At 39.5% G+C, this 72089-nt stretch overlaps 3 protein-coding genes across 6 annotated transcripts; 1 reads left to right on the top strand and 2 right to left on the bottom strand.

Annotated features, from left to right (window-relative positions):
* Positions 1-26547: 26547 nt before the first annotated feature.
* On the top strand, positions 26548-43862 carry LOC122014543 (importin-11-like). Of its 4 annotated transcripts, none has more exons than XM_042570790.1 (24): positions 26548-26904; positions 26991-27100; positions 28853-28925; positions 29080-29141; positions 30638-30779; positions 32713-32931; positions 33005-33071; positions 33964-34369; positions 34872-35019; positions 35111-35271; positions 35781-35880; positions 37071-37145; positions 37306-37440; positions 38598-38690; positions 39311-39493; positions 39603-39707; positions 40267-40425; positions 40982-41026; positions 41113-41322; positions 42746-42852; positions 42930-42992; positions 43066-43150; positions 43272-43488; positions 43589-43862. In XM_042570790.1, the coding sequence occupies exons 1-23, from the start codon at positions 26764-26766 to the stop codon at positions 43431-43433; spliced, it is 3051 nt and encodes a 1016-aa protein (XP_042426724.1). In that variant the 5' UTR covers positions 26548-26763; the 3' UTR covers positions 43434-43488; positions 43589-43862. The 4 variants fall into 4 exon arrangements, with proteins under 4 accessions (XP_042426724.1, XP_042426722.1, XP_042426723.1 ...); XM_042570788.1 differs by having other exon boundaries at positions 43575-43862; XM_042570789.1 differs by having other exon boundaries at positions 43562-43862.
* Positions 43863-49667: 5805 nt separating this feature from the next.
* On the bottom strand, positions 49668-52155 carry LOC122017419 (mitochondrial succinate-fumarate transporter 1-like). The gene is made up of 2 exons (XM_042575034.1): positions 51682-52155; positions 49668-50417 (listed from the first exon to the last, which is right to left on the bottom strand). Exons 1-2 carry the CDS (start codon positions 52108-52110, stop codon positions 49881-49883), a joined length of 966 nt encoding a protein of 321 aa, XP_042430968.1. The 5' UTR covers positions 52111-52155; the 3' UTR covers positions 49668-49880.
* Positions 52156-53586: 1431 nt separating this feature from the next.
* On the bottom strand, positions 53587-55504 carry LOC122016468 (probable protein phosphatase 2C 32). Its single transcript, XM_042573765.1, has 4 exons — positions 54961-55504; positions 54339-54686; positions 54070-54249; positions 53587-53983 (listed from the first exon to the last, which is right to left on the bottom strand). The coding sequence occupies exons 1-4, from the start codon at positions 55441-55443 to the stop codon at positions 53816-53818; spliced, it is 1179 nt and encodes a 392-aa protein (XP_042429699.1). The 5' UTR covers positions 55444-55504; the 3' UTR covers positions 53587-53815.
* Positions 55505-72089: the final 16585 nt, after the last annotated feature.

Below are 72089 nucleotides of genomic sequence, written 5' to 3'. Positions count from 1 at the left end.
GGACAGAGTTGTGCGTAGAAGTTCAATCAGGGTGCGACCTATTTAGAGAAGTACCATAGGTTGGCTGCCCAATTTATTTAGGTTCTCCATTTGTTGAAGGGTGAAATGACCCATGGGAGAGAGATGGAGGATTTCTTACGCTTGCTTGCCATTGTCATTGGGAAGATCGACCATCGCCTCCCCGACGCATGTTGTTGTGGTTGCTGCCGATTGAGAGATTGACCATCGACGGAGTGTAGGTGAGTGTGTTAGCTAGAGCCCTAGAGCCAATCATTTGATGATTGTATTTTTAGACTTGTTGTATCATATTCTATATAAATAAAGGCATTTGGTTTTTGGTTATTATACTTACTTGTATTGGTGCCAAATAAACTAAGTATAATAATGTCCTTGAGTAAAAGGTTCTTACCTATATCAATCGATTGGTTAAATCGATAGTGAGATGATATAGGGAATACTACTCTTAATCATTCCTAGTCGAGTATTAACATTCAGGGCCAATGTTAATGCAATAAGACTATCATGTAGATCAACTCGATGACTTGATCTCACAAGTCATGGATATAGAGATATCAAGTTGGCACATGGGTATGCATTGGAGAATGTATACTGAATGACCCGCCATGAGAAAGTATCATGGATCGTTATATGAGTGTCATATAATTTCTCATGTGGCTATTAGTATGACTACTAATCCTTGGACCTGAAGTCACCATAGATCCCTACATAAGGAGTTATGTACTTTGGTTTCGTCAAACGTTACCCGTAACTGGGTGAACTATAAAGGCGATTACTGGGTATGTAACGAATTATGCAGAGGGATGTGAGTGATGTAGATGAGATCTATCCCTCCTATATGACGGGAGCGACATCGATATTCTTGATAGAGTGAGATCACGAAGTGCATGACCATGCCCAAATGAGTCAATATTGTTGATACAGTCTGACCTGGATGTTGTTTTGATGTTGACACTGATTTAAGTTTCAATCAGATATTGAATTAACTCAGACAAATCAGGGTTGACTTGGTTGACCTGATTAATCTGATTGGGAAAAGTCCGAGCAAGGAGCTTGGCACGGGAGAAGTCCTGGTGAGTGAAGCCAGGCAATTGGAGAAGTCCTGGTGAGTGAAGCCAGGCAATTGGAGAAGTCCTGGTGAGTGAAGCCAGGCAATTGGAAAGTCCTGGTGAGTGAAGCCAGGCAATTGGAAAGTCCTGGTGAGTGAAACCAGGCAATTGGAAAGTCCTGGTGAGTGAAACCAGGCAATTGGAAAGTCCTGGTGAGTGAAGCCAGGCAATTGGAAAATCCTGGTGATCGGACATCTGGTATTGGGAAGTCCAAGTATGGAAACTTGGCATGTATAGTCGGAGAAGAGCTCGGTAGCTCGGTAGCTCGGTCTCTGGACTATCAGGATTAAGGGTAGCAAGCTTGGAAGCTTGCCTCTTAAATCACAGCCTTGGATCGGTCTGATGACCGATCCAGTGGCACAAGTGGCACGGGTGATCGGTCGGCAGACCGATCCAGTGACACTAAGTGTGCCCTGATCGGTCTACGGACCGATCAGTAAACACCCAGTAGCATACTGTGTTGTTACTGATCGGTCCGCCGACCGATCAGTGAGAACTCAGTAGCATACTGCGAATACTCAGTATGCTACTGTATCGATACTGACCGGTCTCGGGACCGGTCAGATTGATGCCTGATCGGTCCGGAGACCGATCAGGCTTGTGCGCGCGACCGATCAGGTTAGTTCCTGATCGGTCCGCAGACCGATCAGTAACGATCGAAAAAGAGATTTGAACGTATGGATCGGTCTGCAGACCGATCCATACTATAGTCTGTTTTGCATGCACTTTCTCTGATTCTTTCTGATTCAAAGTTGCTTTTGCCTAAATATTTCTAACCATCTGCTGCAAGATTTTGAGGTGCAGGTTACTGGTAATTTGCAATTGGTTGATTTCAAATTGAGCTTCATTAGTAGAGGATACCAGAGAGACTTTTGCTATGTTCCACTGTAAACCTGTTAAAGCAGCAAAGTCGTGGCTGCGATCTGGCGGTGATCTGGCATCGATCAGCTCAACTCATGGTGATTGGGTGGAGCTCAGAGACACCAGTGAAGACCAGAATTCCATTGGTGTGAGCTCAGATGATCAGATGAGAAAGAAGCGTGATTGGCGATGCTATGGCTGGATGCAGAGATTTGCTGCAGTTTGGCAGGGATCCGTTGCGGGCGAAAGGCAGAGATGGCAGAGACATAAAAGGCTGGTTGAAGAGAGGGTTAAGAAGAAGTTCTTGGGGAAGAAAAAAAAAAACACTCTCTGTCGATCAGTGCAAAAGCTTTGACGCTCGGGGCTGTCTCGACTTGCTCTCTGTTTCACTGACCTTCGCGTGACTGTAAGCTTAATTTTCATTCTCCTAAGTCACCAAGCTCAGTAAGTCTTGTGCTATATTCTACATACCTGTTGAGATTTTGTTGAGAGGTCACTCCACCGAGAAGGAGAAAGTTCATAGCCGGGTGTTCACCGGGGTTGATCTACCGAAGATCGGCTTGTCCACCTTACGGACACCGAGGAGTAGGGGCAAGTTATCCCCGAACCTCGTAAACACTTGAGTCACTGTGGTTTGCTTTGTTTCTTCTCTTATTCTTATTCTGTTCTTAACTTGTTTTCCGCTGCGCTAACCACTCGTGTGAGTTTTATCTTTAAGTTTTAGCTTTTGAAGAGGCTATTCACCCCCCTCTAGCCATCCAAGATCCTAACAAGTGGTATCAGAGCTTGGAGCTCTTCATCCGGCTTAACAACCTAAGAGCAAAGAGATGGCCATGAGGGAAGGTTTTAGCACAAATCGACCACCTTACTTTGAAGGGGCAGATTTCCAGTACTGGAAGGGACGCATGGAGTATTACCTAAAGACGGACATTGCCATGTGGTTCTCAGTCAAGGAAGGCTACACACCACCAAGAGATGAGGAAGGTAAGGAGCTCGAATCGTCAAGGTGGTCTACCGAACAACTCCGCAAAGCACAAGCCGATGCCAAGGCCATGGTCACCTTGCAATGTGGAATCGCCAAGGACCAACTAGTCAAGGTAGGTCCTTTTACTAGTGCAAGAGATCTATGGAACAAGCTCATTGAGCTTCAAGAAGGAACTCGGGACTCTCGAATTGCCAAGAGAGACTTGTTCCTCAACCAACTCCAGAACCTCACCATGAAGGAAAATGAGAATGTAAGTGAACTTCATGGTAGGTTTAAAGAGATCATGAACGGTCTCCATTCCATAGATGAACATGTAGAAAACCGCGATCTTGTAAGGTATGCACTTAAAGCTTTTCCTAGGAATGCCTTGTGGTCATCTATGGTAGATGCCTACAAGGTATCCAAGGATCTTTCAATTGTCAAGTTAGATGAATTTTTCTGTGAAATGGAATTACATGAACTTGCTAACAAAGGCCAAAAGGAGAAAGGTATTGCTCTTGTTGCAGGAGAAAGGAGCAAGGATGGGAGAAGGAAGAAGGAAAAGAAGAAAGAAAAGGAGATCTCCTCATCCACCTCTTCCTCCGAGTCCGATGACGAAGGCGAATCATCGTCATCAAGCGAAATGGCGAATTTCGTGAGGAGGATCATGAGAAGAAGCCGAAGATACAAAGGTAAACCTAATGATCCGAACATTGATAAATCTAACGTTACGTGCTATGAATGTAGTAAGAAAGGGCACTACCGAAGTGAGTGTCCTAAGCTCAAGAAGGAAGAACGAGCCAAGAAGAAGGAAGAACGAGCCAAGAAGAAAGAAGAAAGAAGCAAAAAGAAGAAGGCCCTTAAGGCCACTTGGGATGAGTCATCTTCAAGCTCATCCGAGGAAGAAGAGAAGAAGGAGAAGAGCACTCGCCATTTAGCACTCATGGCAAGGGAGGACTCCGGAAGCGATGGCAACTCAAGTGATGCTTCAAACGCGGCCTCATCATCCTCGGATGATGAAGAGGTAACCTCTTCTCATGTAGAAAAATGTTATAAGACTATTACTCATTTATCTACATTGCTTAAAAAGTCGAAAACAGAAAATAAATTGTTAAAAGAAGAAGTAGAAATGCTAAAGGCTCTTAGGGAAGATGAGGTTGATGACCTCCATCTAGAGCTTCTTGAAGATGAGAACAAGGCTTTGAAGAGTGAGGTTGAGAAGCTCAAGAAAATGCTTGAGAAATTCTCAACTAGCTCTAAGACATTAGACATGATCTTAAATGCCCAAAGGGCAGTCTACAACAAAGCCGGGATAGGTTATCAACCCAAAGAATCGAGTTTTATCTCATTAGTGTCTAGGACCCAATACCATAGATCAAATGATTCTAGGGTTCATGGAACTAGGAAGGGTATGACCAAAGCATGGGTTCCTAGGTCACTTCTTGTAGATGCATTAGGTCCCAAGATTTGGGTACCTAAAACATCTATCTTTCGTATCTTGTAGGCATTGATCGAGGGGGAGCACCTATCAACTTGGTTTGTTGATAGTGGATGCTCCAAGCACATGACCGGGGACAAATCTCTATTTGCTTCTCTTCAAAACAAAAGTAGAGGTAATGTGTCCTTTGGTAACAATGGTAGTCTTAAGGTAATAGGAGTTGGAGACATTCATATATCCGAATGTCTTCATATCAAGAATGTCCTTCTAGTCAAGGGATGACTTTTAATCTCCTAAGTGTCGGTCAATTGTGTGATACGGGTTACACAATTGAATTTCATTCAAGTCAATGTTTGGTTAAAAACATTGACACACTTGACACAGTACTAGTAGGCACAAGGGTAGACAATATTTATCAAGTATCATTTAAAAGTGCTACTAATGCTTTGATTAAGTGTTTCATGTCAAAAGAAGAAGAGTCTTGGCTATGGCATAGAAGGTTGGCACATGTAAACATGAAGAACATCCGGAAGCTAGCAAACAAAGGATTAGTGCGAGGCTTACCAAGCATCAAATATCAAAAGAACAAACTATGTGATGCATGTCAAAAGGGTAAGCAAACAAAAGCGGTTCATAAAGGTAAAAGCATTGTAAGTACTTCTACTCCGTTAGACTTATTGCACATGGACCTATTTGATTGCAGTAGTGTAATATCTTTGAATGGAAGTAGATATTGTCTTGTGATTATTGATGATTTCACTAGATATACTTGGACCTTCTTTTTGAAACATAAGGACCAAACCATAGATATTTTCATTTCTTTTTGTAGAAGAACGGAAAATGAAAAATCAACCACAATTAAAACCATTAGGAGTGATCATGGTGGTGAATTCCAAAACCATAGGTTTTTAGAGTTTTGTCAAGAGAAGGGTTATAGACATGAGTTCTCTACTCCGAGGACCCCACAGCAAAATGGGGTTGTGGAGAGAAAGAACCGAGTCTTGCAGCATGCTCAATGAGTACTCTTTGCCGAGCTACTTATGGGCCGAAGCTGTGAGTACAGCTTGCTATGTGCAAAATCGAGTCCTAATACACAGATTTTTAGGGAAGACCCCTCATGAACTTTGGTTTGGGAAACCACCTACAATTAAACATCTTAGGGTGTTTGGTTGTAAGGTGTTTATCTTAAACACAAAGGATCATCTTGGGAAGTTCACGGCTAAGGCTGATGAAGGGATACTGGTCGGGTATTCACTCATCAGCAAAGCCTATCGAGTCTACAATAGTAGGACTAAATTGATTGAAGAGTCCTCTGATGTAGCTTTTGAAGAAATCCCTAATTTAAATGATCAATCAAGGGATGTAGAACAAATTCAATTCGAACTTAGAAGGCTAAGTTTGAATGACCAAAACATCGAAAGAGTCGAAATTGACTCTGATAATGATGAGCAAGGACAACAAAGAACTCAGGTGGATCCATTGCCTGATATTGAGTCCTTGTCTGTGCCAAGTGAGACCACTCATGAGGCACCATCAGCACCAAGGCAGTCTAGGCTAGACACTAGTCACCCCCAAGACCAGATTGTGGGAGACATCCATCAAGGGGTTAGGACTAGGTCATTCTTTAGAAATGAGTCCAATGAGGTCGCTTTGATCTCAGAAATTGAACCTAGATTAATTGATGAGGCATTGCATGATCCTGAGTGGATCATAGCTATGCAAGACGAATTAGGTCAATTTGAAAGGAGCCAAGTATGGGACTTGGTTCCCAGACCTAAGAAGACCACCATTATTGGAACCAAATGGGTCTTCAAGAACAAATTGAACCAAAAGGGAGATGTAGTTAGAAACAAGGCAAGACTTGTAGCCAAGGGCTATAGTCAAGTTGAAGGCCTTGATTATGATGAAACATATGCTCCAGTGGCCCGATTAGAGTCCATTCGCTTAATGCTAGCTTTTGCTGCACATAGAGGTTTCAAGCTCTATCAAATGGATGTAAAATCGGCCTTCTTAAATGGTCTCATTAAGGAAGAAGTTTATGTTGAACAACCACCGGGATTTGTGAATACCGAATCTCCAAATCACGTGTACAAGCTCAAGAAAGCACTTTATGGGCTTAAACAAGCACCACGAGCTTGGTACGAAAGGTTGTCAACATATCTACTAGAGAAGGGCTTTGTTAGAGGACAAATAGACCCAACACTATTTCTACGTAGAGATGGTGAAAATATTTTTGTAGCCCAAGTATATGTCGATGACATAATTTGTGGCTCAAACAACAAGGGCTATTTAAATGAGTTCATCACTCACATGGAGAGTGAGTTTGAGATGAGTCTAGTGGGAGAATTGACTTTCTTCCTTGGACTCGAAATCAAACAAACTAGAGATGGTATTTATGTCCATCAAGCAAAATACACTCAAGAGATGCTCAGAAAATTCAATATGAGTGACTCTAAGGAAGTGTCCACTCCAATGGCGACAAACACTCGCCTTGACAATGATGAGAGTGGAAAACCAGTTGATCTAACGCAATATAGAAGCATGATCGGTAGTCTTCTATATCTCACGGCTAGTGGACCCGATATACTTTTGCTGTGGGCATGTGCGCTAGGTATCAAGTCTGTGCAAAGGAATCTCATTTAATTGCAGTTAAAAGAATTTTGAGATATCTTAAGGGCACAATAAGAGTAGGTCTTTGGTATCCTCGTACCGAGTCTTTTGACTTGATAGGTTATACCGACTCCGATTATGCTGGGTGCAAATTGGATCGGAAAAGTACGAGTGGGGGTTGCCAATTTTTAGGTTCATGTTTAGTTAGTTGGTCAAGTCGGAAGCAACATTGTGTTGCTCTCTCCACGACCGAGGCTGAATATATTGCCATGGGAGAGAGTGTATCACAGTTGTTGTGGATGATACACACCCTAGAGGATTATGGACTCTCTTATAAGGGTGTACAAGTGCTATGTGACAACATTAGCACGATCAACCTAACTAAAAATCTAGTCCATCATTCGAGGACTAAACACATTGAAGTGCGTCATCACTTCATAAGAGATCACGTAGCTAGGGGTGACATTGCACTCACATATGTTGAGTCAAAGTCAAACCTAGCTGATATTTTTACCAAACCCCTTCCGGAGAATGAATTTAGTCATTTAAGGAGGGAGTTGGGAATGTGTTTGGCTCCTTAGGTCATTAGAACTTTACCATGATCAATAAGGACTATTAAAATGACAAGAGTAATTGGGACAAAAATTTGGGCAACTTGGGAACATCTCACATACACTATAAGGTTTAACAAAATGTTTTTGTTTGCTAGAACTGGGGTGAGATGCTAGGATCAACCAAATTATTCAAAATGTATCATGCATCCCTTGAATAATTAGGTTGAAGAGACATTAATTGAGTTTGGGGAACACCATTACACAATTCATGTGTATTTGGTTCCTAGATCTTACTCATATATTCCAACCAAGGAATCTTGGTTGGACATTTGCCTAGAAATTCTCTAATCATGGTTGATGGTTGATGTGTTGATTGGTATTGTTGCTTGGTTCATGTCATGACCTTGATTGATAAAACGCTAGGTTATTAAAGGAAATAATAACAAATTGGATATATTTTGACAAACTTGAAACTAAACATAACAAGAATCAAGAATTTCAGCTTTCATGCCTTGATTGCAAATTAGGACAAGTTGTCTATTTTGACAAACTTGAAACTTGTCTGAAATCTCAGTGTTTGTAGTCGAATATGAAAGTCTCAAATTATAAACAAATTCACACCATAAGAGCCCATCGTTAGGACATAGTTATGATTGTAGATTCTCAGGGTTCTAGATATTGAGTTTGACAGTTTTACTGGAGAAACTTCTACGACCTATCAAACATATCTAAGGATTTCGGTTACTGAAATCACTGAAAATTTCAGTATCAGACACTGATCGGGCTACAGCCCGATCAGGAGAAGATGGATCGGTCGACAGACCGATCCAAAAACTTCCCAACCTTACTGTCTGTAATCTGATCGGTCCAGGGACCGATCAGGGTATGTTTGTGCGGCTCACTGATCGGTCCAGGGACCGATCAGGATAATCTGATACGCATAGGGTTCTTCTGATCGGTCCATGGACCGATCAGTGGTTCTAACTTGGGCTTACTGTTCGATCTCTGATCGGTCTACGGACCGATCAGGTAGTTCCCTGATCGGTCCGAGGATCGATCAGCTTCGCACTCCCTGATCGGTCTACTGACCGATCAGGAGGTTCCCTGATCGGTCTGGTGACCGATCTGTGGGCTTCCGAAACCTTCTGATCGGACAACCGTCCGATCTTTTCTTCACTGTACACCCATCTTAACCCTTAAAACCCCCGATTCTTCTTTCCCTCATTCACACGAACCCTAGCCGACTCTTCCCACCAGTTCACTCCTTCTCTTCTCTTTGCACGCCGAAGCTCCAGCACTCGCCCTATACTAAGGTTCAAATGGCACCAAGGTAACTTCTTACCTTTCTAGAATTTGGCAGCATTATGTTTCTCACTGAATTTGTTGTTTTGTTGTCTCGGTTCTTAATTGTCGGTGGCTCCGGTGCTCCCCATTTCACCCCATTGTGTCCCCTTAGGAAGAAACCCACTGATGGTGAGGGAACCTCTAAGGAACCAACCAAGACATCCAAATCCAAAACTCCTGCTGCTTCTTCCCGACCCCAACCGGCTAGTTCCAGTAGATTCCCAAACCGCCGGACTGAGGAAGCTTTTCAACAAAGGACATTCAAATTACTCCCTTGTAGGTCCGTGGATAGAAAATTCATGGACGAATTTTGCCCACAAGTGTCCGAAATCTTAGCATACTACAAACTCGATACTCTAGTCTACTTGGAACGGGATATCAACTATGACTTGGTCTCTGAGTTCTATAATAACCTTCATGAGACTAATGATCAAGGTTTTAAAACAAGAGTTGCTAGGCGGACTCTTGATTTCAGTATCTCATCTTTCTTTGAGTATCTCGATTGTCGGAGGTGTTCCGGTGATGTCTTTTCGATATTTCCTGACTTACCAGAAGAGTTACCTCCACCGTTTGATATCTCATCTGACGAAATCTATGAGTACTTCTTCAGACAGCCTAGACTAGGGCTAGATGAGCTAGATGTTGACTTCCCTACTTTTGCAGCCTTGAGATTATCTCCTCAAGACTACATTCTTTTTAAAATTGTCACGAACTGCCTTCTACCTATCACATCTAAACCACTATCTGAGATCCGACCATATCATTGTCTTATGCTTTATGGTTTGCGTCGGCGTCTCGATTTTGATATCATGTCAAGCATCTACTCCTCGATCATATCATATTCTCAGCCTAGCGGCTTCACTATTTATATGCCTTATGGGCATATAATTACTGATTGGCTTGAGACCCTTCAGGTTGATGTCTCTAAGGGTAGAATAATCAAAATGATCAGGCAGGATTGCCGACTTGGGAAACGAGCATTTTCCAAGTCTGGAATCATAGGGCGAAATGGGGAGGTTCAGTGGAAGGATGGGAGAGCTTTAGGTGAGTTACCACGACAGGTTGCAGCTGCTCCTCCTGCTGACATTGGCGAGGCGGACCCTGATCTGCGCTGGCAGATCGCGGAGTTGGAGGACCGATTTGATCGCCACGAGGAGATGGTGGCTGCTGAGTTCGTTGGTCTACGTCTCCACATTGACCGACGCTTTGAGACCCTACAGAGACATCAGCTGGCTACTCATCAGGCGTTTATGGGATGGATGGCCAGCCACCCACCACCTCAGCCTTCTACAGACGATCCATCTTCAGGCAGCGGCGTGCCCCCTCAGGGATTCTCTTATCCTGTTGCTGATGACACTGCTCCTCATGATGAGGATGCGAGTTGATTTTGATTATGTGATTGATTGTTGATTGTGCTACTTTGTTCTAGATACGATGTTGATTGCCTGTCCTGGATGGTTGCTATTTTAGACATTATGTTTATTTTCATGCGTTTTGTACTCCTATGATATCTTTTTCATGCTATGTATATGACATTGCTTGAGTTCTATCATATCTTACTTCTTTTTGTGGATTATGATATGGGTTTAAGGGGAAGGTGTTTGTCAGTCCTCATATTTTTTTTTTTTTATATATACCTTTTCGGTGTTTGACAAAGGGGGAGAGAGTATTTGAAGTTTAGAGACGAATTGTAAACTCAATATGAAAAGGGGAGAAGATATTTGAGATATATCCGTCTTAGGGGGTCCGATTTCCTAAAATTATGGATATGAAAGCATTTCGATCTAAACTTAAATCGTGTTGTCAAACAACAAAAGGGGAGATTGTTGATCTGATCGACATGGATGTTGTTTTGATGTTGACACGATTTAAGTTTCAATCGATATTGAATTAACTACAACAAGAAGGGTTGACTTGGTTGACTGATTAATCTGATTGGGAAAAGTCCGAGCAAGGAGCTTGGCACGGAGAAGTCCGTGAGTGAAGCGAGGCAATTGGAGAAGTCTGGTGAGTGAAGCCAGGTGATGAGAAGTCACGGTGAGTGAAGCCGAGCAATGGAAAGTCACGGTGAGTGAAGCCGGGCAATTGGAAAGTCTGGTGAGTGAAACCAGGCAATTGGAAAGTCTGGTGAGTGAAACCAGGCAATTGGAAAGTCTGGTGAGTGAAGCCGAGCAAGGAAAATCGAGATGGATCAAGGGTGATCGGACATCCGGTATTGGGAAGTCAAGTATGGAAACTTGGCATGTATAGTCGGAGAAGAGCTCGGTAGCTCGGTCTCTGGTGTCAGGATTAAGGGTAGCAAGCTTGGAAGCTTGCCTCTTAAATCACTGACCTTGGATCGGTCGATGACCGATCCGATGCTGTAGCACGGGTGATCGGTCGGCGGACGATCGGTGTTTACTAAGTGTGCCGATCGGTCTGGACCGATCGATAAACACTCGATAGCATCTTGTGTTGTTCTTGATCGGTCCGCCGACCGATCGGTGAGAACTTCGATAGCATCTGCGAATACCGATATGCTCTTGTATCGATCTTGGCGGTCTCGGGACCGGTCGATTGATCTGATCGGTCCGGAGACCGATCGGGCTTCTTGTGACACACGATCGGTGCGAGGACCGATCGGGTTAGTTCTGATCGGTCCGCACCGATCGATCGAAAAAGAGATTTGAGCGTATGGATCGGTGCGGACCGATCCATACTATAATCTGTTTGCATGCACTTTCTACGATTCTTTCGATTCAAAGTTGCTTTTGCCTAAATATTTCTAACCATCTGCTGCAAGATTTTGAGGTGCAGGTTACTGGTAATTTGCAATTGGTTGATTTCAAATTGAGCTTCATTAGTAGAGGATACCAGAGAGACTTTTGCTATGTTCCACTGTAAACCTGTTAAAGCAGCAAAGTCGTGGCTGCGATCTGGCGGTGATCTGGCATCGATCAGCTCAACTCATGGTGATTGGGTGGAGCTCAGAGACACCAGTGAAGACCAGAATTCCATTGGTGTGAGCTCAGATGATCAGATGAGAAAGAAGCGTGATTGGCGATGCTATGGCTGGATGCAGAGATTTGCTGCAGTTTGGCAGGGATCCGTTGCGGGCGAAAGGCAGAGATGGCAGAGACATAAAAGGCTGGTTGAAGAGAGGGTTAAGAAGAAGTTCTTGGGGAAGAAAAAAAAAAACACTCTCTGTCGATCAGTGCAAAAGCTTTGACGCTCGGGGCTGAGAAGCGTTTCATGACCTTCGCGTGACTGTAAGCTTAATTTTCATTCTCCTAAGTCACCAAGCTCAGTAAGTCTTGTGCTATATTCTACATACCTGTTGAGATTTTGTTGAGAGGTCACTCCACCGAGAAGGAGAAAGTTCATAGCCGGGTGTTCACCGGGGTTGATCTACCGAAGATCGGCTTGTCCACCTTACGGACACCGAGGAGTAGGGGCAAGTTATCCCCGAACCTCGTAAACACTTGAGTCACTGTGGTTTGCTTTGTTTCTTCTCTTATTCTTATTCTGTTCTTAACTTGTTTTCCGCTGCGCTAACCACTCGTGTGAGTTTTATCTTTAAGTTTTAGCTTTTGAAGAGGCTATTCACCCCCCTCTAGCCATCCAAGATCCTAACAAATATGAGATATTGAGCTCATTTGATTTAGTGAGTCTACTTGGAGTTCAAGATTTAGATTGATTAGAGGATGACACGGTCTATGCCTCACATTGATCAATCTAGATGTCTAAGATAGAAGGACATTTGTCATATTTTGTGAGGAGTCACAATTAATAGTCACAAAGGTGATGTTGGATCTCAACATTCTTATAACATTGGGTAGTAATGATGTGTTACTAGATACCGCTCATTACTTATGCTCCTAAATGGGTTTAGGAGCATTGCCAACGTTACAAGAACCTATAGGGTCACATACTAAGGACAATTAGATGGAGATTAGGTTCATATGATGAACCAAGAGGATTAGATTCATTTGATGAATTAAATTGGATTAAGAGTAATCCTAATTGGGCTAATTGAGTTAGATTCAAGTTGATTCATGTGTTTAATGAGTCTAATTTGGATTATGACTCATTGAATCAATTTAATTAAATGAATTAGATTCATTATATTAAAATTGGCTTGAATTAAATGGTTGGATTAGATCAACCATGAGAGAGATTAAGTCAAGTTTGACTTGACTTGAGAGGAAGATGAAGAGTCAAGTTTGACTTGACTTTATGTCACCTCATTGGTGAGTTGGCATTGATTGGGCCAATGATGATGCTCCACATCATCATGGTTGCTTAAGTAGGATGCCACCTCATGGGAGTTACCAAGAGTTGTGACTCTTGGCATTCCATGGAGGTTACACATCTCTTAATGTGGCCGGCCACATCAATAGGAGGAAGAGTTTCATTTTTGGTGAGTTAATCTAATTCATTCCTTCATCTTCTTCCTTGCTCCATTTTTCTTCTCTCCCTCTCCTCATCTTGCCGAACCTAACTAAGGTGCTAGCACACTTTAGTTTGGTGATTTTCTTCTTGTGTTCGTGTGGATACTTCTAGAGGGTTGTCTACTTTGACAACCTTGAGATCCGGCACCATTGGACGAGCGGGATTCGCGTAGGGCGCGCATCAAGGGTATATTCTTTGTTCCCTTTGTAGATCTACTGTAGATCAATGTTTAGAAACTCGTACTCATAAGTTTTCGAAAGTTTTTACTTCGCATGGATCTGTGGCTGGGGGTTTCAGGGTTTCCGTGACGCGAAAAGCGGTTTTCGCGGCCCGAAAAATCCAACAGTGGTATTAGAGCCACGTGCAAAGACTTGTACGAGTTTATTTTTATTTTTATGAAAAATATAGCTTCTGTGATTTTCTGTAAATTTAGATTTTTTATGGTTTTTATGGGTAATTTTCTCGTAGAAGCGAAGCACAAGTGTTTCGGCACTTGTAGGCTTCGGCTACCGGGAAGATTTTTCCAAAACGGCTTGGTTTCGCTCCAAAAATTTTTGAGACAGCGAGCTAAGGCGCTGTAGGATCGCTAAGGAACCCTCGAGATGGTTAGATCGCGGGTAGGGGCGCTGCCCCTGGCCCCGCAAGGGGATTCGTTCCGCGATTGCGCTCGAAAATCGCTAAACGGGACCGCCGGGAAATTTTACTCGTAAAAATTGTAAAAATTAGTATTAAAATTGCATAAAATTATAGAAAATACATAATTTAAAATTATGTATAATTTGTGATAGTCATGGCCCAAAAGACCCAATTGGATTGGAATAAATGTGTTGTAATTCATAATACGGCTTGCGTGCCGTGATGTAATGTGCGTGTTGTATTTTTATTTTTTTTTCGCGACCTGCGCGTCGTGCCTTTCTCTTTTATTCTTGTTGTAAATTAGTTTAGACTCGAATGTAACTCGAGTTTCAAAATTGTAATGTAAAAAATTAGAGTTGTGGAAGGTCCACACGAGACGGAGTTACGAGGAGGGCGCGAGCAACACGAGGTGGTCAAAGGAAGAAGCTTGAGAAGCTGTTGACCTTAGGTTGACCATCCGATCTTCTCATTGGCTTGAGAAGATCGTAGTAGGGCTATGACTAAATCATAAATTAATTTAATTAATTGCTTGTGTATATGTGATGCATCATTAAGTAATTAATTAGTGTCTAACGATTAGATTAGATCTAAGTCGTGCACATGATGCACCCTTCGATTAGATTAGATTAGATCTATCGAGTATATGATACGCATCATCGTTTAGATTAGATCTAAATCACGTCAACTCTAATGCCTACCATGCCGTGATACCTATCACTACCTCGATCACATGTGTTGTTGAATCTGCCAAAGCAGAGCAACGCATATTATCTTGGTAGGGTACGGAGGGATAATTTTGGTCCCGCCTATCAACGCATGGGTGAGTACAACTCAATTAGATTGAGTAACTAGTTAACTCAATTGGATCGAGTTTAACTATAGGCATTATCCAATGGTTGGTAGATAGGTTAAAATCACGTTTATATTAACTCTTGGGCATATTAGCCAAAGCTAACTCGAGATTTAATATAAATGCGGATTTTGATCCTATAAACAAGAGTTGCATAGAGATGTAATTAGTAATCGTTACCTACCGATCATACTAAGTCTTGGGCGTATTAGCCAAAGCTAACTCAAGGGTTAGTATGATGTGGATCTTGTCCCACATGAATTATAGAATTCAGTGGGAGCATCATTTAGTTAAAGGCCTAATTAAATGATTAAGAATATGATACTTATTTCTGCATTCATTTCTGTTGTAGATTACCATGACGTCGAATACGAACACCTTCTCCATGCGATCTGTCCTCGAGAAGGACAAGCTCAACGGAGCAAACTTCCTGGACTGGTACAGGAATCTGAGAATAGTTCTCACCCAAGAACGTAAACTGTACGTTCTGGAGCAGCCCATTCCGGAGGCTCCTCCTGCCACTGCCCCGCGAGCTGACCGAGATGCTTTCAAGAAGCATCAAGATGATGCATTAGATGTGTTTTGTCTAATGCTCGCGACCATGAACTCTGAGCTTCAGAAGCAACACGAGTTAATGGGCGCTTACGATATGATTGAACATCTTCGTCAACTGTATCAAGGTCAAGCGAGGCATGAGAGATTTGAGATCTCAAGGGCACTGTTTCAGTGCAAGATGTCAGACGGGGCTCCTGTAGGCCCATATGTACCCAAAATGATTAGGTACATAGAGAACCTACAAAGGTTAGGGTTCCCACTTGGCCAAGAGCTGGCCACTGACCTGATCTTGCAATCCTTGCCGGATAGCTACAGTCAATTCGTTCTAAACTACAATATGAACGAGATTGACAAGTATGTTGCGAACTGCTGAGCTGAACCTTAAGAAGGTTAAGCCCAACACTGTTCTGATGGTTCAGAAACATAAGGGCAAGGGCAAGCCCAAAGGCAAGGGAAAGTCCCAAGCCAAGGGCAAAGGCAAGGCACTGAAGCCTAAAGGAGGGGTCGCCAAGGATGCTACCTGCTTCCACTGTGGTCAGACCGGGCACTGGAAGAGGAACTGCAAGGTATACTTGGAGGATCTTAAGAAGAAGCGAAGTGAGACTTCCACTTCAGGTATATATGTTATAGAAGTCAATCTATCTATTTCTACATCATGGGTATTAGATACTGGATGTGCTTCTCATATTTGTACTGATGTGCAGGCGTTAAGAAATAGCAGGGCATTGACAAAGGGCGAGGTGAACCTACGAGTAGGCAATGGAGCACGGGTTGCTGCTGTTGCTGTAAGGACTTACTTTCTATCTCTGCCCTCTGGGCTTGTACTAGAGTTAGTCGATTGTTGTTATGTGCCTGCATTAACTAAGAACATTATATCAGTTTCTTGTTTGGACAAGAAAGGTTTCTCGTTTACAATAAAGAACAAATATTGTTTCGTCTATTTAAATGATATGTTCTATTGTAGTGAACCTCTGATAAACGGACTCTATATTCTAGACCTTGAGAGCCCTATCTATAACATAAATACCAAGAGGTTCAAGTCAAATGACATGAACCAAACTTACCTCTGACACTGTCGCTTAGGTCATATAAATGACAAGTGCTTATCCCAGCTCCATAAGGATGGTTTGCTGGACTCATTTGATTTTGAATCATATGAGATATGCGAGTCATGCCTACGAGGCAAGATGACTAAGACTCCCTTTAGTGGGCACAGCGAGAGAGCGACTGATTTGTTAGGACTTATACATAGTGATATATGTGGCCCTTTCAATGTCGCTGCTAGAGGTGGTTATAGGTACTTCATCACATTTACTGATGACTTCAGTACATATAGTTATGTGCACTTGATGACACATAACTCAGAATTCTTTGAAAAGTTCAAAGAATTCAAGAATGAAGTACAAAACCAACTTGGCAAGAGTATTAAGATACTTCGATCAGATCGAGGTGGAGAATACCTAAGCCATGAGTTTCGTGACTACCTAGCTGAGTGTGAGATTCTATCCCAACTCACTCCTCCTGGAACACCACAGTGGAATGGTGTATCCGAAAGGAGGAATCGTACCTTATTAGATATGGTACGATCTATGATGAGTCACACAGATCTTCCGACATACCTTTGGGGCTATGCTTTAGACACGACAGCTTTTATACTCAACCGAGTTCCATCCAAGGCCGTGAAAAAGACACCATATAGGATATGGACTGGGAGAGATGCCCAGGTATCTTTCATGAGGATTTGGGGTTGTGAGGCTTACGTTCGACGTCAAGTCTCAGACAAGTTAGGACCCAAATCCGACAAGTGCTACTTTATTGGATATCCCAAGGAAACTAAGGGATATTACTTCTACATTCTCAGTCAGCACAAGATAGTTGTGGCAAAGACTGGAGTCTTTCTAGAAAGGGACTTTGTTTCTAGAAAGACTAGTGGGAGTACATTCGATCTTGAAGAAGTTCAAGATGCGGATCCTAGCACTGAAGACTCGATGAAAGTTGAACTGGAACCACAAAGTGTTGTGGATGATGTTGTTCCACAAAGAGTTGAGGAACAACAACCAGTTTAAGTAGACCTACCTCTTCGCAGGTCTGATAGGGTACGTCATCAGCCTGAGAGATACTCATTTCTCTTGTCTGACCATGATGACGTTGTGCTCATAGAGGATGAGCCTACCACCTATCAGGAAGTTGTGATGAGATCAGATTCCGATAAATGGCTAGAAGCCATTAGATCCGAGATGGAATCCATGTACACAAACCAAGTATGGACTTTGGTTGATCCACCTGAAGGAGTAAAACCCATTGGGTGTAAGTGGGTCTTTAAGAGAAAGACTGACATGGATGGACTTATCTATAAGGGTCACTTGGTAGCTAAAGGTTTCAAGCAGATTCATGGTATTGACTATGATGAAACCTTTTCTCCAGTAGCGATGTTTAAATCCATTCGGATCATGCTTGCTATTGCAGCCTACCATGACTATGAGATATGACAGATGGATGTCAAAACTGTGTTTCTGAATGGAAACCTGCTCGAGGATGTGTACATGACACAACCTGAGGGTTTTGTAGATCCACAGCATACTAGCAGAGTATGCAAGCTGCATAGGTCCATTTATGGACTAAAGCAAGCTTCTCGGAGCTGGAATCTTCGATTCGATGATGCAATCAAATAGTTTGGTTTCATCAAGAATGAAAATGAGCCTTGTGTCTACAAGAAGGTTGTAGGGGATATAGTTGTCTTCCTCATATTGTATGTGGATGACATACTACTCATTGGGAAGGACATCCCTATGCTTCAGTCTGTCAAGACCTGGCTAAGGAGTTGCTTCTCAATGAAGGACTTAGGTGAGGCATCCCGCATTCTAGGGATACAAATCTATAGAGATAGATCTAAGAGATTGCTTGGCCTAAGTCAGAGTACATACATTGACAAGATACTCCTATGGTTTGCCATGCAGAACTCCAAGAAGGGATTTCTGCCGATGTCACATGGCGTGAGTCTTTCGAAGACTCAAGGTCCCTCTTCTAGAGAGGAGAGAGACCGCATGGATCAGATCCCTTATGTCTCAGCCATAGGATCGATTATGTACGCCATGCTATGTACTCGACCTGATGTCTCGTATGCTTTGAGCATGACGATCCAGGTGAAAGTCATCGGATAGCGGTCAAGAATATTCTTAAGTACTTAAGAAGGACTAAAGAATATTTCTTAATATATGGAGGCAATGATGAGCTAGGTAAGGGTTCGGTGATGCCGACTTCGAGACCGTCGGGATGATTACCGAGCGATCGAGTTCGTATTTTGCATTAATGGTGGTGCTGTCAGCTGGAAGAGTTCGAAGCATGACACAGTAGCTGATTCTACAACAGAGGCCGAGTACATTACTGCATCAGAGGCAGCAAAGGAGGCAGTTTGGATTCGCAAGTTCATCACTGAACTTGGGGTGGTTCCTAGCATTGCTGACCCTATTGAGCTCAATTGTGACAACAATGGAGCTATAGCACAGGCGAAGGAACCTCGCTCACACCAGCAGACCAAACACATACTACGGCGCTTCCATCTCATTCGAGAGATCATCGAGAGAGGAGATGTGAAAATTTACAGAGTACTTACAGAGGCTAACATCGCAGATCCCTTGACCAAGGCTTTGGCACAGAGGAAGCATGATGGTCACACTAGGTCATTGGGGCTTAGAGCCTACACTGATTGGCACTAGTGCTAGTGGGAGATTGTTAGCTAGAGCCCTAGAGCCAATCATTTGATGATTGTATTTTTAGACTTGTTGTATCATATTCTATATAAATAAAGACATTTGGTTTTTGGTTATTATACTTACTTGTATTGGTGCCAAATAAACTAAGTATAATAACGTCCTTGAGTAGAAGGTTCTTACCTATATCAATCGATTGGTTGAATCGATAGTGAGATGATATAGGGAACACTACTCTTAATCATTCCTAGTCGAGTATTAACATTCAGGGCCAATGTTAATGCAATAAGACTAGCATGTAGGTCAACTCGATGACTTGATCTCACAAGTCATGGATATAGAGATATCAAGTTGGCACATGAGTATGCATTGGAGAATGTATACTGAATGACCCGCCATGAGAAAGTATCATGGATCATTATATGAGTGTCATATACTTTCTCATGTGGCTATTAGTATGACTACTAATCCTTGGACCTGAAGTCACCATAGATCCCTACATAAGGAGTTATGTACTTTGGTTTCGTCAAACGCCACCCGTAACTGGGTGGACTATAAAGGCGATTACTGGGTATGTAACGAATTATGCAGAGGGATGTGAGTGATGTAGATGAGATCTATCCCTCCTATATGACGGGAGCGACATCGATATTCTTGATAGAGTGAGATCACGAAGTGCATGACCATGCCCAAATGAGTCAATATGAGATATTGAGCTCATTTGATTTAGTGAGTCTACTTGGAGTTCAAGATTTAGATTGATTAGAGGATGACACAGTCTATGCCTCACATTGATCAATCTAGATGTCTATGATAGAAGGACACTTGTCATATTTTGTGAGGAGTCACAATTGTAGGACCATTGGGCCGGCTAGAAGGAATAGCCCTGCAAAAATCAAAACGCAAACACCCTTCTCGAACTCTTAAACTAACACTTGTAAAATAAGAGAAATAAATAAAAGCAGAAAAGTAAAAGACACACCGAGATTTACTTGGTTACAACCGGGAAGGTTGTTAATCCAAGAAAATGTAGCACTAGTATCTCCTTCAGGCGGAGAAGACTTTTACAGCAATGAAGCGCACAATAGAAGCTTAAAACAGAAAAGCGTACAAGTGTAGAAAGAATGCTTGAGTTCTCAGTTGATTGACAGCTTCTGGACCAAGGCTATATTTATAGTCTTGGTCGGGGCGCCTGGAAGGGTTCCGGGCGCCCTGGGGGATAAAACTTTATCCCCCAACGTCCAGATCGACCCAGACTGTTCCGGGCGCCCCGGAGCAAAAAGTCAACTCTGGTTGACTTTTGCGTCCGGGACCTCTGCTCCGTTTTAGTCCTGCCTCGGTTCGGGTCTTCCGCTCCGGATCCGCTTACTTGGGTGATCTCTGCCATCCGGAAAAGGGCTCACCCGAACCCAACTTCCGGTCTTCTCAAGCGGGCTTCCCTCCGGCTTCTCGTCCCTCGGAATTGCCGCGTGTTTCCTTCTCGTCCGCCAGCGTACTCATCCGCAGTCTTCATCCCTCGGTCGTCGACCTTCTCGCTAGCTGCGTCTCTTGCTCCCCGAGCAATCTTCCGCTCCGGCTTTCGTCCCTCGGAACCACCGCGCGCTTCCTTCTCGTCCGCCGGTGTACTCTTCCGCAGCACCTCGTCCCTCGGACTGCCGTCCTTCTCGCTAGCTGCGTCTTCCGCTCGACTACCTGTGTTCCTAAGCTCCTGCACACTTAGACACAAGGTTAGAAACAACGCAGGACCTAACTTAACTTGTTGATCACACCAAAACAACCTTGGGGTTCCAACAAGCTCCCCCTTTTTGGTGTGATCAACCCAAGTTAAGCTAGGGTCAAAACTAGACATAAAATTAAAACAAGTTATTGCAATAATGTGCAACAAAATTAAATTTCAAAAATTTTTAATTTTCAATTTCTATCTCCCCCTAGACTTATACTAATTCTTCTCCCCCTTTGATCACAAAAAAATGGGGTTTAAAAAGAACTAAGGGTTAAAGACTTTGAGTAAAAAAAATTTCTTAAAGACTTTAAGCAAAAATTTTCAATTTCAAAATGGTCTTTTAACTTAAACAAAATTGTCTTATGAAAGTTTTTCTAAATTAACAAAAAATGAGAATTTTTCTAAGTAACTTAAGCAGAAAATTTTTCTAAGTGAAAACTTTGAGAATTTTTCTAAGTGAAAATTTGACTTTGGCAAGAAGTATTTTTCTAAGTATAAAAATATTTCGAATTTTTTTTTTTTTTAACTTTGAAAGCATTAATTAATTCTAATTTTAATGCTTTGACAGAAAGTTAATTAAACATTTATTTCAATATTTTGGCTTCCAGGTCGTGGCGAGGCACTAGGCCTTTTTAGTTATTGGAGCAACAACCACTTCCTTAGACAAAACCTCATAGAGAAATTCATTGTTTAATTTTCTCACTGAAAAGCGTTAATTTTAATTTTAAAACTTAGACTAAGCAAGATTTAGGAACCCAATAAAGGTTCCAGCCTACTGGATTGATTAAAAATTTCTTAGGGACATATTTTCTAGAGATATTCTTAATTTGTCCCGGGTGATATCTATAATACCAATTTAAATTTTTAAATTTTCTAGAATTAGATGAACATGCATGGTTTTTCAAATTATCTACTTGAATTTTCAAATCATTATTTTCAAGTTTCAATTTTTCATTTTCCAATTTTGATTTATCTAATTCTTCTAGAGGGCAGGATTTAACTAAGATTATTTTTAAATTTTTTATTTCTTTTTCTAATTTACAGCAGTCTTTAGTTAATAACTTAACAAATTTATAAAGTTTATCGGGAGGAAGTGAACGTACCTGACTTACCTTGTCGAGTTCGTTTTCTGTGTCTCCCCCTGAACTACTGCTTTCCTCTGACGAAGCTCCCCCTTCATCGATGCTCTCGATGCTCATTTCGGAAGAGCTTGACTCATAGTCGTCGTCTTGATAACTTGCCATTAGAGCAAGTCCGGAGAATGCCTCGACTTCCGACTCCGACGACGTATCATCCCACGTCGCCTTTAGGACTTTTCGCTTTTGGATAGGCTTCTTACCCTTTTCCTTATTCTTGTTCTTCAGCTTGGGGCAATTGTCCTTGACGTGCCCTTCTTCGTCGCAGTGGTAGCAGCGGATCGTCCTTTTCTTCTTCCCCTGTGGATGGTTAGTAGATCTGGATTTACAAAGCTTCTTGAATCTTCTTACCATCATTACCATTTCCTCGTCATCGAGAGAGGATTCCGACTCTGGTTCGTCTCTCGAAGCTTTGAGGGCGACGTTATTCTTGGGCTCCTTCATTCTTGCACATCTTGACTCATGCACTTCAAAAGTAGAAAAAAAAATTCTTCTAACGAGATCTTTTCTAAATCTTTAGAAATATAAAAGGCATCTACTAGTGATGCCCATTTTGAATTTCTAGGAAATGAATTTAGTGCGTACCTTAGCGAATCTCGGTTACTTACCGTTTCTCCGAGATTCGATAGTCCGGTGATGATCTCTTTAATTCTCGAGTGCAAGTGCGCGACTGTCTTATCTTCCCCAAGTTGCAGGTTGGTGAGCTGATTCCGAAGCAGATCTCTTCTGGCGAGCTTGGCTTCAGAAGTCCCTTCGTGCAGCTCGAGGAACTTTTCCCAAAGTTCCTTTGCCGAGTGGTATTGTCCGATTCTGTTGACTTCTTGAGGTGGAAGAACGCTTAGCAGATGGTATTCTGCTTTGCCGTTCGCCACGAATTCAGCCTGCTCCTTTTTTGTCCATTGACATTTTTCCTTACCTTCTGGAGCTACAAAACCGGATTCCATTGTTAAAGTTAATTCAAAGTCTGTGGTAAAAAATACCTGCATCAGATTCTTCCACGTAGCGAAATCTCCTCCATATTTCGGCGGGTGGATGCTTGGTCCGGCCATTATCTTTGCTTCGATTGGCGGTTAGTCCTCCTGAAGCGAACCTGGCTCTGATACCACTTGTAGGACCGTTGGGCCGGCTAGAAGGAGGGGGGGGGTTGAATAGCCCTGCAAAAATCAAAACGCAAAACACCCTTCTCGAACTCTTAAACTAACACTTGTAAAATAAGAGAAATAAATAAAAGCAAAAAAGTAAAAGACACACCGAGATTACTTGGTTACAACCGGGAAGGTTGTTAATCCAAGAAAGCGTAGCACTAGTATCTCCTTCAGGCGGAGAAGACTTTTACAACAATGAAGCGCACAATAGAAGCTTAAAACAGAAAAGCATACAAGTGTAGAAAGAATGCTTGAGTTCTCAGTTGATTGACAGCTTCTGGACCAAGGCTATATTTATAGTCTTGGTCGGGGCACCTAGAAGGGTTCCGGGCGCCCTGGGGGATAAAACTTTATCCCCCAACGTCCAGAACGCGAAAGACGCGTTCTGGTCAAACTTCACGTTCCGGGCGCCCCGGAGCAAAAAGTCAACTCTGGTTGACTTTTGCGTCCGGGACCTCTGCTCCGTTTTAGTCCCGCCTCGGTCCGGGTCTTCCGCTCCGGATCCGCTTACTTGGGTGATCTCTGCCATCCGGAAAAGGGCTCACCCGAACCCAACTTCCGGTCTTCTCAAGCGGGCTTCCCTCCGGCTTCTCGTCCCTCGGAATTGCCGCGTGTTTCCTTCTCGTCCGCCAGCGTACTCATCCGCAGTCTTCGTCCCTCGGTCGTCGACCTTCTCGCTAGCTGCGTCTCTTGCTCCCCGAGCAATCTTCCGCTCCGGCTTTCGTCCCTCGGAACCACCGCGCGCTTCCTTCTCGTCCGCCGGTGTACTCTTCCGCAGCACCTCGTCCCTCGGACTGCCGTCCTTCTCGCTAGCTGCGTCTTCCGCTCGACTACCTGTGTTCCTAAGCTCCTGCACACTTAGACACAAGGTTAGAAACAACGCAGGACCTAACTTAACTTGTTGATCACACCAAAATAACCTTGGGGTTCCAACAACAATTAGTAGTCACAAAGGTGATGTTGGATCTCAACATTCTTATAACATTGGGTAGTAATGATGTGTTGCTAGATACCGCTCATTACTTATGCTCCTAAATGAGTTTAGGGGCATTGCCAATGTTACAAGAACCTATAGGGTCACATACTAAGGACAATTAGATGGAGATTAGGTTCATATGATGAACCAAGAGGATTAGATTCATTTGATGAATTAAATTGGATTAAGAGTAATCCTAATTGAGCTAATTGAGTTAGACTTAAGTTGATTCATGTGTTTAATGAGTCTAATTTGGATTATGACTCATTGAATCAATTTAATTAAATGAAATAGATTCATTATATTAAAATTGGCTTGAATTAAATGGTTGGATTAGATCAACCATGAGAGAGATTAAGTCAAGTTTGGCTTGACTTGAGAAGAAGATGAAGAGTCAAGTTTGACTTGACTTTATGCCACCTCATTGGTGAGTTGACATTGATTGGGCCAATGATGATGCTCCACATCATCATGGTTGCTTAAGTAGGATGCCACCTCATGGGAGTTACCAAGAGTTGTGACTCTTGGCATTCCATGGAGGTTACACATCTCTTAATGTGGCCGGCCACATCAATAGGAGGAAGAGTTTCATTTTTGGTGAGTTAATCTAATTCATTCCTTCATCTTCTTCCTTGCTCCATTTTTCTTCTCTCCCTCTCCTCATCTTGCCGAACCTAACTAAGGTGCTAGCACACTTTAGTTTGGTGATCTCCTTCTTGTGTTCGTGTGGATACTTCTAGAGGGTTGTCTACTTTGACAACCTTGAGATCCGGCACCATTGGACGAGCGGGATTCGCGTAGAGCGCGCATCAAGGGTATATTCTTTGTTCCCTTTGTAGATCTACTGTAGATCAATGTTTAGAAACTCGTACTCATAAGTTTTCGAAAGTTTTTACTTCGCACGGATCCGTGGCTGGGGGTTTCGGGGTTTCCGCGACGCAAAAAGTGGTTTTCGCGGCCCGAAAAACCCAACAGAGTGACCCTAACCGATACTCGTGGGAGAGGAGCATTCCCGCCATGTCATCAAACGACACTGTATCGGGTCGTGTGGTAAGTGTGATGACCAAAAATTCGTACTCTGGTCCTTTGCCACCAAGCACGTGGAAGATGAGGTCGTTGTCGGAGATACATTGTCCAGTAGCAGATAAGGTATCTATCATTTTGTAGGTATTCTGCTACTGTGAGTGTCCCTTTCTCTATTGTCTGGAGCTGGGAGCGTAGATGCATAATTTTCGTCTTCGATTGAGAGGCAAATTGCTTCTTCGGTGTTGTAGTGTTGTCCAGAGGCGTCGTGATGTTGTGCGCGAGGAGCCAATAACTTGGCCTAGTATAGTTTCGGAAAGCGTCGTCATCAGCCATGAGAGGAGTCACTGATCTTGTGTCTCCCATGTGGTGAAATCTGGATTGATGGAGTAGGTCAGTAGGCAATCTCTCCTTTGTCATCTTTCTCCTCAATAAGTTCAGATGACGTTGTTTCTGTACCATTAACAAATTGATACAAGTGATACCCTTAACACAGGAAGTATTTGTGATTTTCATAGCACGTAGTTGTTTTGATCGAGCTTTGTTGAGACTATTAGACTAGAGAGGAGGGTTTACTGTGTCACCATAGGGACTGAAATTTGGGAATTTTTCCTAAGTAGCTCTGATACCAAGATAAGAGAGGAAGAAGAGTATAAGAGGAAGAAAACAAGTTGAAAATGATTTCTTAATTCGATGCACAATTTGAAATAATATTTATACACACTAATATTTAATATGAGTAAATATTCGATAATATTTTCATGATTAAAATGATCCTCAATCCCTTGATTGATCTTAATAACATGACTCTATTTCAATTCTTATATGCATTAACTGGAGACTAGTTGAGATCATGGTGCACGACTCCCGTTCGACTAGGCTTCCAAAGCACACATGCCGGAAGACGATTTGGGTGGGGCAGTGCAATATTTTTTTAATAATTTAAGTATAAAATATTATTATATCAAAATACATTTTACTAATTAAAATTGATCAAATTTTATTTTAATACCATCAGCTACAATATTGCGAAGTGATTTTAACTAAATTATAGTATCAAATTAATAAAGATCGTTTTAATATAATGATATTTTTTATTAAATTAGAGTAATTTTATATTAAATAGTGTTAAAATAAAAGTATTTTAGAATGAAAAATAGGATAGAGTGTTATTTTATTTTTTAAAAATTGATTTGTTTAATAATAATAATAATAATAATAATAATCATAATCATAATCATAAGGAGAGTATATATATATGGAAAGGACTTTCAAAAGAAAAAAAATAAGAGAATTTAAAAATTAGATGGACTGTTGTTGTTGAAAAACATAATATCTGCATGTCAAACAATATTAATACAGAAAATTTGATGCTGATTTGTAAAACAATTCCAGACGGAAAATATAAGACAAAAAAGTGGCAGGACTTCAATTAAATATCGCAGTGATGGTTAAAAAGGGAAATTAAAAAAGAACGACGTTTCTATCTGCCCTCTTCTCTCCTTTTCTCGGTTCGTCTTCGCTGCTCGCCTCTCGCCGGTGAAAACCCTTCCGCGTCCTTCTCTCGAATCGGTTGTCCGCTTCCTTTGCATCGACATCCATCGATCTCCACCGAAATCAGCCTCAATCGATTGCCATTTCCAGGTTCCGTGCAAGGATCACTCGGCTTCCGGCGAGAAAATGTCGCTCTCGGCAGCCGACCTCCACACTGTGTACTCGTTCCTCTCCAACGCTTTGAGCATTGACGAGTCCACCCGCAAGCAGGCAGAATCCGCCCTAGCTCAGTGCGAGAACCGCCCCGGATTCTGCTCCTGTCTTCTCGTAATTTTAAGCCGCCTTGGATCGCAACCTTAGGATCTCTATATTTCTTGAACATATCGTTTGACCGCGGGAAACGGTTGACGCAGGAGATCATTGCCGCGAGGGATTCAGGTTGCCGGGATGATGCTCGTCTTCTTGCCTCTGTGTATTTTAAGAACAGCATCAGTCGCTACTGGAGACACCGCCGTGATACCTCGTGAGAAGTTCAACTCACTCGTTCTTGTTTTTTTTTTCCTTTTACTGTTTTTTTTTGTTCTAACAATTCATATTTGACTTGTCACTAAGAATGATTCAGGTTGTTAGATAGTTCATTGCCTATGCGGACTAAATTTAACGGGCAAGTGAGAATTTAGTTATTAGGATGACATTTGGAGAAATAGTTCTGACTGAAACGCTATTTGGACACATATGGATGAATTTACACACTAGATAGGGAGTCTACTTGCATTATCTAGATGCACTGGCGTTTACTATCTTATCCCATGGGTTTCTTTAGCTTGGCCTCCAAATCTCATTTTTGAAGCATTAAAATTGACATGAACAATGTGTCAGTTTTTGTTTATTAAGGTTCTCTAAGCATTCTTTATATGTTTGGTTAGATCATAGAAGAAATTGTCTTGTCCACATACTTAGTGTAACCATTGGAAGTTTCCACTGGACTTGCTTGTTGTATATTCACACCATTCATAATCATGCCAAAATCAGTTTGGTTCCAAGCATGAAAAATCAAACAAAAACACTATGAAGCGAGAACAAATATAATGCAAATGCAACACTTTACATTGAAACCCTAAGGAAGTAAAAAATTCCACAAGAAAGGAGAAAAGATTTCACTTCAAGCATCAAGATGAAAAAGACAGCGCAACAACCATTCTGACAGAGGATGATGATGAATAGCTATCCTACACTGGTGATACACTCTACACTGACCTATCTACTTTTGTGTGTTTTTGTTGGTTATGTTTTTGACCCATATAACTTCGGGAAGCAATGTGTATCTATAGACAACATACAACAGTGCCACCATAAACCCTAAACCACACATGATAAAAACGAAGCTTAAGTGTTCACTATCTAAGTTATGTCAATTCAATGGGCTGGGTTGTTGTCCCACTTGTTACCCTTGTCATTAGCTGATCTTGGCCGTGCTCGATCTCCTTGTTTTGCTCCATCTCTTAGATTGTTGATCTTCTTGAACTTATCAATATAGATTTGCTGGTCATGAAAGTAACTTGCATGAGCTGCTGTTCCAGCAGTTATGCCCAGAATCATATGCATCCTACCTATATCCTTCACTTTTGAATATACCTTCAGCATTGTTTAGAGAGAGTGAATTTCAACCATACATTGTGAGATCAATTGCTTTCACTGATATAATTGTGTGTGGCTTATTGATTGGCTTCCATACCCTTTGACATTCAATGATGAGAGGGCAGGTTCTTCATGTGAAGCTGGAGCTATTTATCTTAAATATGTCATCATAACTTTGGCTTGTGGGTGGACTCCATTTCCTGAAGGCTCTTTCAATAACTGGAACTGGGCCATGTGACAAGTGGGCTACATCCTTTCATGTATATCTTATCTAAGATTAGAAGCCAAATAAACTGAATCAAGCATGTTCCATCAGTCATTTCCTAGTTGCAATGGGAGGATTCAGAACAAGAAGACTGGAAAAATTCTTCTTTTTATATTTGTGCTATGTGATGTGAATACGGTTGACTGTTTATTGTCTTTTGAGTATCTTTTCTTCAACTGATTACTTTTAACAGATTGGTTTGCCAAAATTTTCCATTCAATGGAACTTCCATTCTTAAATATCCAAAAAATCATCTGAAGAGCCCCTTTGTCTCCTCCACTAGTGCCTTTATGTTTTTAAATTCTGCAACATAATTGTTGCCTTATCAACCTTCATTTCTTTGTTGTCTATGTCTGAAAATGCCTTTTCCAGTGGCATTAGCAATGATGAGAAGAATCACATCCGAACAAAGTTGCTCTTACACTTGCGAGAAGAAAATACCCAGGTGATGTTTGGCTAGGTTTTGTTTATGCACTTTATTTGGGATGAAAGGCTTGACTTTACATTATACTTACACAACATAGATCTGGATTATCTGGTCTTAAATTTCCAGTTTGAATCTGTGCTAATTCTGCTACGTTGTTGGTGTCATTGGTCAGATAGCAATTCAGCTGGCTGTTCTTGTTGCAAAAATTGCACGCATTGATTACCCCAAAGAATGGTATTGCTTTATTTTTTTTGTGCCTGACTATACTTGCACTTTAAATTCATTATCTATTGAAATGTTCTTCTTGAAATTCCTACTTGATTACTATTTCTTGTACTGTAGGTGAGTTAGAAAAGTTTGGAACAGAGAAACATTCACTTGACTGTTTGAGTTGTGTAGAATTTTGAAAAGAACACATTGGGTATTACCATATAATTACATAAATCTATGTGAAAGGAATACACTTTTTCTATTACTATTCTTTCAACAAAATGTACATATTTGATTCTAACTCACAATATTGCTGTTGATCTTCAAATGTCAGATCCCTTTTCCTGTTGTCCTCTTAACCTCTTAATGGGACATTCTGGTTCATTGGAAATGCAGGTGATATTTTCTTATTGGTACAAGAGTCAAGTAAAAACATACATTTTGTTTCGTGAACCTGTATTAGTGGATGGGGAAATCAAATTTCATAAAGATTCTAATTAGTGGTTGTAAAGCATTTTGAACATTTTGCTTAATGATATAAAAAAATTCCTCTTTCTCCTTTTTAAATACTGCACTACATTTATTAGCATTGCTGAAGTTAAAAATCTGTAATAAAATGAATTTTCTAGTAATTTTCTCTATCACACTAGTTCAGAATTGATCCAACTAGTTTTTGACCTGTTAAGATGTCATTCTATTAGGATTAGCAAGTCCAGTTATTCCCTTCTTGATTTGCATAATGTAAATGGTGCTGTTTATATTGCTCTATCAAATATTGATAAATGGCCTTGTGGGTTTTCCTCTTCTCCATAAATCACTTTCTATCATTGCCAAAATGTTTGAGAATAACTAAGAATCTTGTATATACCTATTATCATACTGAACTCCCTTTAACTCCTAATATTATGGATGGAGTGCTAATTTATAACAAATTGTGTTTGTTTAGAAGTTCAAATGATCTGAAACTCCAAGCACACATTGTTATGCATATTCTGGTAGCATAATATTGTGAACTAGGCGATGACTTACAAATAGACTTGATGCAAACGCTTTCAAGATTCAGAATTTTATAGATTCAATATTTTATTAATTAAAGATAGGTTGCTAGTCACAAGGCCTTAACTTCTCAAAAGCTGCTTACATAGACTTAAACAACCAAAATCTAATTAGAGACCTGAAGAAGGTGAATCCAGCAACTAATTAGAAATCCAAACAGAGTAGGGCTCAAAAAGTGAGATAACATTACACGATTTGGTTTGCTTCTACATCACATAGTTTCTGTGCAAACATGTTGTCTCATATTAACTCTTGATTCTAGTTGGATTTTCCATTTCTGCATGAGCCACACATGCACTGATTTGGTTGTGCTGCTCAATAGCATGATGTCCAATGAATTTACTTCAACTACTTGTTTCCCATTTGTATTTGTCTTCAATATACAAATTATCATTTCATCTCTGGTATATTATCTTAGTTTAGAATCATATATATTTCAATGATTTTTGCCTAATTGCTTTTAGGCCAGAGCTCTTTTCAATTTTGGGTCAACAGCTCCAATCACCTGATACCCTAACTTCACATAGAGTCTTCATGGTTTTGTTTCGCACTTTAAAAGAACTATCGACAAAACGTCTCAACTCAGACCAGAAGACATTTCATGAGGCATGCTTCTCTCATATTATTTTTGAAATGAGTATATATTTTCTATATTGGATGTGATACATTCTTCAATGAAATTCTTATAAGCATTTTTCTTGATATGTTGGTTTTGCCTGGTGTCCAATATGTTGTACAGCTGTTAATTTTGTCTGTCCTGTTCAATAAGTATGCACAAGTTTTTTTAGTAGTGGAAGATAAATATGCAATTGGCAGTGTTCATGGTTTGTACTTCTGTAATTTTCCAATAACTAAGCTAAAATCTCTATCTACATATTTTCTCTTAGCATGAGCATTGGGACTAATATGAAATTGCCAGTCTTCTCTTATTTCCTTTGATCTAATGGCCCTTTGTCATTGTTAAACCATCTGGAACACGAAATCTCTCTCCCTTACACGTCAGTGCTCATTACCTTTTTGGCCAGTTTCCTATAGGGAAGAGAAAAAGATGGGGAAAGGAGAAATGGATGGGCAAAATTTTCCTAGCTTATGATTCCTTGGAGGGAAAGGAAGAGGGAAGAAAAAGCTTTTTTTTTAAAAAAAAAAAAATTAATTGCATAAGTACATTTATGAAGTGATAAATTAAATGGATTTAGTTATCTATTTATTGATTTTGGTCCCAAGTTGGGTGGCAACATAAGCAAATCAGGTGAAAAGGTGTGAATTATAATGATTCCACCCAATTTGTGCAGAGGCAAAATAGGGTGAAACTGGAAATTAGTTGTCACTTCCTTTGTTCCTATGTTTCTACACTGGGTAGTGAAATATTGTCCAGGAAAGCTTTTCCTTAAGTGCCTTTTCATCTCTCATAGGAAATTGATCCCTGGTGTTGTAGAAACTCACTCTCTCCTGTACTGTTAAAGAGACATTTTGCATTCTCATCCTTGTTTTTTTGTTCTACTATTCTTGAGTGTATAACCAATGTTTATTCTGTTTATCTGGATCTCATTTGATGAAGCAATCAAAAACCAATGTTTCAAACAAAGGTTTCCCTCAACCCAAGAATGGAAATCTCTTCAATTGCTTCACCATTCTCTTCCTCAACAACTCCTTGCCTTTTTGACTCCATCACCGTACTACATACAAGATGATTAGGAGTATCTCCTAGCTTCATCAGTTTGACACAAAGATGAGTACACAACAGTTGGTTATTATTTTCAGTGACTTAAGAGATTTCTCCAACTCCACTGGGTATTTGACATGGGTATGAAAAGGGTATCTGACGTGGGTATGAAATATATCAAGTGTCCACTTGGAGTGTTGGTTCCAAATGTGGGTATTGGACATAGGGTATGAAAAGGGTAGTGAGGGAGTCCAATTTTTAGAGAACAATTCATATCTCATGTAGTGTACTAATTTTCCTGTAACCTGTAGATGGTCTTAATTGGTTGCCTTAGCATTTTACTGCATCATCATGCATCTTATATCATTAATGGGAAGTTCAATTGAATCTACCTCAGTGAAGTTCAGTGAACTTTTAGCGTGTTTGCCATCATGTGTTTCCAAATTCAGCTCTGATTAAAGATTTGAAGTGTTATTGCCATTATTATCTGAAATATAATTTTAAAATAATTTGTTTATTTAGTTGGAATAACTATGATAATATATCCATTAGGATCAAGTTCCAACTTCCTAATTATGGTAACAATCTTGACTGCTTGCGTTTTAATGTTTTTTTGATACAAGGTATTTTTTTTTACTATTCTAAGGTTGTAAATTGGAGTATTTCCAATTTTTTTGGGTTTCACGCACCTCACTTTCATGATGATAATGAATTATAATAAATCATTAGTGATCTAGCCTTAGAGTTTAATGGAGGGATAAGATTTAGCTGGCTCTAAATAGTTGGCATAGACCTGGTGGACGATGATGTGTAGCAATGAGTGGTTGAAATTGTTTGGTTTTCTTAAAACAAAATTTGTGTTTTATTGATCTACAGATTGCCTCACAGTTGTTTGAATTTACGTGGAACCTTTGGAAGAATGATGTACAAACTATACTTCAAACTTTTTCTACTATTTCTCAATCTGTTATCACAAACTCATTGGTGGAACATGGACATGATTTGATCATCATTTGTGAAAGATGGTTGTTGTGTTTGAAGATCATTAGGCAACTGATTATATCTGGGTATCCTAGTGATACAACATCTGCACAGGTGAAAATCTAGCATCATTACTTTTTCACTCTTATATAACAAGGAAATCAATTGGTATGTGTTCAAATTTCAGGAGGTTCTTCTGGTCAAGGAAGTTTGTCCTGTTCTCTTGTCTGCCATTCAATCTTTTCTTCCCTATTGTAAGATGATTCTCACACTGATTATGTCTATTGCGGTTTTCTTAGTATTTATGTTGGACCATTCATTATTTTGTTTCTAATTGTAGCAACTTTTGGCTTTGCTGTTGAAATAACTAAATTTAATACCTTGTACCTATTATGCTCATTGGTCCGGGTTTTGTTCATGTCCTGAGCATTCTCTTCTTATTTTTAAAGTATTTGTTGGCTTATGATTCAAATTTCAGAGCATATCTCTATTCACACAGTATAGAAACTTGTGAAGTTTCATATTGCCCTAATATTTTTTTGTTTAATACCTTTTTCAATTATTTTTTTATCATTTAGTTGATTAACCTTGCTACTGAATCTTTTTTACTGAACTTCTCTTACAATTCAAGTAGGTTTTTCATCTCCATCTCTAGTCCATTTCAAGTTTGTAGAACCCAAAAGTCGCAATCTAAGGGATGCTCAACAATGCAAGATGGCAATGCCATATTAACATATTGTTCAATCTTCTTTAAAATAAGGCATATATAGGATTGCATGGGGACAGTTGACTTTTTGATTCCCTTCTACAGAGATGGTAATTTTAGATTTCTACATGAACATGTGGAAGCCTAACATTTTATGGTGCTACTCATTTAAAAATAAATGATAGGTCAAGCTATTTTTTCAAGGATTTTTATGTTGAGATTTAGCAAAATGAGAGTTTCTTCTTTGATCCAAATGTTAGATCATCCAGTCATGCTTTTTTTTTAGGTTAATATGATTACTATTTTGAACTACTTTCATTGATAGACAAGTTTTTTCTTTAGAATTTTCTTGAGCATTGAGAATAGTTGATTGATTCAACTAAAATATTTAGAAAATGTAAGATATTTTCTTTTTATTCTTATCATAAAATTTATCTCAGATCCTGCATTCCGAGAAAGACAAGCCCAATTATGTGATTTCACTAAAAGATCGTGTACCAAGTTAGTGAAAACCTTGGTTGTCTTGCAAGCTAGGCATCCATATTCATTTGGTGATCAGACTGTTCTTCCAGCCATAATTGATTTTAGCTTAAACATGATAACAAATCCAGATGCTACAATTGTATCTTTTGAGCAGTTTCTTATTCAATGCATGGTTCTGGTAAAATCTGTACTGGAGTGCAAAGAATACAAACCAAGCCTCACTGGGCGTGTAATCAGTGAAAGTGCGGCTTCTTTAAGTTTGGAGCAAAGGAAGAAAAATATATCCACAGCTGTTTCTGAAATGATTAAAACTATTTTGCCAAGTGACCGAGTGATTCTACTGTGTAATGTATTGATAAGAAGGTACTATTGGGCTTCTTTCTATCATACAATTTTTGTGAATTAAATTAGTTAACGAGTTTATTTGAATCATGTTTCTATGCCATAGATAAACTTCTACCTCTTGTTTTGCAAAATGACTGGGTCGATAATCATTTTACTTGCTAGATACCAGAGTAAGCAAAGACCCATAAGATGGAACTGAATGATTAAAGGAAAACTCAAAAGTAAAGTTTCTAGTAGGTTGTACTATGATGTATGATAGCTGGATTTTGGACTCATTACTTGTAGGATTATTAGTAAATAAAAATAAGAAAGCACATATAACATATGTCTCGTATGAATTATGAAGCTTCATCTTGTGAAGAACAATAGAACTTAAGCACAGTATTACAATTTAATCAATTGTCACATTTCGATCAAAATTGGAATTTCTAGTAAGATTTCCTAGTCAAAGATTGAAACACAACTTCTATTCTTTGCTTTCATGGTACTGCTTTCTTTTATTTACTTGTTCTTTTGCTAGGTACTTCATTTTCTCAGCAAAGGATATGGATGAATGGCACCAAAATCCAGAAAATTTTCACCATGATCAAGACATGGTCCAATGGACAGAAAGACTTAGGCCTTGTGCTGAAGCATTGTATATTGTATTATTTGAGAACTATAAAGATGTGAGTTCTGTTCTTACCCTTTTAATTTTTGACAGTTTTATAATTTATATCTTCTCCATGATGCATGTTATTATTTGATCTGTATTCTCAGCTCTTGTCTCCTATAGTTGTTTCCATTCTAAATGAGGCAATGAGTGGTTCTCCTCCTTTAGAAACTGAAATTTCTCATGCAATGCTTCTAAAAGATGCTGCATATACTGCTGCCGGGCATGTTTACTATGAGCTCTCCAATTTCCTCAACTTCAGTGACTGGTAATGATATCTGATACAGTTCATTTTGGTTTAGTATTTTACTAGTCAACTATGCAATGCAGAATACCACGTTTACAAGTTCTCTTTTGACTGCATTCTTCTGTTCATTTTTATTTTATTTTTATTAGATCTTCAAGTCAATCTTCTCCTCTTGCCTATTATTAATCTACCTTAATAAATAGGACAGTGGAGTTCAAGACCATCTAGCAATTTTTCCACTTCAATTCATTCATTTCTCTACATTCGACGTCAGCTTAATGCATTCTGATGATCTCATTTATAAATTCCTTGAGACATTGAATTTTCTCCTTGAATTGTTTTTTAACTTCTTCATGAAGCCAAATATAGGTTGATGTTATTGCTGCTTTTCCAACTTTGTTATCATTTACTATGTATTGGTATCTACTTATCTGTAACATCAATACAATAATTTATTGTTCTCTTAAGATTTTCTAAACTGTCAATGTTTTTATTCTACTTTCTATTTATTATCTAATCTTTGCGTACAGGTTTCAAGGATCTTTGAGTATTGAACTTTCCAACAAGCATCCAAACATGTGCATTATTCATCGAAAAATTGCATTTATTCTTGGGCAGTGGGCTTCTGAGGTTGTAATTTTTTTTTGTTTCCATTCTTTTTGTGTTTCCTATTAACAGTTTGAGGACATTGACCTCAAGTAGTGTCTTATTATTGCATGCTAAGAGCACTGTTGGAGTTTATGTTGGGTGATATTTACACAATTACTTGGACATGCATAGTTAAGGTTCATGGGCTGATAATTAACATGATTTAATCTGTTGGTTTACTTAACATTTAAGTTACTAGAAGCAAGGTTTTTTTTTTTTTACTTAACTAGATATGGCCAACAAATACTGGGGTTTTGTTCAATTTATGTATATAGGTGTTCGTATTTGGCATGCTAGCTTGATTTTTCCAAGAATTATTATGGTCATCAAGCCATGTTAGTCCCAGCTATTTGGGTATGGCTGCAATACCGGACTAGACAAAGTATAATGTGACATAGGAGCCTTTTCTAATTGTATGGTTGTGACACGTGAGTTCCTCAATTGCCATTAGTTGTTCTTGCATTCTAAATTAAAATTCCCTGCATGTTGTATTTTGTTTAAACTCATTTTTCACCATCCAAAGTGCTCTTTGCCTCTACATAAGTGATGTTTAAAGATTATGATTTATCAGTTACTCTTTCTGCTTAACAAGTATTATGAACATGGTCTGAAACACAAATGTGTGGGAAATAAGAAGGATAAATTGAGGTCGAGAGAACACAATGGTTAACCAGTGTTTGTTGTGGCCTTGGGGTGTAGGTCATGATCTTATTTAGTTATTCTGGAAGAAGAGAACAATAGACAATCAATAAACTATAATAATATTAAAAGAGAGGATTTTTCTGGGATCTTGTCATTGTTGTGCCTTCAACCAAATTAAATATGGATCCATACTTCTAAGGAATGCCGAATGTGGCCAATTGATGATCTGGTGCAAGTATAAATAGATTACATTAAATATGAACAGGCCCTTGTCATGACAGGGAAGCACATGGTAATATAAATATCCCTCATCAAAGCTTGATGAACTGTGTGTTTCTTGTCATCTTTGCTATGATATATTGCATTGTCATGAGTAAAAAGGGCTGCTTCTATTTATTCTTCTTTCAATTATAAGGTCTATATATGTGAAAATGCTTTGCTTTGGTCATGTCTCTTTATGCTTGTTATAGATTAACACGTTCTTTGTAAATCTGCTTGTTCATTCTCTTATGATTATTACTTTGTAACAGATTAAAGGTGACACCAGGAAGCTGGTCTATCACGCTTTAATCAGATTGCTTCAAGACAATGACATAGCTGTTAAAGTATAATTCTTTCTGAAGAACCTCGTGTTCAATTATTACTTCTCATTTTATACCCTCAAATATCTAAATAACCATTATATTATATGCATTACTGACAACTTTTTATTGTGTTCATAGGCTTTACTATCTAATGAACTATTATTGCTTCATTTATTTTCAGCTCGCTGCCTGTCGTTCTTTATGCTATCTTGTTCAGGACACAAACTTTTCTGAACATGATTTTTCGGAGCATCTACCAACATGCTGGAGTTCTTGTTTTAAGTTGATGGAAGAAGTTGAAGAGTTTGACTCGAAGGTTTATCTTTTAGTTTCTAGGCCTTTTTCATAGAGTTTACCAGTTAGAACATTTGCTAAAGGGTTCGATTATTTCATTGCTTTAATTCTTCTATTTTGCCCTTACAGTTCCAAGGGTTTAAAATTGCTTTTTAGCCTTTTCTTTTTCCAAGAAAGTGTTTGCACTTGATCTTTCTACCAACTTTTACATTGATAAATGCATGTTTATTTTGTTTATGTTGGTTGATCATGCTTTACTTTTGAGTATGCCCAAGATCATGTGTTTTCCTAATGTAAATTTGACTCTGGTACAAGGGAAGCTATTATATGATCTAGGAAGTATAGAGATTAATTGGAAAATTGAATTATTTCACTATCTTATTTGTTGCAGGCGTGATTAGTCAATTCTTTGGGGTTCTATGACATGGCCATTAGGAAGCAACTCTAAGGATCTAGAAAAGGGTCTGCTAGATCCAACCCTGGCCATCTACATATTCTGGTCTATACAATGCAGATGGGCTCTTCCATAGATAGGAGATCCACATTAGGACAATGGAGTTTCATAATAGTTAAACTTTAGTGAGATTGTTTTGGACCTAATTGTAAAGATACAAATGTTGTGAATATAAATGTAAATGACAGAAGGGGAGCCTTGACGCAACGATAAAGTTGTCATGTGACCAAAAGGTCACGGGTTCGAATCTTGGAAACAACCTCTTGCAAAAAGCAGGATAAGGTTGCGTACAATGGATCCTTTCTCGGGACTCCGCATGATGGGAGCTTCGTGCACCGGGCTATTTTTTTTTTTTTTTTTATAAATGTACATGACAATAATGGTAATATTTATTATGGCAGAGGGCATTGGTAAGAACCCTAATAATTTTCTCATTGAATAACTTCATTTCTTTGCTTTTGGTAAATTGACTAGATTATAATCTGCTTGTAACTCAACGTAAATGAATCCCTTCAGTCTTAGGATGGACATCAAATTCCTCTTCTAACACCATTTTTATTGGTATTTCGAGGCCCATTAATTATATGTAAGAGTATCTTGAGGCTTTGAACTTAATTAATTATTTTTGTCATGCAACTGTGCTTTACAATCATGCAGATCCACATTTATTTTGTTTTCTCCCTCTGTAATGAGATTCTTTACACCATCTTGCGAACATCTTTTAGGTACAAGTGTTGAATTTGATCTCTGTACTAATTGATCATGTTGGAGATAAGGTTTTGCCATATGCAAGTCAATTGTCCAATTTTTTCTGCAAGGTATAACTCTATATTATCCTCTTTATATTATCAATCATTTACATTATTTCCTCCATAAAATTTTCTGTTCCCAGCATGATGAGAGGGAAAATGAGATTAAGCCAAATCATGAATCTTAGGTTGTTTGGCGCCGCTATGTCAAACAGTTGCTTAATATTTTCTTTTAATCCTGTCAAACTACTAGAATTCATTCTCTTGGTGATTGGTGGGTTAAGTTAGTAAACATAAATGTGGTAGTTTAGGGTTTAGGATTTTGTCTAGGCTTATGATCAAGAATTCAGGAAATTTTCTACAATTTAACTTCTGTCTGGTATATTCCTTGGGGTTTCATATGTCTTGATTTAACCCTCAAATTTAGTAAATTTCCCTTCATCTCAACCATTGAAAAGTATTTCACATTTCAGTTACAAAATTGTGAGAATTTGTATCTTCAGTTAAACTATGACGTTTTAACCTTCAAAAGACAAACTGAGACAAACTTGAATGCCATACTAATCCAAAGATTTCTATCGCCAATTGTTAATTCAGTTGAATTCTTTTTAATCTAGATAGTGAATAAGCTGTAGGTAAGTCCCTTTTTATTCCTTCAAGTTGAATGATTCTAGTTAAGGTATCAACAGATATGGGAGGAATCAACTGGTGAAAGTCTACTACAGATTCAGCTGCTAGTAGCATTGCGAAACTTTGTCTGCTCTCTTGGTCATCAATCATCAATTTGTTCGAACTTGCTTCTACCTATTCTGAAGAGTGGAATCAATATTGATAATCCTGATTCTCTCAATCTTCTAGAGGATAGTATTCTGGTAAGTTAAACCTCTTTGTTTCTAGCGCTTTAATAAAAGGTGACACTACTTCCTATCATCGTGGTTTGAATATATAGATTGTTTATTTTTCTTCTATTGGACATTGCAGCTCTTGGAAGCAACCCTTTCCAATGCTCCATCTATGGTGCCTCAGTTGTTCGATTTCTTCCCTTATCTGGTGGTTATACTTGAAAGAAGCTTTGACTATTTGCAGGTAACTTCACCAATCAGTTAACAATGCAAATGCTAATGGGAATACTGATTTTCTTAGTTATGAATTTCCATATTCACTTAGCTTGATGTCTTTTGATATTTTTTCAATTATAGTAACATCTAGATACTACCTACCCAAGATCTTGCATTATGTGGTTCTGTAAATCTTCATCTTTTGTCTAGATTGTTTATTCATTGGATTTATTGTTTTCTTCAAAGAATATTTTTTTTAGTTTATTATATTAGAGTGCAAGCTTGAATAATAGTTCGCAAACCCACAGAGTAGGGGAAGATGGAAATGTATAATGAATCTTAACAGGAATTTCTCTGTGAAGACAAAAATGAAATATTGTCTTAAGGGCTGGTCGTGTATGAACTACTAATTCTTGAATATGTGTTTATGCGTTTAAGGATATAGGCTACATTGTTGTTGTCTTCCATTGATTAAATAATGTTGGTTGGGGCCTAACACATCTTTCTCCCATGTTCACCTGGAGTGAAATCAACATTGATGATTGTGTTTGATATGATTAGTCTTATTTTATATCATTCAATTGCAGGTGGCTACAAGTATTATTGAGGAGTACATAATATTTGGTGGCATAGAGTTTCTAAATAGGCATGTTTCAAGCCTAGCTAAAATACTTGACCACATTGTTGGAAGTGTCAACGAGAAAGGGATGCTTTCAACTCTCCCAGCCATTGATCTCCTGGTTCAGGTATTTTTGCTTTAAGTCTGTACAATTTCATATGTATATTCATTTTCTGCTGATAAAGTATTGTTGATCCTTCATTGAATTTTTCTGTTTTTAGACTGTTCCACTGTTCTGGCAGTGGATTGTATTACGATTGTACCACAATCTAAACTTTTTAATACATAATTGCTTTATTGATTTTGATTCTTATTAATTTATCCATCTGTTGAGGATGCAAAACTCAATATCTTTTGGCTTCATCTTTCCCCTCTGTTTCTGTTGATGCCTACTCATTGAATTAATTCTTGTAGTTTGATGCTTAGGTAGATTATTTATGGCTTTATAAGTCATTTTAAGAAGTTGAATGACCGTGACCGTCTCTGTAGGTGTTTTTGTAATGCTATTCCAGCTTAATCATGATTTGCATCTCATATAGAGATTACAAATCTGCTTGTAATATTTGTACAATCTGTGCTTTATTATAAGCAAGCTAATCTATTCCTTATGTCACATTGACTAAATATGCTCAAATACTGTTGGAGATATGCACTAGTTGTTAATCACTTCATTTGGCCTGTAGTGCTTCCCTACTGAGGCTCCTCCATTGATTGCTGGAGTTCTCCAGGTACTTCAGACATTGAATTGTTGAATCATGCTTTTTGTTACACTCATCCATTTTTAGATGTTCATCATATTCAATGTTTTTTTTAGAAACTCATCCTTATATGTTTGAGCCAACAAGATGGTGATCATCCTTCCAGAACTACAGTTGTTACTTCTTCTGCAGCCATTCTTGCAAGGGTCTTGGTGATGAATACTAACTATTTTGCCCAATTAGTATCTGAACCAGCTCTTCAACAGTCAGGATTTTCAGTTAACCAGAATATACTTCTTGCTTTAGCTGATATATGGGTTGATAAGGTTCGTAACTGAAACTAACCTTTACCTTTGCAAATTTGTTAATTATTGATTTTCCTTGCAGCTAAAAATTTATTTGTTTGATTGCATTGATACATGCTGCTATCATTCAAGTTTGCACATGTCCTTGGTTCTCCTTTATACACTGCTATCAAAGTACTTGCTATTTTTCCTTTATACACTTGCAGCATCTGTTATATCACTTCTGAATTTTGCATAGTGATTGATAAGTGATTATAAAATTGACAACAATTGCAAAACTTCACTATTGTGCATGATTTTTTTCTCTCTTGTGTACTAAGTGATGATTATTGATCATTTTATGCACAACCTTTTATATGTGCATAGACAACTTCATAGGTGTCCCCTCGAGGCGGTGCGGTGGTTAAGACGGGGTATTCAGGTCTTGGGGTCAAAACTCGCCGTGTCCGAGCATGCCTCCTTTCCATGCCTTGCCACCATCACTAATGGCTAGTAGCCACCCGTGATTTACCTCCTCCGTGTTGGCCTAGGGACGGGTTGGCGGAGGCGCTAGGGGCGAGCGAATCGCCTTTTTTGCCATATAGACAACTTCATAGGTCCTCTCCCATGCGCTATTCAACTGCTCAAGGCTAGTAGCCACCCATGATTTACCTCTTTAGTAATAGGCTGGCGGAGGCGCTGGGGGCGAGTAAATCGCCTTTTGCCACCATAGACAACTTCATAGTCTCTCGGGGTTATGGTGCAGTGGAAGGGTGCCAAGTTGTCACCCAAGCATCCGCAGTTCGATCTCCATTTACGGTGCATTTGAAGGGTTTTTTCTCCAAATGGGACGCGCAACCATGGGATGTTGGGCTTCTGGGCTGCTTGTCGCAAGTGCTTTCTGATTTACCCTAGCAGCCGGTGGAAAATTTTCATGGGGCCGGCCGGGCCGATCGCCCGAGGTTTGGTATTACCTAGTTCAACATAGACAACTTCATAGCACTAAGAAAAGGTTGTGTTTTTAACTCTTCTAGAAATGACTAGTAATGGAGAAAAGGATATGTCACTTTTTTATGAAAGCAACGAACTATGATGCGGTGGTTCAACCGATGAACCATGACACTTTGTAAACACATTCATGGAATGACTGAGGAAGTTGTAATATGCCTTTCTCTACTTGGTCTGTTCCTGAACTTTGAAAATGAAGCCTTCATGAACAGAACATAGATGCCTTCATGTGTGCGTCCTTCTACTTTGGTCCAATATCCAGTCTTGAAAATGAAGTACTCTTTTGATTTTGTGAAACCTTCCATCCTTCATTCAGACTTTTAATTGTTGTCTATTATAGACTTCCAATTTTGTATTGACCTACAATTGCAGTTATTGCACTATTCTTCCACATTTATTTGCTACATTACTTGTATTAATGTTGATTTAGTGGCATGCGTGTTTGTCTTTATAACAGATAGACAGTGCGACTGTCATACAAAGAAAGATATATGCATTAGCTCTTTGTATCATGTTGACTTTGAGAATGCCACAAATCATTGATATACTTGATGATATTCTAAGGTACTTATACCAATTCGACTAGCTGTTATGGTTTCTGTTCCTCCACTTTACTACTAATATTAACCCTTGACCTGCAGTGCTTGTACTGGTGTTATCCTAGGAGGCGGTGATGAGACAACTACAAGTGAAGATGACTCGGGGTATTGCATCTTTCCTAATTGTTTTCTATAGCTTTCCTTCATTTCTTCTTTTTACTGACTTCTTTCCTGGTAGGGGTGATACCACAAGCTCTCTTGCACTAAACAGTGATGGCATTGGATATGCTGGTATTTCAAGCAAAGACTTAAGGATGCGACAAGTAAGATCTTGATTTCTTGCAGTTTGATCTGATCTTTGTTGATTCTTCTATATTAATTAACTTTAGCAACAAGAAACTTGTAGCAGCATGTTGATTATATTTTATTTTGTTCTATGCTCAGATTAAAGATTCGGATCCAATCAGACAATTTTCCTTGGAGAATATGCTCAATGAAAATTTAAAAGCATGTGCAGCTTTTCATGGAGATGCATCTTTCAATGCCGCTATTAGCCGCATTCATCCTTCAGCATTCGCTCAGTTACAACAAGCATTGAAGATGTAGTCAAAAAATTCGCGTGTACTATTCTTTGCGTATAGTACCAGTGGATATTTTCAGTGTGAGTCATGACTTTTGCAGATTCTCAAGTTTTTCTGGGCAATAACAGATCAAACCAATTATTCATCTTCCAGTTGTTGATTTCAGGTGTTCTGTTGTAGGTGCAACCTTGACTTTTCACCACATTTGAGTTGTGTGCATCCACCGTAGCTCCGTTGTTTGGCAAGGGAAATGTCCATGAAAGCAGGTAGTTTTAGACGCCCCGCTCATGGTGATGTTCATAAGTTGTATTGTATTTGTTTTTTTTGGATTTTACAACTTGAGACATCTGAATGATTGATCGATATTGTAAAGGCGTTTATTTCTCTGAGCGTTCAATTAATTTATTCTTGCACCTGGGCAAATAGCCTCGCGTGCTAGATAATTTTGTGCTGATTTTTCAATGGCATTTTGAATATTTATCTACAACTGCTACTTCGCTGAATACAAGTTATCACACGCTGAGGATATATCCGATGTTCAACAAGTATCCCTTATATTCTGAACGCCTAACTGCATGCGCTTGTTGCAACAGGTACTATCTTCTTACGAGATACAAAAAAATTTACGCATTTTGTTTCAATTAACTGAAATATTATTTGGTTACATTAATGCATTTATGTTAATTGTCATGAACTTGCGATAAATTGCAAAATTATTATCTATGCATGTTTATTACAAGTATTCTTCGTGCAAGTTTTAAGAGTTAGTATTGACATTGCGACTCATGAGAGAATTTGTTTCCGTATGTTACCTTCGCCGGCCTTGTAAGAGAGTGATAATCTACTTTCTGTGTTTTACGTATTATTTGTTTACGGATGCTTGATTGATTCAGGAAAAAAAACAATTTTTTTTTTTTGAAATTATTACAAAAGATGCCTGAGGATATTTTTGTTGTTGTCTTTTAATATTTCTAAATTTTAATAACATATAAATTCAAGGAAGTATTTCACCTTTTGTACTCTAATTTTAACTTTTCAATCATCAGTTACACTTTGAACAAAAAAGCCAAATTAATAGAAAAATTACAGTAAACCTTTGAAAAACTTTACTCGCCTCATTTTTTTTTAACTTAAATATCGTAATCAAATTATTTATTTTTTTATTAGCAGTGTTGAAAAAAAAGTAGTGTTGCCGGGTGCCTAGGCAACCATCTAGGTGGAATTTTTTTTTAGAAAAATTTTACCGGATCGATCCGAATCGTGTTGAATTGATCCACTGATCGATTTAACATGTCAAATTGAACAATTAATCGATTCGGCGGACTTCTATTTATTGCATAATCTTTTCAAATTAATCAATTGAATGATTTAACACGTCGAGTCGAATTGATTCTGTTTGTTGCATAATCTTTTCAAATTGATCAGTTGAATGATTTAACACGTCGAGTCGAATTGATTCGATTTGGTAGGATTTTATTTGTCACATAATCTTAAAATTGACAAGGCATAACATATAAAATAGAAATACCGAAATATTAATAATGAAATATATAATTTGATCTCAAAAGATAAATAGAAATATAAATACTGAAATAGAAAAGTAATCGAACTAAAGACCAAAGTACAAATTGAAACTCTGAAATTGATAAGGCATGCAAAATAACAAAAGTTTTCTTACGGGTCACAAAATAACTCATATAATCACCTATATCCCTAATTATTCTTCTACTTCATCTCCATATTTTTCTAACACTTCCTCTGTATTAGATTCAAATTCAAAATATATGACATCTTCCTTTGCTTCATCCGATACAAATTCTTTTTCGTGAAATACCCTGACATCTTCAATATTTGTCTCAACATCTTTATCTCCACCAATTACAATCCATCCTTGTGCCATAGTTGCTTCACTAGCAAGTATCACATTTCCTCTTTTTTCTTCTTATCTTTTCTTTTTGTTTATGATCTTGATATTAAATTGAACATAGACTAAATTGTTCAACCTTCTGATATCTAGTCTATTTCTTTTTTTTTTTTTGTATGGATCTACATTAAATAAATATATTAATTATTAAGACAATAAGCAATAAGTCAATAAACAATTATTAATTAAGTACTTACCCCTCAAAAGTACTTTAATTTCTCTCATAATCGGAAGAATTTGTAGTTAAAGAAAAGATTCTTTTAGCCATCTTTTGTAATTTAGGTGCACCATGTCAAAAAAGATGCCACCTTCCAATTAAATAAAAACAAATCAAACAATAACAATAAAAAAAAATCAAGAAGAAATAACAAACAATAAAAATAATAAAATAAAATAAATACCTAGTTCTTACTCGGATCGTATACATTCAATTATAACCAATGGTCTTCCAAATCCTCTCACTTTGTTAATATATTTTAATAACTTCACATTTACTACCTCACTTTGACTATCAATATCATTGGGAAAGAATGTTTTAACACAAGTGAATAAGTCATTCATGATCACTTCTTCATTTCCTATGCTTCGGTCATTGAAGGAGTAATAAGGATTCAAGAGGTAGGCCGCTAAATATAGTGGACTATCAAACCGATTACGACTTTTCTCATCACTAATATTAATAATCGGACGATAGTAAAACTCTTGATTTTTTTATGTCACTTTAATCTCCTCTCTCACTCTAAGTAATTCTCTATATACAAAACTCATAGATGACTTCTTATCTCCATCAACAAGACGAAACAATTTAATTAAAGGGGCAAACATCTTTAAGCAAAAATTTACTCTATTCCAACAGACACACTCATAGTGATATTATGTGTCACTTTCCCCTTTACATTTTTTTGAATGTTTACATGCATTCCATTCTTCACTAGCAACCATAAATCTTAGTTCACTTTTCTTCTCCATCAAGCTTTGCAAAGTTAGAAAAGTGGTTGGAAATTGTGTTACTCTCGGCCTCACTATGCCCCCTTTTTTTTTTGGTAAACTTTTTCATCATTGACAATATCTTGTGATGTGTATAAATAAAGATTGTCAAGTTCTTTGCCTTATCAATCACCCTTTGAATTTTGATTGGTTCCCAATTCCTTGAAGCATAAGATTCAAAGTGTGAGTTGCACGTGAAGTCCAAATATATGTGACATCTTCTCCTTCAACAAATCTTTTGCCGCCATATTATTCGAAGCATTGTCCGTTATCACTTAAACTACACTTTGGGACCCAACTTCTTCAATGCACTTGTTCACATATTCAAATATATAATTCCCGGTGTGTGCTTCATTTGATGCTTCCCTAAAAGAAAGGAAAGTTGTACATTCTTTACAATTGACACACAAATTCATGATACTTCTTCTTTTTCGGTTGGTCGAAACATCGATCAAAATTGAGCAACCATTCAAAACCTATTCTTCTTCTTGCTTCTTTAATATACTTTTAGTTCTATGTACCACTTCCTTCAATAAGTGCTCCCTTAATAACTATTGAGTTGGAGGAGATAACTTGGGCCAAATTGAGCAATCACTTTCACAAACCTCTTGAAGTTATCATTGTCAATGACATGAAAAGGAATACTGGACTCGTACATCCCTTGTGCTAAATATTGGTGCACACTATGTGTTATTTACTTCTAATTTGCATCAATAATATTTTGTTGTTATTTTGTCTTCTTACTTCCGTTCAATGAAGATTTGGGATCAATAACAGATGTAAATCTGTCCATAGAGTCAAGAGTAAGCGGATTCCTTCTTGTCCCTAGAGTCTCTTCGTTTTCCTCATATTTTTCAAGAACAACTTATTCTCTCACTTCTATTTCATTGTTATTCTTTTATTTTTTTTTGTTCTTGCTTCTTCAATTCCATTCTTACACTTCAATTTATCCTCATCCGAAGACTTCTTACATGACACAACATTTCCCTTGATATTGGCAACATGTTGTTTGAGCCAATAAATTCCACCACTGGTAATTTTTTGACACAACTTATATTTCAACTTATTCAAATTTGTAGAATCCACCATCTCCGTAAATTCAAGTCGAGCAATGGTTATTAAGTCGAGCATTTAACAAATCATTGATAAAGAACATATAAGCAATGGTTATCAAACATTCAAAAAAAAAACCCCACATATGGCGATTCTCAATTCAAGGCAAACAATAACATACAAGATTAAAATAATAACATACAATTAAATTTTATTAAGTATTAACCAATGACAGGAAATAAAAAACATACCAGCAATGATTATCATTTATCAAACTTATAATTTTACTAACCTGGTAGAAGAAAAAACTGTCTAATGTCTATGACTATGGCTGGAAATGAAGGAACAAGGGCTGTTTTTTTTTCATTGTTGGCACTTGGCAACCTCAACGACAACAAGCTCCTTGATGAAGACAGAAGGAGGAAGAGGCTAGGGCAGCAAGCTCCTTGTTGCTTATTGTTTTTTTCATAAAAAGTGGAGGGAGAAGAGGTAGCAACTAGGGCAGGTTGGAGAAGAAAATGGGATGAAGAAGAAGGGGAGGGAGAAGACGATGAGATTTAGGTTGGGCGGTTGAAAATCTCGATTAAAAGTTTAAAATATAACCTTATAATTTATAAATCCGCATTTTCTATTTTTTTTCCCTTCAATCGATTGATTGGTAGTGTTAAATCGATCTGTTAATCGATTCAAGGAAAAGAAGTTTATCGTAAAAAACTGACCAAATCAATTCAACAGAACCGTGTTAAATCTGGAAGGGTTTTCGCGACAAACAAGACCGTGTTGAATCTGATCGATTCAATATGCCGAATCGATCAATTGATCAATTCGGTAGGGTTCTGTTTGTCACGAAAACCCTGCTGAATCGATCAGTTGATCGATTCAATCAATTTTTCATGACAAAAAAAAAGAGTATGCCGAGGAGGTGGCGTCCAACAGCATCCTAGGCGGTGCCCAACCGCCTAATGGCCGATTAATGTCTCACCCTCTACCGTCGCCGCTTTGGCAAAAGACGGGGCAGCAGGTTGCCGTCAACTGCTTAGGCGTTGCCTAAGCGGGAATTTTTTTAACACGGTTTATTAGGAACACTTTTAATATAATTGTTTAGATTTGAATGACTTTCCATCGATGTACAAGAGTTTTAACCATTTTTTTATATTATTTTTATTTTAGGTATTTAATTTCTTGAATCGATTAATTCTAAAGTAACTGGACTGCAGTGCGTCGCAGTTGACATTCTAACCGCTTGTTATTTGAAAATTGAGAGAGGCGTCACTTTAACTCATTAACCACAGACTTATGTAGGATTATATAAACTGATAATGAAGCTACTAAAATTCATTGGGCTTGTTTAATGATTTGATCATAATTAGCGAACGATGGTAACACTTAATGTCATCGTATGTCCTCGGGTCATGGTACAATGATAGAAGATCCAGATTATTATCCAGATACTCGTAGTTCGAACTCCAGGTACGACGTATTTGTAAAAAATTTTTCTCTAAACCGGAGACGTAATCAAAAGATGCAAGATTTCTAAGTTGACCATCACATGTATTTTCCGATTTACCTTGGAACTTCAATGAGTACTTGGCAATGTGACTGATCAACTGCCAGGCCGGATGGTCCTCTTCAATTACCTTTCTCGATCGAAATATTCGGGCTTTTATACAAGCTCATACTTGCTGCTCTACATGTCAGTATCACCTTTCACATACGATTTATCTTCCTTCGTATAATTGGATAACGGACTATAATGCTATGTTTACTCTAGAGTGTGGATGAGGAAAGGAAAGGAATCAACGATAGAAAGTTATCTTTGGAGGAAGAGAAAAGAAAGGGTGAAGAAATCTTTTCCTTTACACACTTGTTTACCTTGATAGAGGAAGGTGAATACTTATGATGTAATTTTGTAAATAAAAAATGGTGCATGCGTCATTTTTTTGGTACATAGTGTAATTTTGTGAGTTAAAAAGGCTACATGCGTCATTTTTTTTGATATATGGTGTAATTTTGTGAATGCTAAAGGGGTACATGCGCCATTTTTTTTTCCATCCGCTGCTTTCCGTCCGATTTTGAGGTGATCGATTTTGGCTCTAAAATTATCCGCTGATGGATTGCGTTACTTTTCCTTCGGAAAATTTTAATGAAGTAAACGGCGAAAACTTTTCCACCGTGGAAACTTTTCCTTAATTTTACTTTCCACTCTCCCAAGTAAACAGAGCCTAAAAGACGTCTGAAATAAGGTAATCATGATCCTTAGGGTCCTCTTGATTCAAAGTCTACTAAAAGAACTGGTATGGAAGTTCATTTACAAGGCATCAGATGAAAAAGAAAAGAACTGAGCCAGCAAAATATGTTTCGAATTCTAACCACAATTAATCAATGACCTTGGGGAAGTAGAAGAGTAAAGAATCATGTCCAACAAAAAACTTCTTAACTGAGCAATTGGGTCATAGATTTCAATTATTGACGAAAGGACTCCTCGTTTATTGATGCTCGAAGAGAAAATTAAAGCTTTGCCGGTTGTAAATAGGTTTTGTCATAGAATCCAGTTACTTGATCGGCAACAGCCCACATTATAGCCTGGCCAGGAGGAATCCTCATGAGCCTGGGAAGTAAACCTTTCCAAAGTGCATGCAATCCTTCCTCGGCAAATATCGTTCTAATAGCATGGACCATGCCTTTGTATTTTACTTCACCCCCGGATTTGCTTTGGGCCATCAACCGCGTCTTGACAACATCGAAGGGGCCTGTGCAGATAGGTCCAGCAGTCCCTGCGAGAAACCCCGAAATCATGGATTGCCATGGTTGGAGGACCTTTCCGTCTCCCTCTTGTTTCTTCCAGAGGAGGACATCGAATGCATTTTTGGCTGTGAACATAGCAGCTTGGTTTGTTCCGTTGCGCATAACTGTTGGTGCAGCTCCCGCCCAAAGACCCAAAATGCCTTCTTCGCGGGCAATCATCCTTGCACAATGGACAGGACCCTTGTACTTCAGAAGCTCTGGTCTCAAGCCTTTCTGCTGTTGCAGCCGTATCTTCACCACCTTGATAAATGAGAAGGTATGTAAGAACTTTAAGATTACCGCAAGAAGTAGAACAGGCATTAATAATGAAGAACTAGGAGAAATATAATTTAGAAAATTTACTGTGAGTGCGAACTTGCAATGTATCACAATGTTTCCTAAGTTCTGATTGAATCAAAGATCACTATGAATTCTTTAGTATGTAATTTATGGAGCATTTCATCAAGTCGAAGCTTAAAATAACATGTTCACTCGATACATCAAGGGAATGTAACCATTTTTTAAAAGTTCCTAGTGACTTAAAGCAATACTATTTTTCTCTGAGATTGAATATAAGAAAACTACAACAAATGCAGACAATCTTCAGAATCATCTAACAAAAGTGATGAGTTTCACCGTTTCAGCAAACTGGGAACTCTTGGATAAGTATGGTACATATTAGAACGATTGTGTGATAAAAGTGTGCGTCTAGTTTGTCATGATTCGTCTTCAAACACATAATGTTGTGCGGATGAAAAGAAAACGTTTAACATCTTAATGGGAAAAACAAAGACAAGAACATAGATGATCTTCAATGTTTGAGGCAATCTACAACGGTATCAAGATGCCGTGAAGCCGTTTTTCATGCTTCGATCTCAAAATCAACTGAGGTTCAAAAGTCGATGGTAAGTGTTATTTGTATCAAGAGTCAAAATTAACTCTTGAATCATGTAGTACAAGTAAATGTGAATGATGTTATAGACAATAGTGATTTTGAGAAAGGTAACAGTGACTTGAATGCTATAGATAACAAATGTGAATCATGCAATAGTAAATTCATATGAAAATTTAAAGACGATCATTTGAACCCTAAAATTCATAGTAAATTCATATTAAGATCCAAATAGAATTTTCAATTATGCTGATAAAATCGTCAGTTACTGTACAGAATTGGATATAAGGAGGAGGAATTTGTAAGAACCCTAAAACCGTGAGAGGTGAAAATGCTGAAGCTAATCTCTAATCTTAATGTGAGATCAAGTTATCAAATCACAGGTCGGTAACCAGAAGTTGCAGGATACTGTTGTCAACAAAAAGTTAGATCTCCGAACTTTAGGTCAGCACAAGGTAAAAATTCCATATAGAGAGTCATTGTCGAATCAAAAATGATACCAAAATCCAAGTTCTAAACAACAGAACGAAGAATGATGGTGGTATGGGATCGATCAAATAGCAGCTGAAGCAATCGCAGCGACAGTGCAAAGATTGGGATCTAGGTAATGGAATTAGCAGCTGCGCCACTCACCTCGAAGGGGGTAACTATGAGGAGGGCTTCGATGACGCCGGCTCCGAATCCAGCGGCGATCCTTCCGCGGTTAGAGAGGTCGCCGGTAGCGGCGTCCTTGAAGGCGGACTGGAGAACGGCGTTGGAGCCCATGCGGAGCGCGTACTTGAGCGTGAGGTGCGTGGCGAAGGGTGTGAGTCCCTTCCATAGCGCTCGTACGCCCTCCGTCCGAGCCGCGGTGGCGCCGCAGTGCACGATGCCGCGGTAGGCTCCGGTGCGATCGAGCTGGAGCCGGGTCTTGATCACGTCGATGGGCTGGAGGCAGCAGGCCTCGACGACGCCACCGAGGGATCCGGCCACCGCCCTCACATACGGCGGTGTCGACGGCGGAGACTTCTTCGAATTCCACTCCTCCGACGGAGGTGTGGCGCCGCCTTCTCCGGCGGCCATGGAGAAGCGGCTGTTGAGCGACCGAGGCGGACACCCAATGGGCCTTTATTGAGCAGATATAAAGCGTTCGTGTTGGCTGAAAGCCGTCCGATGAGGATCGGACGGTCAAGAGTTGGCGTGTGGGCTGTAACGAAAACGAGCCGCGTAGGCAATTAATTAAAGACCAAATTAGAATTGTTGACTAAAATTTTTCTTGAAAATTTTGATATAAATCAACTTATAACAAATTTTTTTAAAAATTAAGGGTCATTTAACTATTAAGGAAATTTTGTTTTTTCGTTAGATATGTAACCTGGTGTTCATACAGCTGACTAATTCTAAGATCGACGGTCAGATAGACTTCTAATTAAATTCGACAAGCACAAATAGATCCTATAAAGTGGTCCAATATCATGATTGATTTGAGTACCGCAGACATTTAATATGCCCAGCTTACAAATCAAACCCTTATTACTAAAAATGATATGCCAAAGAACACAAAATGATAGCATCTATAAAATATGAAATGGTGGATTAAATTTATGGTAAATTAGAGAAAAATTCTCAATTACAATGTTAAGTTTGCATGTAATCTTCATGTCTAAAAAACTTTGTTTCCACTCCCTGCATGCAAATTATTACTTGTTTCAACTCCCTCATGCAAATATTATTACCTAAATTGCCCCTCAAATTTTGTAGGTACAAAAAGTCCAAAATTGAATACAAAAAGTCCAAAAACGAGTATAATTCTTCTTAAAGTCAGCACTTTATATTAAAATCGAGTATATTTTCTATCCAAATTGTCCCTATTATTTTTTAAGTATACAAAGTCTAAAAACAAGTATGATTCCTATTAAATTCAGCACTTTACACTAGAATCCAGCATTCTATACTAGAATCGAGTATATTTTCTATCGAAATTAATCCTCATATTTTTCGGTATAAATAGTCTAAAAATGAGTATAATTTTTATTAAATTTAGCACATTAAATTAAAATCCAATATATTTTGATATGAAAAAAGAATCGTACTCAATTTGATAGAAAATATACTAGATTCTAATTTAATATACTGAATTTAAGAGGATTTATACTGATTTTTAGACTTTTTGTACCTAAAAATATCATAGACAATTAGATAAATATGTTTGACTGAAGAGTGAAAATAAAGATTTTCATAGATGAGGACTACATACAAAGATTTATTTGTCAATAAAGACTGCATGTAAAATTACCCTTAAATTTATGCATCTATCTTTAAACATTTTCTTAATATTTTTCTTTATATATATCATTGTTCCCCTCATCACATGAGTGTACAGCTCCTATCGTTTACCATTGCACTCAGCCCGGGGCTAAAAGCACCTTATCCAAGTATTTTATAGGATTGTGTGATCTCACTTTACTTTTCCTCTGTTTTTTTTCCCATTTAAATGAAGAGGAGAGGATAACTAGAATAGAATTCAATTTTCAACATCTACTTAAAATGCAACAACAATTGTTGATAAAAAGGGCAAGAATTTTCATTTATAATCCATGATCAAGTACACTGTTCTTATTGCTTTCCAAAGTTCCTCAAAATTAAATAGATTTATTATTGCCTTGCAACTTTCAGAGAAGAGAAGCAAGAATCTAAATACAAATCAGAGAGAATCTAGACAGCCGCAAGTCCATAAAAATTCTACTTGCGGTAACAACAAAATCTAATGCCTGTGCCAACTCAGCAATCACCTTCGAACAAAATGCTGCAGCTTCACTATCATCACGCTTATATCATCCAGCGAGCCTCGCGCGGCAGATAATTCCACGAGCTGTTTACACGCAGACAGCGTCGATGCGTTCTCCGCATGAACACACAGTGGCCGAGCAAGATCTACTGCTTCCTGATTGCCGACCTGAAAAAGAAGAAGGAATTCGAGTCATTTACAGGTTTAAAAATTGGATTTTTCATAAGATAGAAAACAGGTTGTTCAATTCGTACCTTGTCCCACAGTCCATCAGATGCGAGGATTAAGAACTCGCATTCAGGTTCGATGTTGACGACTTTAGTCTCCGGCACCGGAATCACCCATTCTTTGAGATGTGCATCTCCGATCCCTCTAGATATCGCGAGGGAGCCCTGTAATCTCCATGTTCCTCGGCAGTAATCGACATAGCCACCCTGCATAAGATTTGGATCGCGCATTGTAAGCAGAAGCATCATCCAAAATGTAATTGTTAGAATCAATGTAATTGTTGCGGAACACTCACGAGGCTCTCGATTCTCTCTCTTTCATCTTCACGAGAGGGCTTGTGGTCGGAGGTAAGGGCTTCTGCTTTACCAGCTCGGCTTAAGACAGCGCGGCAATCGCCGGCATTGGAGACGACGAGATCGCCGTCTGTAACTAAGGCAGTGACGCAGCAAGCGCCTCCATTGACTGCCTTCTTTAAGAACTCGGCATCGGTTTTTAAGTATCCAGTTCTGATGATTTCTTCGATGCTGCAGGAGTCTGCTCTTGTGGATGTCGACATTTCCTCTGCTATGAACTCGCCCATGTTCTCCGCAGCGAACTCAGAAGCTTTCTTGCCTCCATGTCCGTCAAAAATGCCAAAGAAAGCCTGCAATCACAATTAGGTTAATTCCGCTAGAATTATGAAACACCGAAAAAAAATACCATCTTTAAGAATTTCCTAAAGCACCAGAAAGAAACTTCGAAAACAATCTTTGGGAAAAGATAAGGTTCCATCGTCGATTCGTAGTGGCAAACGAGACGAAACGGAATGATTGAAGCCGGGGGCGATTCAATTAAACCCTAAATCTAAAATTTCACTTCGCACAAGAAAAGTAACGGGAAGATGAACATGATAAATAAAACCCTAGAAGTGTACCTACCAGTTTGGGATTCCCATTGAGGTCCAACGACACCTTGTGCCGATCTTCCATCTCCAACCGCTTCCTCCCCCTCTTGCAATACACCGAATACCTCGCACTCTCTGCCTGCACCTCCCTCCGGCCATCCACTTCCTCTGTCTCGAAAGGAGACGCCTCGGCCAAAGGAATATCAATCCGCGCAGGCCGCTTCCTCTTCAAGACGGAACGGGAGCCGCTCGATCCCAACGGCGGCGGTGACGGAGACAGATCGACAGCTACCCCGGATGGAGATGCCGCGCCTCCGAACCCGCCGCTAGCAGCCCGCAGCGAGATGGTGGCTCTCTGGAATCGGAACCGGAAAGGGGAAGATGCTGAGCGGGAGCAGGGCGACGCGGAGGGCGAGCTCGGATTCAAGATTAGAGTTTCCGGCGATCCCTTACACGCTATCGAGATCGGAGACGGGGAGAACACCGGCGAACTTGCGATCGCTACCGAGCAAGACATCGATTCCTCTTCTGAATATTATTCTTCTTTTCTTTTTCTTCGGCGGAGCATTTTTTTTCTTCCTGTATTTATAGCAGTCGTGAATCGGTGAAATGTTCCTTAGGAACAACAATCTAATCGTGAGCAACTCAATGATGATTTATTTTCACGGCAAAGATTAATTTACTGAAGTTGAACGAATTCGGAATCAGAGAACGTCGAAGGTACAGTATACCGCTCACACAGCTAGTCAAAGCAACGTAGTTGGCGTGTTGTCGAAGTGAGAAAAGGTCGGCCTTAAGACACCGTCCACCGCGTTAAGCAACGGTAGGAATATGCTCGCACGCCTGGAACGACAACGCGAAGAATACTCTCCTCTCTAATCAACACCTTAGTAGGACCCATACTGCATCTGCGCATACTGGAGACTCGGGTAAGTCATTTGGGGACTGAAATTGTTTTCGTCGTAGAGACTTCTTTCTCGAACAGGCAACACGGTGCAGGCACGCATCTGGCGAGGCCATTCGGTTGCCTGTCCGTGGATGGTTGGAGGAAGAGCGCGTAGCGTGGTGGTAGTCGTTGGAGGTGATGCGGCTGACTCGCGTGCGAAGGATTCAATGGTCCGGGAAGGAGTTGGGAGGCACGTGACGACAGGTGGCAGCCACGCGCGGCGAACGTTACTAGGAAATGAAGACCGGGCTCGTAGGGGACGACGAAGAAGAAGTAGCGCGAGGCAGAATAAAATGACCGTTGGAAAGAGAGAGGGGCCGGCCGACCGTTGGGAAGAGGCTCCGGCCTTATTATTATTTTTTTAAAGATTTTTTTTGTTATATGAAATTATTATTCATAACAAATAAATAAGAAAATATATGCTTTTATATTTTAAAAATTACTCGTATATTTATTTTTATTATTTTATGAGGCCTCAATTAGATACCAAACCTAATTATCATGACAATAAGATGCATAAAATTATCGTCAATACAAGATCCCAGAGAAATCAGACTACGTTAGAAATCTTAACCTGAATTGTGAGAAATTACTTTTAGGATTAATCTTATAATTTCTAAATCACACGATAATAATTTTATTGTTTCGTCAGTACTTCTCTTTTTACTACTCCATGATCATGAACGAGTTTATCCTTTTAGGATGGTATAATAATTAAAATATGAAATATTATCATATGAAATTTTAGAAATCAAAATTTGATATATTCGAATATCTTCTCTGTTATATCTTGACCACTTGTATTAGTGTAAATAAACGTAATCCACTCAGGCCCCGTGTCTCATATGTACTTTTATCCGATGACCGATCAAAGTTTTATGTGAGAATTCAGACATGTTGATTTTTAGTTTTTCATGATCACAAAAATTCTAAAACTATTTGTGGATAATGTTGAACTGACTTAATGTGTAAGCAAACAAATGAGGAGTTGAGTTGGTCAATAACGTGGTTTACTAGAGTGGACTGGCCCACACGGGGATTTGACTGCTCGATCTAATTTAATTACCATAACTAGATTAGTGTTTGGAACTAGTGGTTAACTTAAGCTACTTTGATTAGTAGTTAAGGTGGAATTTTAGATTTTGTTGCGTCGGATTAGAAAATAACGAGTCAAAATTCCAAACGACAAATTGTACAGGTTGAAAATGGCTGTCCCTTTCTTTGACCTCGACCTTGAACGTTGACCGGGAAGAATAAGTGGAGAAATCCGTTGCTTCTTTTTTTTAATTCAAATTCAAATTCAAATTCAAATTCAAGGATCTAGAAAATAAAAATAAATCTCTTGATCCAAGATCATAATTAGTCATGATCTCTTTTTAAATTTATCATTCTCATTATAATATAATTTAGGTCGTAGTAGTGGGTAGTCGAAGGTCGTCCTTATTTAACGCCTGACAACTTGGACACTTGTCTATTTTCGACGACCTCCAACCGTTCACATTGATTCAAAGTATAATTTGATGAGGATGATGAACATAAGAAAGAATTGTAATCAATTAAGATCAGATCATAATTATGATTCGATTATAATTAGAAGTAAATCATTTTCTGATCCATAATTTATGGATAAAAAGATCTGATCTTTTAGAAATTTATTATAATTTTTTTTAAAGATAATTGGCACCCGGTATCTTGTACTTATTAATTTTAAGAATGATTGATCTAACTTTATTGACATTTTTTGAAAAATACTTACAAAACATTTTAGTAGTCCAATATTTTAAATTTATCCTTCGATTAGAGAAAATTATCCTACAGCATGGTGTAGTTGGGAAATCAATCGTAACTGTTTAACTGAATGCTTTTCTGTGATGCGGAGTAGAAAATTATTAACATCTATATCGACGCTGAATCAATTACGAAGCATGGTTATTATAACACATGACTTTTTATGTGAATATAAAATTATAATCTGAGTTTATATATAATGACATGGGATGTTACAGGCGATCTGGCTCTGACGTGGCAGTTAAAATAAAGATGACATGATAATTAAAATAAAGGGAAGATGGCTGTCAGCGTATCATTTTTTATGAAGCTTTGTTATTTACTCAACACTAAAGCTTTTAGTACTTTAGTACGAGGACAGTTAACTTACCTATGAGTCGGTCATACCTAGGATATCTAGTGCTTCATTCCTATATCAAGACATCTATCATATATTCGATCATTCGATAATTGATCGAGTTTAAGAGATGTCTAACCTATCACAAATTCGATCGGACATATGTCCGGCTAGAGTAAGGGGAGTAACTTCCCATTCAGTACAAGTCGTTCAACATATGATCGGTTGACCCCATATATTTTCTCACAGTCTTCCTTTATATAGCCGGTCGGTAATAATTTCGGTTAAATTTACACAGCTCAGCATGCCCGCCGCTTATGCATACAGAAAAGCAGTTCCCCTTATAAACTAGGCCAAATTTTCAAATCTCAGGTTCTCACTGCAAGGACAGATCTTTGATCATATGGACAGTCGATTTAAAATACTAATCGAATCTCCTAGGACTCTCAGTTTCCCATTTCTCAAAGGTAAGTACCCCGATATATGATCGGTCGGGCAAAGAACCGACCGAATCTAGGAGACTCGGCATCATATTACTTCACATATTACTTCAAGGGTAAATTCCCGGCATTACCTAGTGCATAACCGAGCGATTTAAGGGAAGGAAGGCTATATAGTCGGCCGGTTTACATATCCGGCCGAGATACACTCTTCGAAGGAAGTTACAACATGGTCAGAGAATCATAATAACATATAAGGATAACAACTCAGAGAATATTTCTCTATTATAATATGAGCATTCGATGGAACCTTCTTTAAAAGTGACTTAACACTTTCGACATATTATGACAGCTAGCATATTCCTTTAAACGATTTATTAATGACGTAAGTTACAAAAGACAAAATAGATACGCATACGGGTAATGGAAGATTTCTCGGACGGTTACTATACATCACCCAGGCTGTATGTCTTTACTCGACAACGTCTGACATTCTCTGCTAACTCATGATTGCAGATGTTATAAGAGGCGATATATAAAGGAAGTTCTTGTTGGTGCAATATCCCTAGGTCAAGGTTGACCTGGTTGACTAAGCTTGAGTTGACTCAAGTTTGAGTCTCTATGTTTGAGTTTCGATGTTTGACAATACAGATAATACGTGGAGATTACAGGTGTAATCATCCGATTGGGAAGATTGTTGGAGCAATTCCCCTCTGGTTAGGGCTTGACCAGTCTGAGTTTAAAGAAGAGTCAAGTAGATCAAAATTGATCGGATACTTGACTGGGAAGTCCTAGTGAGTGAAGCTAGGCAGAAAGAAAAATCCTGGTGAGTGAAGCCAAGTGAAAGACCTAGTGAGTGAAGCTAGACAGTTGGAAAATCCTAGTGGTTGAAGCTAGGTGAAAGTCCTGGTGAGTGAAGTCAGGCAGATGGGAAGTCCTAGTGAGTGAAGCTAGGCAGATTGAAAGTCCTGGTGAGTGAAGCCAGGCAGGTGAAAGTCCCAGTGAATGAAGCCCGGCAATGGAAAAATCCTGGTGAGTGAAGCCAGGTGAAAATTCTAGTGGTTGAAACTAGATGGTAAGTCCTAGTGAGTGAAGCTAGGCAGATTGAAAGTCATGGTGAGTGAAGCCATGCATATGGTAAGTCCTAGTGAGTGAAGCTAGGCAGATTGAAAGACCTGGTGAGTGAAGCCAGACATGTGGAAATCTAGGTGGGTCAAGGTTGACCGGACACCTGGTGTTTGGAAGTCCAAGTAGGTCAAAGGATTGACCGGATACTTAACAAGAGGAAATCCAGATGGGTCAAGGTTGACCAGACATCTGGTGGAAGTCTAAATGGGTCATGGAGGACAGGATACTTGGTACGATGAGAAAAAGTCCAAGTGGGTCAAAGGGATTGACCGGACACTTGGTGAGGGAGTCCTAGCAGGTCAAGGGTGACCAGATGCTAGGCATGATATACCAACAGGTCATGGTTGACCGTATGTTGGTTTAAGGGACGTTTGGATTTGATTTGGCAAGTCTCACATGGGCTGGATCGATCAACCGATCGATTGGCTCATGCCCAATCGATCCACTGATCGATTGGGTGAATCCCGCGGAAGGAAATCCTCCCAATCGATCAGTGGATCGATTGGGGGAAATCGCCGTTCGCACAGAAAGTCTCCTAATCGATCGGGCGATCGATTGGGAGCCTCCAATCGATCGACTGATCGATTGGGAGCTACGATTTCGCGCGATAAGCCCTGGATCGATCGGCCGATCGATCCAGGCGATTCTAGAGAGCATAGATGCGCTCTGGATCGATCGGCCGATCGATCCAAAGCCTCCCCAATCGATTGGGAGCAATCCAATCGATTGGAATTTGACCGTCGGCGCAGATAAAGCCATTGGTGAGCGTGTCTTTGGCACTTCTTCCATCTCTTCTCCACGAGCGATCACAGCGATTCCACAGCTTCTCCACAGAGCTCTCACCGCCAGATCTTGAAGGTTCTTGGAGGCATTTCCAAGTCAAGAGGCGGATCTATAGCAAGAAGAAGAAGCTAGAGTTAGGGGTTTCATTGCATATCTTGTAAGATATTTCTTGTATTTGTCTTCCCTTGCTTTCTTCTTGTATTGAGAGTGTTGTAAGACTTCTCCACCTTCAGTAGTTACCGTAAAGGAGTGATTTCATAGTGGAGGGTGCGTGAGTGTGTGGATCCTTGGATTAGTCACCTCTTCTTGAGGTGGATACCAAATAAATCACTTGTGTTAGCATTGTAGTTATTGTTTCTTGTATTTTCCGCTGCACATCATCGAAGAAACAAAGCAACGAAGAGCACAAGATCGCGAAGAGCTATTCACCCCCCTCTAGCTATATTTCGGTCCCAACAAGTGATATCAGAGCAAGGTTGCTCTTCACCGGAATTATCGCCGGAAGGGGCAAAAAGCTAGAGGGTGAAGAAGTTGAAACAAATTCTATAAGTCAAAGACTTCATCAAAGGCTCAACTTCAACATGGAATTCCAAGACATACTTGGATTCGATACAAGGATGCCTCCACCATTCACAATGATGAGCTTCGATCTTTGGAGATCAAGGATCGAGAATTTCTTGATGATGGAGATAGAGCAATGGTTTGCTCTAATGGAAGGCTTCGAAGCTCCAAAGAATTCAAAGGGCAAAATTCTCAAGAGGAGCAAGTGGAGCCAAGAACAAATCCAAAGGAGCGAGGCAAATGATAAAGTGGCCAAGCTTTTGGTCAATTTGTTGCCAAGCAATATATTGGCTCAAATGGGAGAATTTGAGGATGCCAAAGAGCTATGGAGTAAGTTGGTCAAGCTTCATGAAGAACCCTCCACTGTACCAATCCAAGAAAAATCCAAAGAGGGTGACTCATTGGAGCAAGATCAAAAGGAAGAGGATTCCGAAGATGAGAGATGCTCAACTTCTGAAGAAGAGGTCCAAGAAGCTTCATCTTCAAAGGAATACAATGAAAAGGGCAAAGAGGGAGCATACTCTTTATTCCATATGCAAGAGGAAGATGAAGAAGTCTCCACCTCTAGATTGAGGGGGAGAGACCATTGTTGACATCGGATCAAGAAGAAGGAGAAGCTTCTACATCCGGGTCAAATGGAGAAGAAGACAATGTATCCTCCAAAAATCAGGAAACATCAAATGGAGGATCAAGTGTCATCCCTACATGTGAAGGTGAAAATATTTCCATTAAAAATAAAAATCACGTCATATGTTTTTAATGTAGGGAACATGGGCACTACAAAAGCAAGTGCCCGAAATTGGCCAAGAAGAAGGGTCAAGTGACACTAAAGGACAAGGAGAAGCCCAAAGAGACCGCTCTCGGAACAAAGAAGAGCAAGGAGCACATTGTGTGCTTCTCTTGCAATCAAAAGGGACACTATTGTAGTCAATGTCCCAAGGGGAAGAAAGCGGTCAAGGCTCAAGGAGGAAGCACAACTCAAGGGGGAGCCTCCAAGGTAAAACGCAAGGTATCATTTGTTGAACCTACCCCTTTAAATAATGGTAAAAAACATGCTAGTTCTAATTTATATCATTTTAATGTTATTTACCATAAAAATAGGAAGCATAATAGCATTAAGGAAAAGCATGTAGCTCTTCATGCTAAAACTACCACACCTAGGTCTAGGAAGGTAGATAAAAATTTAGGCAAGAATTCTAAGGATTTTAGTTACAAGCCTAAAAATAAAAATGCTCAAGGATTAAATGAAAAACCAAAAGCTAAGGATTTAATGAGAAAAAATCAAGTCTTGAGGTCAAGACTTGATAAATTAGAAAAGACCCTAAAAAGGATGGAAAATATCCTAAAAGGGCAAAATGAGCAAAATCTAGGTTTAGGACAACAAGGGTCATCCAAGGGTCATAGAGGTTTGGGATACAAACCTAAAACCAAAAAGGATGTGCCTTCTTACCATAGAGTTCCATATAGTTATGGAACTAACCCTATGCCTAGTGGTCAAGTCAAAAATACAAGGAAAGTTATCCCTAGAAGTATTTTTGCAACAACAAACGTGACTAAGACTTCTAAAAAGTCTAAGAAAGTCACAAAGAAGGTCACAAGGGAAGAAATCCCTAGAGTTGACCTAGAAAAGATGACCAAGGACTCTAAGAAGCCTAACAAGGTCACTAGGAAGGTATCTAGGGAAGTTATCCCTAGTGAATACCTAGAGCATCCAAGGAGCACCAATAAGTTTTGGGTTCCTAGGAGCATTTTCTCTACCTCTTAGATGGGTTAGAGAGTGTCAACTCCAATTAGAAGGGTAGTTAATCCAACTTTGATGAAGTTGACACTCGGAGAGTATTTTCAAGGTTATTATTGTTAGTTAGAGCCCTAGAGCCAATCATTTGATGATTATATTATGGACTTGTTGTATCATATTCTTATATAAATAAAGACATTTGTTTTGGTTATTATACTTACTTGTATTGGTGCCAAATAAACTAAGTATAATAGCGTCTTTGAGTAGAAGGTTCTCACCTATATCAATCGGTTAGTTGAACCGATAGTGAGATGATATAGGGAACACTACTCTTAATCATTCCTAGTCGAGTATTAACATTCAGGGACAATGTTAATGCAATAAAACTAGCATGTAGGTCAACTCGATCACTTGATCTCACAAGTCATGGATATAGAGATATCAAGTTGACACATGGGTATGCATTGGAGAATGTATACTGAATGACCCACCATGAGAAAGTATCATGGATCGTTATATGAGTGTCATATACTTTCTCATGTGGCTATTAGTATGACTACTAGTCCTTAGACCTGAAGTCACCATGGTTCCCTATATAAGGAGTTATGTACTTTGGTTTCGTCAAACGTCACCCGTAACTAGGTGGACTATAAAGACGATTACTGGGTATGTAACAAATTATACATAGGGATGTGAGTGATGTAGATGGGATCTATCCCTCATATATGACGGGAGCGACATCGATATTCTTGATAGAGTGAGACCACGAAGTGCATGACCATGCCTAAATGAGTCAATATGAGATATTGAGCTCATTTGATTTAGTTAATCTACTTGGAGTTCAAGATTTAGATTGGTCAGAGGATGACACGGTCTATGCCTCACATTGATCAATCTAGATGTCTAGGATAGAAGGACACTTGTCATATATTGTGAGGAGTCACAATTAGTAGTCACAAGGTGATGTTGGATCTCAACATTCTTGTAACTTGGGTAGTAATGATGTGTTGCTAGATACCGCTCATTACTTATGCTCCTAAATGAGTTTAGGGGCATTGCCAACGTTACAAGAACCTATAGGGTCACACACTAAGGGCAATTAGATAGAGATTAGATTCATATGATGAACCAAGAGGATTAGATTCATGTGATGAATCAAATTGGATTAATTAGATGGAGATTAGGTTCATATGATGAACCAAGAGGATTAGATTCATGTGATGAATCAAATTGGATTAAGAGTAATATCCTAATTGAGCTAATTGAGTTGGACTCAAGTTAATTCATGTGTTCAATGAGTCTAATTTAGATTATGACTCATTGAATCAATTTAATTAAATGAATTAGATTCATTATATTAAATTGGCTTGAATTAAATGGTTGGATTAGATCAACCATGAGAGAGATTAAGTCAATTTTGACTTGACTTGAGAGGAAGAGGAAGAGTCAAGTTTGACTTGACTTTATGCCACATCATTTGTGACTTGGCATTAAGTGACCAATGATGATGTGCCACATCATCATAGTTAGCACATGTGTGTGCCACCTAATGAAGGTTACAAATTCCCTTTGCTTTAATGTGGCCGGCCACATTAAATGAGAGGAGTTACACATGTGTGGCCGGCCACTAAGGGGAATGAATGAGATTCATTTTCATTCAAGGTAATTCTATCTTCTTCCTCAAGCTCTCCTTCTCCTCTCCCTCTTCTCCTTAGCCGAACCACCTAGGTGCTAGCACACCTATTGTTTGGTCTTGTCCACCTAATTAGTTCGTGTGGATACGCATAGAGAGTTATCTACTTTGACAACTTGAGATCCGACATCTCCTTGGACAAGCGGGACTCGCGAAGGGCACGCATCAAGGGTAAAAAGGTTTTCTCCTTGTAAATCTAGTTTAGAACTAAGTCTAAGAAACTCGTACTCGTAAACTTTTGTTTTATTTTACTTCGCACGGTTCTGGTGACGGGGCTTTCGGGGTTTCCGCGACGCGAAAAAGTAATTTTCGTGGCCCGAAAACCCCAACAATTATTAACCTTTGAAAATGAAAAGGATTATGATTTACTCTTGAAATGAGTAAAATGTGCCATAATTTGAGAAAATTGATTTTAAATTAAATTGGCATAAGTGGGAGAATCGTAAAGAAATGTCAAATTGAGATTTTGACATTTTATTGGGAAGTTAAAGGCAAATCTAAGCCTTATTTTAATTTGTTACTCTTTAAAAGAGTAATTTGTGCCAAAATTTGAGAAATATGCTTAATTTAGATTGACACAATGTAGGAAAAGTAAAGGAAATGTCAAAATTGGGTTTTGGCATTTTCTTGGGAAATATTGGGTAATCTAGGTTTAAACCTTAAGTTAGTTAAGGTTTAAGGATACTTAGATAGTTATTCTAGGTATTTTATTTATGTTAAGTTGTCATGCTTTGTTTGCCCATCATATATCATGACATCATATTTATTCTTGCACTCATGTCTTATTATGAAAAACATAAAAATATCATGTCATGTTATGTCATACATACATCATGTAGTCATAGGAAGAAATTTTCTTTTGAAAATTTATTTATCTTTGATGTATGCCATAACACATCATGCATTATTTTAATTCCTTGCAAACTAAGGACAAATGTCATTCATCAACAAGTAACATCCTTGGTGGATGTTCCTAACCTCAAAATGCCTAGATAGATATGCATGATCCCTAGATTAGGGCAAAACCAAAGTTTACATCTCACTAAAAAATTATAAGGTGACTTGTATGTGGTTTCGTACACATTAGATACAAGTGAGATGTTAGGGTGATGAACACAACTCAAGGTGTTGATTAAGTGCATTCTTTTGAGTTTTAAGTTCATCAAAACAACACTATTTATGTGTTTTCCAATCATTGGGAAAGCTAATATACAAGTCATGTGCATTGAGCCCAAAGAACATGGTTGGATATTGGTTTTGAAAAAGGTTTTAAAATGCTTTTAGAAAACCTTGATGAAGACTATCTTTTGATAGTAATCATCATTGAAAAGTTAGACACAAACTAGAAGAAAATAGTAAAGTTTTTACAAGTTTGTGTGTAAATCTTTGAAAATAAAAAGTATTTTTATAGAAAACTATTTTTTCTTGATAGTATATACCCTAAGGAATGTCTACATGAATTTTCATGATTTTTTGAATTTTGTAGAATTTTTGGAGAGTTTCTGAAATTGATTGAAAGTGAATTTCAGCATTTTCAGAGCTTCAATCGATCACCCGATCGATTGGAGTGCCTCAATCGATCGGGCGATCGATTGAGAAGGCATTTCTCGCGAGCAAAAGTTCGTTGGATCGATCCACTGATTGATTCAGACTGCGTGGATCGATCAGTGGATCGATTCAGTTGGGTTCAATCGATTGTGACCTAACTCCAATCGATTGAAATGCTGATTTTGGCTGGGTAAGCTAGAGTTCAGCATTTTTTAGTCTATATAACCCCTCCTTACCCCTCAAAACACATTTGTATACATTTAGGGGGAATTTTCATGATAAAAACAAGGATGGATTGGTTAAGGAAGACTAAGTAGAGGTTTAGGTTGAGGTTTGGTTTTAATATTGAATTTTTGAACCTCAAAACTTCTAAATTTGGGTTTCCTATATGTTTAGGGATTCCAAGTCATTGTTGGTATAATGACAGAAGTTACGTGCATGTCTTTAGGGGGAGATACTCTTTAAGGACATGAAAATCTATTTTTCATACACCTTGGAAGGTGGTTAACCTTCTTTCGTGAAAATGCTCAAGGTTGGACATTTGAATACAATGGGGAGTGGATATCTTCATTGTTTAGGTGGTATATACTCAAGGATGAGCATTCGATGAAAATGAAGGGTATGAGACCTTCAGTTGAATCGTGTTAGAACATACCAAGTGGTAATGCTCAAGGGTGAGCATTAAGGAAAATGAAAGGTATGGGACTTTCATTGTCGTGTTATGAGTAACGAGTGAAGTTGTGAACAACGTTGGGTAACTCTTAAGGGGAAAAGTTTTTGATGTGTGCCAATAGGGGGAGAATGTGTGGTTAAGTTAGACATTCATTACCTAAAGAGGGAGTTTGCCCTCTATGAAAGGGGGAGAATGAAGGAAACTCTCATTCATACATTGACATGAAGGAAGTTGAGGCTATGGGATTAGCCTAACTTAAAGGTATTGTCAAATATCAAAAAGGGGGAGATTGTTGGTGCAATATCCCTAGGTCAAGGTTGACCTGGTTGACTAAGTTTGAGTTGGCTCAAGCTTGAGTCTCTATGTTTGAGTTTCGATGTTTGACAATACAGATAATACGTGGAGATTACAGGTGTAATCATCCGATTGGGGAGATTGCTGGAGTAATTCCCCTCTGGTTAGGGCTTGACCAGTCTGAGTTTGAAGAAGAGTCAAGTAGATTAAGATTGACCGGATACTTGACTGGGAAGTCCTAGTGAGTGAAGCTAGGCAGAAAGAAAAATCCTGGTGAGTGAAGCTAGGCAGTTGAAAAATCCTAGTGGTTGAAGCTAGGTGAAAGTCCTGGTGAGTGAAGTCAGGCAGATGGGAAGTCCTAGTGAGTGAATCTAGGCAGATTGAAAGTCCTGGTGAGTGAAGCCAGACAGGTGAAAGTCCCGGTTAGTGAAGCCGAGCAATGGAAAAATCCTGGTGAGTGAAGCCAGGTGAAAATTCTAGTGGTTGAAGCTAGATGGTAAGTCCTAGTGAGTGAAGCTAGGAAAATTGAAAGTCCTAGTGAGTGAAGCCAGACAGATGGTAAGTCCTAGTGAGTGAAGCTAGGCAGATTGAAAGACCTGGTGAGTGAAGCCAGACATGTGGAAATCTAGGTGGGTCAAGGTTGACCGGACACTTGGTGTTTGGAAGTCCAAGTAGGTCAAAAGATTGACTGGATACTTAACAAGAGGAAATCCAGATGGGTCAAGGTTGACCAGACATCTGGTGGAAGTTCAAATGGGTCATGGAGGACCGGATACTTGGTACGATGAGAAAAAAATCCAAGTGGGTCAAAGGGATTGACTGGACACTTGGTGAGGGAGTCCTAGCAGGTCAAGGGTGACCAGATGCTATGCATGATATACCAACTGGTCATGGTTGACCGTATGTTGGTTTAAGGGACGTTTGGACTTGATTTGGCAAGTCTCACATGGGTTGGATCGATCGACCGATCGATTGGCTCATGCTCAATCGATCCACTAATCAATTGGGTGAATCCCGTGGAAGGAAATCCTCCCAATCGATCAGTGGATAGATTGGAGGAAATCACCGTTCGCACAGAACACCTCCCAATCGATCGGGCGATCGATTGGGAGCCTCCAATCGATCGGTTGGGAGCTTCGATTTCGCGCGATAAGCCCTGGATCGATCGACCAATCGATCCAGGCTATTCCTGAGAGCACAGAGGCGCTCTGGATCGATCGGCCGATCGATCCAAAGCCTCCCCAATCGATTGGGAGCAATCCAATCGATTGAGATTCAACCGTTGACGCAGATAAAGCCGTTGGCGAGCGTGTCTTCGGCACTTCTTCCATCTCTTCTCCACGGGCGATCACAGCGATTCCACAGCTTCTCCACAGAGCTCTCACCGCCAGATCATGAAGGTTCTTAGAGGCATTTCCAAGTCAAGAGGCGGATCTACAGCAAGAAGAAGAAGCTAGGGTTAGGGTTTTCATTGCATATCTTGTAAGATATTTTTTGTATTTGTCTTCCCTTATTTTTTTCTTATATTGAGAGTGTTGTAAGACTTCTCCGCCTTCGGTAGTTACCGTAAAGAAGTGATTTCATAGTGGAGGGTTCGTGAGTGTGTGGATCCTTGGATTAGTCACCTCTTCTTGAGGTGGATACCAAGTAAATCCCTTGTGTTAGCATTGTCGTTGTTGTTTCTTGTATTTTCCGCTACACATCATCGAAGAAATAAAGCAACGAAGAGCATAAGATCGCGAAGAGCTATTCACCGCCCCCCCCTCTAGCTACATTTCGATCCCAACAGTTCTCTCCGTTGACAAGGTACACATCTTATGACAATCTTACTAATGTGCACACATTCTACTATTCTTCTCTCCATTTGCTTGCTCGGATATCGTACTAACTTGTGCGTCGGAGGGTCTTTCCCCGAGACCTCTTCCCTGATTTTTGGGCACTGACATTCTGTCTGTGCCATCTTTCTCGCTAATTGCGTCTTCTACTCTACTTCTTATATTCCTAAGCTCCTGTACACTTAGACATAAGAGTTAAAAAATGTTGAAACCCCAAGGTTATTTTTGGTATGATCAACCAAGTTAGGGTAGGTCATGTTATGTTTTGATCCCTGTGTCTAAGTGTACAGGAGCTTAGTAGCACAGGAAGTCGAGTGGAAGATGCAGCTAGCGAGAAAGATGGCACGGGAGAGAGTTGACGGGTTCGGTGCGTTTGAGGGAAGAGGTGCTGCGGAAAAGTACTTGGTGGACGATAAGGACGCGCGCGGCGTGCCAAGAGACGAGAAGCCGGGGAGGAAGACTGCTCGAGGAAAAGTCCAGAAATTGGATTTGGGTGAGCCCTATTCTGTTGGCCGAAATTACCCAGGAGATCACAGCCGCAAAGGAGTGAAATGGGGATGCAAGTGCTGCTGGAGGCTCCTTCAAAGGCTGTTGAAGGCGCCTCCGCGCCTTCTGTGGAAGGTGGCTTCCATGGCGCCTTCGACCAGATAATTTTGGCCGTTGCGCAAAGGATAAAGTTTTTATCCTCTGGCCTCGCTGGAGGCGCCTTCCAGCCCTATGGAAGGTGCCTTCAGCCTGCGGATAAATTTTTCAGGGCCTATAAAAGACCCCTGGACGTATGAAAGATGTAACAACTTTGGTATTCAATTTCCTAGTCATTTCTAACCTTTCACTGTATGTAAAATGCTTCTACGCCATCAGCGAAGGAGATTTTTAGTGAGCTTTCATCGTCTTGGATTAACAACCATCTAGGTTGTAACCAAGTAAATAGTGACCTTTTACTTATTTCTTTTAAGTTGTTAATTCTATTTTAATTACTTTATTAATCTTAGTTGAAAGTCGAGAAAGATGCTTGCTTTAGTGTTTCAGGCAACTCAACCCTCTCCAGCTAGCCTACCCGGACCAACAAGTGGTATCGGATCCTAACAGCTTCAGGAGGACTAATCGCCAAACAAAGCACACGAGATGGCCGGATCAAGTATTTACCCACCAAAGTTCAAGGGGGATTTCACCAACTAGAAAAAGAAGATGGAGGTATTTTTCAAAACTAATTTCGATTTGCTTTTAATAATGAAATTTGGTTTTGTAGCACCTGAAGGCAAAGAAAAATAGCACTGGAGCAAAATGGAGCAGGCTGATTTCGTGGCAAATGGTAAAGCAGAGTTCCATCTACTAAGAGTTCTACCTTCACAAGAAGTCAACCGGATCGGAGCCTACGAGTCTGCGAAGGAGCTCTAGGAGAAATTTCTGGAACTACACGAAGGAATCTCAGAGGCGAAACTCGCGAGACGAGATCTGCTCAGAAACCAGATCAACAACATCAAACTGGAACAAGGCGAAACCGTTGTACACTTTCATTCAAGGATCAAGGAGCTCATCACTGGACTCACTAATCTCGGAGAAAAAGTAAATAGCCGAGATTCGCTAAGGTACGTGCTTAACACATTCCCTAGAAATACTGAATGAGCATCATTAGTAGATGTTTATTACATATCTAAGGATTTAGATTCAGCTATTTTAGAAGAATTATTTTCTATTTTTGAAGTCTATGAAACGAGATGTGTAGATCCGAAGAAGGAGCCAAAACACAACATTGCATTTAAGGCAACGATCGACGTACAAGATTCAGAATCCTCTTTTGACGACGATGAAATGGTAATGATGGTAAGACAATTTAAAAAATTATTTAAATCTAGAAAATCTAACCATCTGTAGGGTATAAAAAAAGGAACAATCAGATGCTACCACTGCAATGAAGAAGTGCATGTAAAAGACAACTGCCCTAAATTGAAGAACAAGGACAAAGGCAAGGATAAGAAGCTCGCCCAAACAAACAAATATAAGACCCTTAAGGCGACGTGGGATGAAACATCGTCTGAATCAGAGGTCGAAGTATTTTCCGCACTTGCGTTGATGGCAAGTCATCAAGAAGACGAACACAAAGCAAGCTCGTATGAAATGAGCATCGAGAACTTCGATGAAGGGGGAGCTACATCAGAAGAAAGAAGTAGTTCAGGGGGAACTACGAATGACAGAATCGACAAGGTAAGTCAGGTACGATCTCTTCCACCTGATAAGTTATTCAAATTTATTAAATTCCTATAAAAAACAGTTGCAAATTAGAAAAAGAAATTATAGATTTGAAAATACGGTTGATCCGACGGTAAGATAGGGCCCGGTCGGCAGAAGGTCAAAGTGGTCAACGTTAGGTGGGCATCCGGTCGAGCGAATTACCTCCAGGGGCAGTAGGAAGAGTAGTTGGTTCGACACTTCGACAGCTCGTTCAGACACCGAGCTTCCAGCGCTCATGAAACTCAACCAGGGAGGCATGAAGGCCGAGCGGCCATCCCGCTCGGCCAAACAGTGGAGCTCAACCAGGGAGGCACGAAGGCCGAGCGACCATCCCACTCGGCCAAATAGTGGATGCAGCTTGGACTCGACAGGCAGGGCTGGACCCAACAGGCAGGGCTCCTTCGCCCGACGGGGTGTAGCCGGCAGTAGCTCATCGGCCGAGCAGACGCTCGACTCGACCGTTGCATCGTCCGAACGGCTGACTGCCCGAGCTGCTCTCCCGCTCGGTCCAATAACAGATAAAGGGAGTAGTTGGTAATATCTTTCTGGGCATCAATGTCATTGACAGGCGGCATGGTCAGCTGCAGGGGCAGACAGAGAATCGTACGGTGGAAGCTTCCACTGTCACGTCAGGGATATGCCTGGGCTGGTAAGGTATGGCGTCAGACGTGCTTTTCTGACACATCCTTTCCAGGTATGCTTTGAGAAGCGTGCACGCCTCGGGAAGCATGTGCACGCCTCTCAGGAGCCCTATATAAGGACCCCCAGACTTCGTTGGAGGTATGTTTTTGGGATTACTGTAGCTACCGTTACGCTGCTTCTTTCTACTTCATTCTTCGTTCGCTTGCCATGACTGACTTGAGCATTGGAGGGCCATCACTGGGGAACCCCTCCTTGGCTCGGCACTAACGACTCTATGGTTGCAGGTTTAGCTCGTCGGAGGTCCGCATCGCCTTCAGTCTACATCCAGTCAACGTGGGCGCCATCTTCCTAGCGTCCGTCTACTCGCACTCAGACAAGATCAAATTTGGCGCCATCTGTGGGAATACACCTGAATCCGAGTTGAGGAGATGGAAGAAGCTGGACGTCTCCACACTGTGACACTCACTCCAGAGGAGCTCGATGCGCTCATTCAAGTATGAGCAGCAAAGATAGTCGAGCAGCAGC

This window comes from Zingiber officinale, chromosome 8B (assembly GCF_018446385.1).
Source record: "Zingiber officinale cultivar Zhangliang chromosome 8B, Zo_v1.1, whole genome shotgun sequence".
Taxonomy (NCBI): domain Eukaryota; kingdom Viridiplantae; phylum Streptophyta; class Magnoliopsida; order Zingiberales; family Zingiberaceae; genus Zingiber; species Zingiber officinale.
Note: the sequence above shows the minus strand (reverse complement) of the source record. Positions and strands in the feature narration are given on the sequence as shown.

Excerpts from the sequence above, each read along its gene's own strand:
- LOC122014543 (XM_042570790.1), top strand. The coding sequence starts at position 26,764 with ATGTCGCTCTCGGCAGCCGACCTCCACACTGTGTACTCGTTCCTCTCC. Across the intron at positions 29,142-30,637 it reads ATTGATTACCCCAAAGAATG|GCCAGAGCTCTTTTCAATTT; the intron begins GTATTGCTTTAT and ends AATTGCTTTTAG. Across the intron at positions 35,020-35,110 it reads TATTTGAGAACTATAAAGAT|CTCTTGTCTCCTATAGTTGT; the intron begins GTGAGTTCTGTT and ends CTGTATTCTCAG.
- LOC122017419 (XM_042575034.1), bottom strand. The coding sequence starts at position 52,110 with ATGGCCGCCGGAGAAGGCGGCGCCACACCTCCGTCGGAGGAGTGGAAT. Across the intron at positions 50,418-51,681 it reads TCATAGTTACCCCCTTCGAG|GTGGTGAAGATACGGCTGCA; the intron begins GTGAGTGGCGCA and ends TCATTTATCAAG.
- LOC122016468 (XM_042573765.1), bottom strand. The coding sequence starts at position 55,443 with ATGTCTTGCTCGGTAGCGATCGCAAGTTCGCCGGTGTTCTCCCCGTCT. Across the intron at positions 54,250-54,338 it reads GAGAGAGAATCGAGAGCCTC|GGTGGCTATGTCGATTACTG; the intron begins GTGAGTGTTCCG and ends AATCTTATGCAG. Across the intron at positions 53,984-54,069 it reads CTGATGGACTGTGGGACAAG|GTCGGCAATCAGGAAGCAGT; the intron begins GTACGAATTGAA and ends CTTCTTTTTCAG.